The sequence below is a fragment of the Aegilops tauschii genome, chromosome 3, assembly GCF_002575655.3.
Source record: "Aegilops tauschii subsp. strangulata cultivar AL8/78 chromosome 3, Aet v6.0, whole genome shotgun sequence".
NCBI classification, from domain to species: Eukaryota; Viridiplantae; Streptophyta; class Magnoliopsida; order Poales; family Poaceae; genus Aegilops; species Aegilops tauschii.
In genome coordinates, this window is record NC_053037.3 from 532,398,540 (window position 1) to 532,470,628 (window position 72,089).

At 44.8% G+C, this 72,089-nt stretch overlaps 2 protein-coding genes and 1 long non-coding RNA gene across 3 annotated transcripts; all 3 read right to left on the reverse strand.

Annotated features, from left to right (window-relative positions):
• Positions 1 to 32,784: 32,784 nt before the first annotated feature.
• On the reverse strand, positions 32,785 to 33,533 carry LOC120976193 (uncharacterized). The gene is made up of 2 exons (XR_005771446.2): positions 33,243 to 33,533; positions 32,785 to 32,949 (listed from the first exon to the last, which is right to left on the reverse strand). It is a non-coding gene; the product is annotated as an uncharacterized lncRNA (long non-coding RNA).
• A 1,018-nt stretch (positions 33,534 to 34,551) lies between these two features.
• Positions 34,552 to 37,073, reverse strand: LOC109747047 (glucan endo-1,3-beta-D-glucosidase-like). The gene has a single exon (XM_020306142.4). It carries the CDS (start codon positions 36,976 to 36,978, stop codon positions 34,732 to 34,734), a length of 2,247 nt encoding a protein of 748 aa, XP_020161731.1. The 5' UTR covers positions 36,979 to 37,073; the 3' UTR covers positions 34,552 to 34,731.
• Positions 37,074 to 38,319: 1,246 nt separating this feature from the next.
• LOC109747048 (magnesium transporter MRS2-F) lies at positions 38,320 to 42,703 on the reverse strand. The gene is made up of 6 exons (XM_020306143.4): positions 42,147 to 42,703; positions 41,020 to 41,268; positions 40,394 to 40,522; positions 39,873 to 40,033; positions 39,578 to 39,719; positions 38,320 to 39,068 (listed from the first exon to the last, which is right to left on the reverse strand). Exons 1-6 carry the CDS (start codon positions 42,513 to 42,515, stop codon positions 38,766 to 38,768), a joined length of 1,353 nt encoding a protein of 450 aa, XP_020161732.1. The 5' UTR covers positions 42,516 to 42,703; the 3' UTR covers positions 38,320 to 38,765.
• Between the last annotated feature and the right edge of the window lie 29,386 nt (positions 42,704 to 72,089).

Sequence of the window (72,089 nt, forward strand, 5' to 3'; positions counted from 1 at the left end):
TGTTCATCCAATCGATCGGCTTCAGTTAGCAGCAGTAGCGAAGGAATCACTCGATCGGGTTCAGTTAACAGCCATCGATCAATCGCTCGGGTTCAGTAACGCGTAGCCTGCAGTGCAATCGCTCGGGTTCAGTTAGAGCCCAACGCCTCGCTCGAGTTCAGTTAGAGCCAACGCTCGCACACACGCACGTACGTGTACGAGACAAACGCGCATCGCTCGGCCCCCGACGTCCCACCGTAACCGGGAACTCCCCAAAATTTTCCTCCCCCTCGCTTCTACCACGGTTTTTTCTGTCATGGACGGCCCAAAGAATGTCATGCAGCTGCGTCTCCGGCCCGCCCAGGACGAAAACCCCATTTTCTGTCATGATTTTTTGTCATAGAAGTAGGAGCCCACCACATCTATGATGATACCGGGCTTTGTCACAATTATCGTCATAGAAGTGTCATATGTATGACAGAAAAAAATTCGTTCGGCCCAAAATGTCACGGATGTGTCTTTTTTTTGTAGTGAATGCTTGAGACTTGATGGTTGTGCGAGGCATATACTTCAGACCATGAGGTCCAAGCTTAATGGCCCACTTAACTATCCGACCTGTGGCTTCTCTGTTTTGAATAATATCCCCTAAAGGAGCAGAACTAACCACGGTGATGAGATGACCCAAAAAATATTGCTTAAGCTTTCGGCTGGCCATGAACACTCCATATACAAACTTCTGCCAGTGCAGATACCTCTGCTTGGATTCAATGAGTACCTCGCTGATGTAGTAAACCGGCCTTTGAACCAGGTACTCCTTGCCTGCCTCCTTCTGTTCCACCACAATAGCTATGCTGACAGCCCGGGCATTAGCAGCCACATACAACAACAATGGCTCCTTATCAATAGGAGCAGCAAGAACGGGCGGCTCAGCCAGCTCCTTCTTCAAGTCCTCAAATGCTGCATTAGCAGCGTCACTCCAGACAAAATTATCTATCTTTTTCATCATCTGATGCAGAGGGATAGCTGATACGTCCATTTTGCATCATGCTTTTATATCGATATTTATTGCATTATGGGCTGTTATTACACATTATGCCACAATACTTATGCCTATTCTCTCTTATTTTACAAGGTTTACATGAAGAGGGAGAATGCCGGCAGCTGGAATTCTGGCTTGGAAAAGGAGCAAATATTAGAGACTTATTCTGCACAACTCCAAAAGTCCTGAAACACCACGGAAGTTAATTTTGGAAATAAAAAAATATTGAGCGAAGAAAATACCAGAGGGGACCCACACCCTGCGCACGAGGGTGGGGGCGCGCCCTGCCGCCCTGGGCGCGCCCCCTGCCTCGTGGGCCCCCTGGTGGCCCTCCGGTGCCCATCTTCTGCTATATGAAGTCTTTCGTCCGAAGAAAAATCACAAGAAAGCTTTCGGGACGAGACTCCGCCGCCACGAGGCGGAACCTTGGCGGAACCAATCTAGGGCTCCAGCAGAGCTGTTCTGCCGGGGAAACTTCCCTCCGGGAGGGGGAAATCATCGCCATCGTCATCACCAACGCTCCTCTCATTGGGAGGGGGCCAATCTCCATCAACATCTTCACCAGCACCATCTCCTCTAAAACCCTAGTTCATCTCTTGTATCCAATTCTTGTCTCTAAGTCCGGGATTGGTACCTGTAGGTTGCTAGTAGTGTTGATTACTCCTTGTAGTTGATGCTAGTTGGTTTATTTTGTGGAAGATCATATGTTCAGATCCTTTATGCATATTAATACTCCTCTGATTATGAACATGAATATGCCTTGTGAGTAGTTACATTTGTTCCTGAGGACATGGGAGAACTCTTGCTATCAGTAGTCATGTGAATTTGGTATTCGTTCGATATTTTGATGAGATGTATGTTGTCTCTCTTCTAGTGGTGTTATGTGAACGTCGACTACATGACACTTCACCATTATTTGGGCCTAGAGGAAGGCATTGGGAAGTAATAAGTAGATGATGGGTTGCTAGAGTGACAGAAGCTTAAACCCTAGTTTATGCGTTGCTTCGTAAGGGGCTGATTTGGATCCATATGTTTCATGTTATTGTTAGGTTCACCTTAATACTTCTTTTGTAGTTGCGGATGCTTGCAATAGGAGTTAATCATAAGTGGGATGCTTGTCCAAGAAAGGACAGCACCCAAGCACCGGTCCACCCACATATCAAATTATCAAGGTACCGAACGCGAATCATATGAACGTGATGAAAACTAGCTTGACGATAATTCCCATGTGTCCTCGGAAGCGCTTTTCACTATATAAGAAATTGTCCAGGCTTGTCCTTTGCTACAAAAAGGATTGGGCCACCTTGCTGCACTTTATTTACTTTTGTTACTTGTTGCTCGTTACAAATTATCGATATCTTATCACAAAACTATCTGTTACCTATAATTTCAGTGCTTGCAGAGAATACCTTGCTGAAAACCGCTTGTCATTTCCTTCTGCTCCTCGTTGGGTTCGACACTCTTACTTATCGAAAAGGCTACGATAGATCCCCTACACTTGTGGGTCATCGAGACTCTTTTCTGGCGCCGTTGCTGGGGAGTGAAGCGCCTTTGGTAGGTGGAATTTGGTAAGGGAAAATTTGTATAGTGTGCTGAAATTTACTGTCACTTGTTACTATGGAAAGTAATCCTCTGAGGGGCTTGTTCGGGGTATCTTCACCTCGACCAGTAGAGCAAAGAGTTGCTCCTCAACCTACTGAACCTACTGAAAATGAAAATGTCTACTTTGAAATCCCTTCGGGTATGATAGAAAAACTGCTAGCTAATCCTTTTGCAGGAGACGGAACATTACATCCTGATGAGCACCTAATCTATGTGGATGAAGTTTGTGGATTATTTAAGCTTGCAGGTATGCCAGATGATGTTATCAAGAAGAAGGTCTTCCCTTTATATTTGAAGGGAGATGCATTGACATGGCATAGGCTATTTGATGATATGGGATCATGGAACTACAAACGATTGAAATTGGAATTTCATCAGAAGTTTTATCCTATGCATCTTGTTCATCGTGATCGTAATTATATATATAATTTTTGGCCTCGCGAAGGAGAATGCATCGCTCAAGCTTGGGGGAGGCTTAAGTCAATGTTATACTCATGCCCCAATCATGAGCTCTCAAGAGAAATGATTATTCAAAAAAATTATGCTCGGCTTTCTGACAACAATCGCACCATGCTCGATACTTCTTGTACTGGTTCTTTTATGATGAAGACTATTGAATTCAAATGGAATTTATTGGAAAGAATTAAACACAACTCTGAAGATTGGGACCTCGACGAAGGTAAGGAGTCAGGTATAACCCCTAAGTTTGATTGTGTTAAATCTTTTATGGATACCGATGTTTTCCGTAAATTTAGCACTAAATATGGACTTGACTCTGGGATAGTAGCTTCTTTCTGTGAATCTTTTGCTGCTCACGTTGATCTCCCTAAGGAGAAGTGGTTTAAATATCATCCTCCCATAGAAGTAAAAGTAGTTGCACCTATTAAAGTTGAAGAAAAGACTATCACTTATAATGATCCTATTGTTCCTACTGCTTATGTTGAGAAACCACCTTTCCCTGTTAGGATAAAGGATCATGCTAAAGCTTCAACTGTGGTTCATAAAAGTAATATTAGAACTTATACACCTCCTGAGAAAGTTAAAGTTGAACCTAATATTGCTATTGTTAAAGATCTCTTGGCTGATAATATTGATGGGCATGTTATTTATTTCTATGATGAAACTGCTAGAATTGCTAAACCTTGTGCTAAAGATAAACATAGACCTGTGGTAGGCATGCCTGTTATTTCTGTTAAAATAGGAGACATTGTTATCATGGCTTATGTGACATGGGTGCTAGTGCTAGTGCAATACCTATTGACTTATACAAAGAAATTATGCATGATATTGCACCCACTGAGTTAGAAGAAATTGATGTCACAATTAAACTTGCCAATAGAGATACTATATCACCAATGGGAATTGTTAGAGATGTTGAAGTCTTGTGTGGGAAAACTAAATATCCTGCTGATTTTCTTGTTCTTGGTTCCCCACAAGATAGCTTTTGTCCCATTATATTTTGTAGACCCTTCTTGAACACTGTTAATGCTAGGATAGACTGCGCAAAGGATGTTGTTACTATTGGTTTAGGTGATATGACTCATGAATTTAATTTTTCTAAATTTCGTAGACAACATCGTGAAGAGGAATTGCCTAGTAAAGATGAAATTATTGGTCTTGCTTCTATTGCCGTACCTCCTAGTGATCCTTTAGAACAATATTTGCTAGACCATGAAAATGATATGTTTATGAATGAAAGAAGGGAAATAGATGAAGTGTTCTTTAAACAGGGGCCTATTCTGAAACACAACTTGCCTGTTGAAATCCCAGGGGATCCTCCTCCACCCAAGGGTGATGCCGTGTTTGAGCTTAAACCCTTGCCAGATACTCTTAAATATGCTTATATTGATGAAAAGAGAATATATCCTATTATTATTAGTGCTAACCTTTCAGAGAAGGAGGAAGAAAAATTATTGAAAACTCTGAAGAAGCACCGTGCTGCTATTGGATATACTCTTGATGATCTTAAGGGCATTAGTCCCACTCTACGTCAACATAAAATAAATTTAGAGAAAGATGCCAAACCAGTTATTGATCACCAACGACGGCTGAATCCTAAGATGAAAGAAGTGGTAAGAAAGGAAATACTAAAGCTCCTTGAGGCAGGTATAATCTATCCCGTTGCTGATAGCCAGTGGGTAAGTCCTGTCCATTGTGTCCCTAAGAAGGGAGGTATTACTGTCGTTCCTAATGATAAAGATGAATTGATTCCGCAAAGAATTATTACAGGTTATAGGATGGTAATTGATTTCTGCAAATTAAATAAGGCTACTAAAAAAGATCATTACCCCTTACCTTTTATTGATCAAATGCTAGAAAGGCTATCCAAACCTACACATTTTTGCTTTCTAGATGGTTATTCTGGTTTCTCTCAAATACCTGTGTCTGCTGATGATCAATCAAAGACCACATTTACTTGCCCTTTTGGTACTTTTGCTTATAGACGTATGCCTTTTGGTTTATGTAATGCACCTGCTACCTTTCAAAGATGCATGGTGGCTATATTCTCTGATTTTTGTGAAAAGATTTGTGAGGTTTTCATGGATGATTTCTCCGTCTATGGATCATCTTTTGATGATTGCTTGAGCAACCTTCATCGAGTTTTGCAGAGATGTGAAGAAACTAACCTTGTCTTGAATTGGAAGAAGTGCCACTTTATGGTTAATGAAGGTATTGTCTTGGGGCATAAAATTTCTGAAAGAGGTATTGAAGTTGATAAAGCTAAGGTTGATGCTATTGAAAAGATGCCATGTCCCAAGGACATCAAAGGTATAAGAAGTTTCCTTGGTCATGCCGGTTTTTATAGGAGGTTCATTAAGGACTTCTCAAAAATTTCTCGGCCTCTGACTAATCTATTACAAAAAGATATACCATTTGTCTTTGACGATTATTGTGTAGAAGCATTTGAAGTACTTAAGAAAGCATTAATCTCTGCACCTATTGTTCAGCCACCTGATTGGAATTTACCCTTTGAAATTATGTGTGATGCTAGTGACTATGCTGTAGGTGCTGTTCTAGGGCAAAGAGTTGATAAGAAATTAAATGTTATTCAATATGCTAGTAAAACTCTAGACAATGCCCAGAGAAATTATGCTACTACTGAAAAAGAATTCTTAGCAGTTGTATTTGCTTGTGATAAGTTCAGACCATATATTGTTGATTCTAAAGTAACTATTCACACTGATCATGCTGCTATTAAATATCTTGTGGAAAAGAAAGATGCTAAACCTAGACTTATTAGATGGTTTCTCTTGCTACAAGAATTTGATTTATGTGAATACCTGGTTTTTGCCCTCTCTCATTTGCTTGATTTTCATTTGAAGTCATTTTGAAATTTGGAGTTTTTGAATCTTTCCATATGGACTTCAACACTTGGGTACCCTTGGCTTTCACCCAAGTGCTACATTTCCCTCCCTAATCATCATTCCCCTTCTGATCCATCCCAAAATAATCTTTGGAATATTTTTCTTAAATGAAAAATATTCATTTTTCTCTCAAAAACCCTAGCCAGATCAATATGCTCCAAAGCAACCCTAATTTTTATGGCCCAGAAAAATCTGAGATAATTCACAAATATTCTTTGAACCCTAGGGCACCTTCCTGAGCAAAAATATTTCATCACTTTTTGGAATATTTTTGCTACAGAAAAAAATTTCTGTTCTGGACAGAAATGGTGGTTTCTACAGTAACTACCATTTTACTTGCTCCCTTGTGCCTGGGTTTTCTTGTGCATTTTCACCTTAGTAACTCTTCGCTAACCTCCAAAGCACAGCCTCTAACTCCCAGCCTTTTGACCTCAGTAACCTCTCAAAGTTACTGACCAGAAACTTACCTGGCATGTAAAAACTTCTCTACTGCACCTGGATCCAAACCAAAGCGTGGTAACATCTCAATCTACCATGAACAACACGCCAGACATGAAGTTTAGCCTTAGCTCGGCCTGATGTCATAATCCATGCGGTGACCGCGTTCGTCCAGGGGTGCTGGCATGCGTGTCGACGCGCTCTGAGTGCCGCGAGCGCTCTGTTTCGCGCGTGCTCGCTTCCCCGACTGCCGTAGCGCGCCAAAATTCGCCACCATCTTCGTCTCAACTCCCTTAACTCCCCTCTGGCGCTCGACGACGCCGGAGCTCGCCGCAGCGAGCATGGGCACGGTCCGGCCAACCCAACAGTGCGGTGCGCACTGTGCTCGTCTCCTTCTCCTCGTTCCTGTGCTCGTCTCCGTCCGCCAACAGTTGCCGCGTGAGCTGCGTCGCCTTCTCCCCCTCTCACTGACGCCGCTCATCGCCGGGCGCCGTGGACAGGTGTCCACCGGCGGAGCCCGAAACCCCCTCGCCGCTCCCCTATAAATGGAGCCGCCCCCAGCCTCCTCGAGCACCATCCAGCACTCCCACACACCCCACAAATAAGTAGGAAGCCGTAGCCCGGCCGGGCAGGCCGTGGGCCGCCGTCCCCGAGCTCGAGCTCGCCGGCGATCTCCTTTGGTCATCGCGGTAGCTCCAGCCCCTCCCAGGCCAGGGCGACCCTTCCAGGGCCTCCGCCCCTCTCCGGTGAAGCCGTCCCGCCCCTCTGGAGCTCCTGGAGTAGCCTCTGCTCGCCGTCTTCTTCATCTCCGGCGACCATCGTGTTCTGCCTCCGCTTGCGAGGTTGATTCCGATGCCGTCCGACCACCCCTAGCTACGCTACGGGTACGGGCAGGTGCGCCACCGTCCCCTCTCTCCATCCCTCGCTCTCATTTTGGCCAAGGAGTCCTTGTCGCCGGTGAGAGCTCCGGCGGAGCTGCGACTCCCTCTGTTTCCTTCTCCCCTCCTCCTCACCTGACTAGTGGGGCTCGCTAGTCAGCCACTCTGTACGTGCGCAAAGCGGTACGAGTGGTGGCGCCCCTGGGCTTTACGCCTTCGACGTCACCCCCCCCCCCCCAGTCTGTTTATTTTTATTCAAATTCATTTGAATTTACAGAACACTTCAAACAACCATAACTCCTCAACCATAAGTCCAAATGAATTGATTCTTTTTGCATCTTGTTCTTTGCAAAGAAATCTAGCAGCTCACCAAAGATGAGATTTTTCCGAGCTGTTTAGAATTTTTGGTGATTTTCAGAAGTGTTCTTGATATTTTCTTTTTGTGTTTAAAATTATTTTCAGAGGGTGAGGCTTGTCTTGAGGATCACCAGAAGGCTTGGGAACCTCATCTGCACTAAGGCAAGCCACAGCAACATTTTCATGGTGTCATTTCAATACTTATGATTTTCTTACTTGAATGAAATGATTAATCCATGCATTTAAATAACTATTGTGTTATTTATATTCTGTTAAGTGTTTGTTAGTCAATATGCTTGATTTACAGAAGGTGGAAACTAGCTTAGTTGGTAAAGCAAAGCTAAGATCTATTTGTGGTGATGATAGAAATAATTTTGTTATGCATGTCAGTAATTATTTAAAGTTATGTTCTTGCATGAATAAAATGGTAAAAAATTGCTAGAAAATATTCTGTTAAGTACTTGTTTAGTCATTTTACTTGACTTACAGAATGTTTGAACCTCACTTGGTTGGTAAAGAAATTAGGATTTGTTTCTGGTATAATCTTTGTTATACACGTGAGAATTTATCGAAGTTATTTTCTTGCATGAGAAAATAATAAAACTTGATGTAAAATATTTCGGTTAAAATGTGAGTTACCTTGACCAGCAAAGTAAAATAAGTTGTTGATGTTTATGCTTAGTGTGAATATGGTTGACATCAGTCATTCTCGTTATTATGTGATGCATGTGTAGTTTTGCATTTCATGGCATGCTATGACACCGGTCATTTTCATTTTAAGTTGAACTTGAATATAACTCAACTTGAATATATCGTTGACTGGGTCAAGGTGCCGCTGAATCGAGTTTTTCCCAGTGCAACCACACTTGCCTTTGTGGGAAGGCCTTGATTCGGTCCATTGACATTGCCTCTGGTCGGTGCCTCCAACTAGGGAAGGTTACGTCGTGCTTACCCTGGCCCGGTAAGCAGGCATAACCTTGTGTGCCCGTTGTTGAGATTATGGTACCGGGTCCCCGAGTGGGATCGTTTTGGCCACAACGGTGGTCGGTGTGTCTTTGGTAGACACGGGGCCACCCAGGACTAGCCCGTTGGGGATTGGGTCGGAGTGGCCGGGAGAGTGTCATGGCAATGGAAGGGTTTCGTCGGAATGCTGTTGGTCCACCCGAATGGGAGTGCGAGGCCATGGGTTCCGTGGTGTGGGTACAGTGTGCTACCTCTGCAGAGTGTATAATCTATCGATAGCCGAGTCCACGGTCACGGACACCTCGTAGTAGGTCCCACCATGAGTCAACGTTTAATAAAATTTGCACACTAAGCTATGAACTTTGCATTGATGAGGATGGCAGAAAGGCCATCGCGATGTTCGGGACCAAATTTTGGTCGTGGTTGTGATCGCCGTAAGGTTCACGAATTACTCCTGTTAAGACCACGTTGATGGTTTGTTTGTGATCCAAGAATGATCACAGTTGGTAAGTTGTCCCGAGGGACGTTCGAACATGATCACAGCATGTTGGACATATAGTGTTGCATTATTATTAATTGGTTAAGTATCATGATATTGTTTGCCATTATGATTGTGCATGTTGTGAGCTTGCAAGTACATTCAATGTACTGACCTGGCGTGTCATGCCAGATTTCAAGAAAGTCTCGTTGGAGAGGAGCGCTGCTCGAGTCTAGATCGTGTCCACATCGGTGTCCCTATGATATGGAGCTTCCGCTATGATGTTATTCCGCTGCCATGTAGTTGTTATGATCGAGGCCCCTTTATGTTCACTAAATAATGTACATATTGTTCAGCCGCACCGAGCGTGCCGCTTGGCCTCGACAACTGTTGTAATATAAACTCTGGTCCGCTAGCATCAATAAAGTGGTTGTTTTCTGTACCAAGATGTTGTGTGTTGCCAGAAGACATGGTCTCTGGGCTGGCAATGCATGGTAAACCGGTCGCTCTGAGCCGGGGTGCCACAACGTTTGGTATCAGAGCCGTGCTGACTGTAGGCCATGCTAGACTGCGACATGTTAACTGGATGTTAGATGCGAGTTTAAGTTGAGTGCCGATAGAATTTTAGCTGGTCGTTGCATTGCATGCATATGGTTTATATTTTTGTGCTAACCTGCTAATGGTTGTGAGTGTAGATGGCTCCGGTGTCGTATCCGTGCCAGTTGCAGCTGATGCCGTACACGTCACCGCACCTCCTTCGCAATGTGTGGTGTCGGTTGTACCCTCTCGGAGACGACCCAGTCTATCGTGTGTACCGGGAGCATCTAGCTGATTCAGTGTATGAGTATCATGCAGTGGTCACTCTGCACACTAGTTCCGATTCCAGCTCTTACACTCGTACTTGTCGGAGCGGTTACGCCTCCACCACTTCTCAGGCTGTCCAGTTTGCTGCATTCGAGGTCCTTGTCGAGCTTCGCTACAACGAGGTCCGAATGCAGAACCACCCAGGTTTCTATTACTACCCATCTCTGAACGACAACGGTCGTGTCCGTTTCCCTATCATTGATCCGGAGTCTGATAGTGTTGCTATCCACCTTGCTCGTTATGTCACTGCTAGCTATCTTATGATCCACGAGCTGGCTCGAGAGCTGACTCGTGCCCGTACTGCCTTAGCCGCTGCTTTAGTCACTACTAGATCTGCCACTACTCCATCTTCTCTGAGATTTACCCCTTATATTCTAGCCAGTTCTAGTTCCCCTATTTCGCTGGTTACTCCTCCGAGTAGCACGGGCGTCCCGGTCGTGAATCCTCTCAGTACTCCTGCCGAGTGGGTTTCACTTCTCGCTACTCCTGTAGCCCCGATGCTTCATCCTACCCCTGCCCCTGAGGGAGAACCCTCGAGGCAGCGCTGTCATGTTACCTTTAACCCGGAGGTTTCCGTTTACCACGCCAGTTCAGGATCCGAGACCGCTTCAGGGGAGGACACTGCAGCACCAGCAGAGCAGTAGTATCTTTGAGTATTCGCAGTCGTCCGGATGATGTACGGATGTAGTCGTACGAGTCATGATGTTTAGTTGCATGTATGAGAGTAGCTGAACCTGGCATGTTGTTTATCTTTCATGTATGAGTCTATGTATAATTATGTTGGGACTTCATTCGCCGTATTTTCTTCGCTCTTTTGTTTTCTTCCGGGATTTGTTGCAGGCTTTTCCCCAATTTATTCTTGGATGTTTCTCATCTCGATTGTGTTGTCTTGGGAAAAATCCACAATAGGATGACGCGGGGAGGCAGCAGTAGCAACGTTCGTGAGGGAACTCCTGTTCGTCGTTCCGCACGACAGGCAGGACATTCTCCCGAACCGTACGTTCCGCCACCACCTCCACCGCCAAATCCGCCCTCCACCGAGCAAATTCTGCGTATGTTTGAGGAAAGAAGGAACAATGATCTGATTGAAATATTAAGAAGTGTGCAAGCTATGGTTGGACAGAATGGAAATCAGAACGGTCATCACTCAAAGCTGTCAGATTTTCAAAGGACCAAGCCACCCAGTTTCAGTCAGATTGTTGACCCATTGGATGCAGACGTTTGGTTGCGTACCATTGAGAAAAAGCTTGAGATTGCTCATACTGAACAAAATGATAAAGTTCCATTTGCAACTCATTACCTTGAAGGCGCAGCTGCCATATGGTGGGAAAATACAAAAGCCATGTGGCCTGTTGATGAGGAAATCATCTGGGAAAAGTTTAAGGATCAGTTCTGGAAATATCATATCCCTACTCGAGTTATGAAGACCAAGCAGCGTGAATTTCTCGCACTCGTCCAAGGAAATCAGTCTGTGGGTGAATATTTGCAAAAAATCAATCATCTGGCCCGTTACTCTCTTTATGACGTGGCCACTGAAGAAAGGAAGATTGACAGATTTCTTGGAGGCTTAAATCCGCAACTCCGGTGTACTCTCAGTATGCTTGATTTCCCAGATTTCCAAACTCTGGTGAACAAGGCTTTCATTGCTGAATGGGAGCACAAGCTTATGTCAGATAATAGGCCTGTTAACAACGACAACAAGCATAAGTTTGAGCCAAAGAAGGGTGGGAAACCCATGCAAAAGGCTCATACCTGGCAGCAGACTCAGGTGGAATACAAGCCAAATTGGCAACAGAATGTTAACAAGACCACCACTCAAGTCAAGAATGTCATGACCAACCCAATACATGAAGAGCATCAGCGCAATAATTCTTGCTTCAATTGTGGGCAGAACAGACATTATGCCAGACAGTGCCCCAAGAACAACAAGGCGAATGCCCTAATCAGGCCACAAGTCAACTTTATGGAGTCATGGCCGACCCAGCAAAACTTCACTGGGCACGTGCATCATATCTCCGCCGATGAAGCCCAAGAGAAGCCAGAAGTCGTCATTGGTATGTTTTCTGTTAATGACATACCTGCCGTAATTTTATTTGACTCTGGGCTTCCCATTCTTTTATTTCTCGGAGTTTTGCTGGCCAAAACAAATTTCCTTGTACGCTTTTGGGCAAAAATATGCTGGTACAAACCCCGGGATCTATAATCAAGAGCAATCTGGTCTGCCGAGATCTGGAAATCAATATCAACGGAGTCTACTTTCCAACCTCTCTGATCATCATTGAGTCTGAAAAGTTGGATATTATATTGGGTATGAATTGGTTGACCAAATATCAAGTTTGCATAAACTGCGCAACACGAGAAGTCACCTTGACCAGTCTGGATGGGCAGACTACCAAATTCTATGCTCGCAAGAATATACCCAAGCAAGAATTGGTTTGCACCGTTGTGGCAGAATTGGAATTAATCCCTGTGGTCAACGAGTACCCTGATGTATTTCCAGAAGAACTGCCAGGCATGCCACCAGATCGGGAACTAGAATTTGCAATAGATCTTGTGCCCGGAACTGCACCGTTATACAAGAAGTACTACTGAATGCCCTCATCAGAATTAGTGGAGCTAAAAAAAAGCTTGATGAATTCCTCCAGAAAGGATATATGCGTCCCAGCTCTTCACCATGGGGATCACCTGCTATTTTCGTGGACAAAAAGGATGGCAGTCTCCGCATGTGCATAGATTACCGCTAGCTGAATGAGGTCACCATCAAAAATAAATATCCGCTTCCAAGGATTGATGATCTATTTGATCAGCTCAGTGGGGCTAAAGTATTCTCTAAGATCGATTTACGGACCGGATATCACCAGCTCAAGATTAAAAAGGAGGATATTCCTAAGACCGCATTCACTACTCGGTACGGTCTTTATGAATATACCGTGATGTCCTTTGGTCTCACCAATGCCCCTGCTTTCTTCATGCACATGATGAACAAGTATTCATGGACTTCCTCGACAAATTCGTGGTAGTCTTCATCGATGACATCCTCATTTACTCCAAGGGTGAAGAAGAGCACAAGGATCACCTCCGAGCAGTGCTACAACGACTCCGCGACCATCAGCTATACACCAAATTCAGTAAATGCGAATTTTGGCTCAAGCAAGTTGGGTTTCTCGGACATGTACTATCCGCTGAAGGTATAGCCGTGGACCCGAGCAAAGTAAAGGATGTGCTCGATTGGGTGCTGCCCACGACTGTGACGCAGATCCGGAGTTTTCTCGGATTAGCTGGATACTATCGTTGTTTCATTGAAGGGTTTTCCAAGATTGCTAAACCCATGACAGAGCTGCTCAAAAAGGATAAGAAGTTTGAATGGACGGAGGACTGTGAGAAATTTTTTAATGAGCTAAAGATACGGCTGACAACCGCACCCGTATTGACTCTTCCAGACATTTATCGCAGTTTTGATGTGTATTGTGACGCCTCCAGTCAAGGCATTGGTTGCATACTTATGCAAGACAGCAAGGTAGTAGCATATGCATCGCGACAGCTACGACCCCACGAGGGAAATTATCCCACTCATGATTTGGAATTGGCTGTGGTGGTTCATGCGCTAAAAATTTGGAGACACTACCTCATTGGAAAAAGGTGCCAAATTTTTACCGACCACAAAAGTCTCAAATACATCTTCACTCAGCCAGATTTAAACCTCCGTCAGCGAAGATGGCTAGAGTTGGTCAAGGATTATGACCTTGGAATAAATTACCACCCGGGAAAGGCCAACGTAGTTGCCGATGCACACAGTCGAAAGCCCGTCAGCTTAAATGTCATATTGAGATCCTTGCCGCCCGAACTCCAAGAGGAGATCGCTCAGCTCAACCTGGTCATAGTGGATGCTAGCCTCGCGAATATTTTGGAAGTTACCCCCACACTTGAGGCAGAAATCTGCAAGGCCCAGCTAGCTCACGCTGAGCTGCAAAGACGTGCTAATGGCCAGATGGCAGAGCAGACCCTAGATTTCTCCAAGGACAAATTCGGTACCCTCCGATTCCGTGGACGGATTTGTGTACCCAATCAACTGGACTTAAGGAAGAAAATCTTGTCAGAAGCACACGAGTCCTCATATTCCATTCACCCGAGAGGTACGAAAATGTATGAGGACCTTAGACAAATATTCTGGTGGGATGGAATGAAGAAAGACATTGCCTATTTTGTAGCCTGTTGCGACATATACAACAAGGTGAAGGCAGAGCATCAGAAGCCAGCCGGACTCCTCCAACCACTGCCGGTTTCACAATGGAAGTGGGATGACGTTTGTATGGATTTCATTACAGGATTGCCTAAGACTCAGCGAGGCAATGATGCAATCTGGGTCATAGTGGACACCCTAACCAAGGTTGCTCACTTCATTCCGATCAGCACCAGATACAGAGCAGATCAACTTGCACAGCTGTATGTATCCAGAATAGTCAATCTGCATGGAGTACCCAGAACTATCACTTCCGACCGAGGTTCCCTGTTTACCTTCGCTTTTTGGTCACGCCTCCATCAAGCCATGGGGACATCACTGAAATATAGTACTGCTTATCATCCTCAGACGGATGGACAGACAGAATGAGTAAATCAAATACTCGAAGATATGTTGCGAGCCTGTGCTTTAGCCCAAGGACCTAAATGGGAAGACTGCTTGCCATATGCAGAGTTTTCCTATAACAACAGTTTCCAGACCAGTCTAAAAATGTCACCGTATGAAGCTCTATATGGCCGTAAGTGCCGCACTCCTTTAAATTGGTCTCAAACTGGAGATAGCCGCATCTTCGGAACGGATCTCATGATGGAATATGAGAAACAAGTTAAGGAAATCAGATACAGATTGCAATTGGCCTAATCTCGACAGAAGAGTTATTATGATGCAAAGCACCGACACATCAGTTTTGAACCCGGAGAACACGTATACCTCCGAGTCACTCCTATGAAAGGAGTCAAGAGATTTCAGACTCGTGGAAAGTTGGCTCCCAGATTTATTGGTCCATTCCCAGTTAGGTCTCGAGTGGGTACTGTTGCATATCAATTGGAACTACCCGCTGAGTTGGCAGACGTGCACAACGTATTTCATGTTTCCCAATTGAGACGATGCATATCCCCGCCTGAGAATAGGACTGCTATGGCTGAGGTAGAATTGGCAAATGATTTGACTTATGAAGAGAGACCGTTCAGAATTTTGGATCAGATGGAAAGGGTCACTCGCAGTAAAGTAAGGAAATTTTACAAAGTTCAGTGGGAGCATCACACAGAGTCAGAATCAACTTGGGAGCAGGAAGAATTTCTACAGTCACATTATCCAGAGAGGTTTTCCCAAGCAACCGAATCTCGAGGACGAGATTCATTCTAAGTGGGGGAGGTTTGTGACAGCCTGGATTTTGCCCTCTCTCATTTGCTTGATTTTCATTTGAAGTCATTTTGAAATTTGGAGTTTTTGAATCTTTTCATATGGACTTAAACACTTGGGTACCCTTGGCTTTCACCCAAGTGCTTCATTTCCCTCCCTAATCATCATTGCCCTTCTGATCCATCCCAAAATAATCTTTGGAATATTTTTCTTAAATGAAAAATATTCATTTTTCTCTCAAAAACCCTAGCCAGATCAATATGCTCCAAAGCAACCCTAATTTTTATGGCCCAGAAAAATCTGAGATAATTCACAAATATTCTTTGAACCCTAGGGCACCTTCCTGAGCAAAAATATTTCATCACTTTTTGGAATATTTTTGCTACAGAAAATATTTTCTGTTCTGGACAGAAATGGTGGTTTCTACAGCAACTACCATTTTACTTGCTCCATTGTGCCTGGGTTTTCTTGTGCATTTTCACCTTAGTAACTCTTGGCTAACCTCCAAAGCACAGCCTCTAACTCCCAGCCTTTTGACCTCAGTAACCTCTCAAAGTTACTGACCAGAAACTTACCTGGCATGTAAAAACTTCTCTACTGCACCTGGATCCAAACCAAAGCGTGGTAACATCTCAATCTACCACGAACAACACGCCAGACATGAAGTTTAGGCTTAGCTCGGCCTGATGTCATAGTCCACGCGGTGACTGCGTTCGTCCAGGGGTGCTGGCATGCGTGTCGACGCGCTCTGAGTGCCGCCGAGCGCTCTGTTTCGCGCGTGCTCGCTTCCCCGACTGTCGTAGCGCGCCAAAATTCGCCACCATCTTCGTCTCAACTCCCTTAACTCCCCTCTGGCGCTCGCCGTAGCGAGCACGCGCACGGTCCGGCCAACCCAACAGTGCGGTGCGCACTGTGCTCGTCTCCTTCTCCTCGTTCCTGTGCTCGTCTCCGTCCACCAACAGTTGCCGCATGAGCTGCCTCGCCTTCTCCCCCTCTCACTGACGCCGCTCGTCGTCGGGCGCCGTGGACAGGTGTCCACCGGCGAAGCCCGAAACCCCCTCGCCGCTCGCCTACAAATGGAGCCGCCCCCAGCCTCCTCGAGCACCATCCAGCACTACCACACACCCCACAAACAAGTAGGAAGCCGTAGCCCGGCCGGGCAGGCCGTGGGCCGCCGTCCCCGAGCTCGAGCTCGCCGGCGATCCCCTCTGGTCATCGCGGTAGCTCCAGCCCCTCCCAGACCAGGGCGACCCTTCCAAGGCCTCCGCCCCTCTCCTGTGAAGCCGTCCCGCCCCTCTGGAGCTCCTGGAGTAGCCTCTGCTCGTCGTCTTCTTCACCTCCGGCGACCACCGTGTTCTCCCTCCGCTTGTGAGGTTGATTCCGACGCCGTCCAACCATCCCTAACTACGCTACGGGTACGGGCAGGTGCGCCACCGTCCCCTCTCTCCATCCCTCCCTCTCGTTTTGGCCAAGGAGTCCTCGTCGTCGGCGAGAGCTCCAGCGGAGCTGCGACTCCCTCTGTTTCCTTCTCCCCTCCTCCTCACCTGACTAGTGGGGCCCGCTAGTCAGCCACTCTGTACGCGCGCGAAGCGGTACGAGTGGTGGCGCCCCTAGGCTTTACGCCTTCGACGTCACCCCCCCCCCCCTCCCCAGTCTGTTTATTTTTATTCAAATTCATTTGAATTTACAGAGCACTTCAAACAACCATAAGTCCAAATGAATTGATTCTTTTTGCATCTTGTTCTTTGCAAAGAAATCTAGCAGCTCACCAAAGATGAGATTTTTCTGAGTTGTTTAGAATTTCTGGTGATTTTCAGAAGTGTTCTTGATATTTTCTTTTTGTGTTTAAAATTATTTTCAGAGGGTGAGGCTTGTCTTGAGGATCACCAGAAGGCTTGTGAACCTCATCTGCACTAAGGCAAGCCACAACAACATTTTCATGGTGTCATTTCAATACTTATGATTTTCTTACTTGAATGAAATGATTAATCCATGCATTTAAATAACTATTGTGTTATTTATATTCTGTTAAGTGTTTGTTAGTCAATATGCTTGATTTACAGAAGGTGGAAACTAGCTTAGTTAGTAAAGCAAAGCTAAGATCTATTTGTGGTGATGATAGAAATAATTTTGTTATGCATGTCAGTAATTATTTAAAGTTATGTTCTTGCATGAATAAAATGATAAAAATTTGCTAGAAAATATTCTGTTAAGTACTTGTTTAGTCATTTTACTTGACTTACAGAATGTTTGAACCTCACTTGGTTGGTAAAGAAATTAGGATTTGTTTCTGGTATAATCTTTGTTATACACGTGAGAAATTTATCGAAGTTATTTTCTTGCATGAGAAAATAATAAAACTTGCTGTGAAATATTTCGGTTAAAATGTGAGTTACCTTGACCAGCAAAGTAAAATAAGTTGTTGATGTTTATGCTTAGTGTGAATATGGTTGACATCAGTCATTCTCGTTATTATGTGATGCATGCGTAGTTTTGCATTTCATGGCATGCTATGACACCGGTCATTTTCATTTTAAGTTGAACCTGAATATAACTCAACTTGAATATACCGTTGATTGGGTCATGGTGCCACTGAATCGAGTTTTTCCCAGTGCAACCACATTTGCCTTTGTGGGAAGGCCTTGATTCGGTCCATTGACATTGCCTCTGGTTGGTGCCTCCAACTAGGGAAGGTTACGTCGTGCTTACCCTGGCCCAGTAAGCAGGCATAACCTTGTGTGCCCGTTGTTGAGGTTATGGTACCGGGTCCCCGAGTGGGATCGTTTTGGCCACGACGGTGGTCGGTGTGTCTTTGGTAGACACGGGGCCACCTAGGACTAGCCCGTTGGGGATTGGGTCGGAGTGGCCGGGAGAGTGTCATGGCAATGGAAGGGTTTCGTCGGAATGCCGTTGGTCCACCCGAATGGGAGTGCGAGGCCATGGGTTAAGTGGTGTGGGTATAGTGTGCTACCTCTGCAGAGTGTATAATCTATCGATAGCCGAGTCCACAGTCACGGACACCTCGTAGTAGGTCCCACCATGAGTCAACGTTTAATAAAATTTGCACACTAAGCTATGAACTTTGCATTGATGAGGATGGCAGAAAGGCCATCGCGATGTTCGGGACCAAATTTTGGTCGTGGTTGTGATCGCCGTAAGGATCATGAGTTACTCCTGTTAAGATCATGTTGATGGTTTGTTTGTGATCCAAGAATGATCACGGTTGGTAAGTTGTCCCGAGGGACGTTCGAACATGATCACAGCATGTTGGACATATAGTGTTGCATTACTATTAATTAGTTAAGTATCATGATATTGTTTGCCATTATGATTATGCCTGTTGTGAGCTTGCAAGTACATTCAATGTACTGACCTGGCGTGTCATGCCAGATTTCAGGAAAGTCTCGTTGGAGAGGAGCGCTGCTCGAGTCTAGATCGTGTCCACATCGGTGTCCTTGTGATATGGAGCTTCCGCTACGACGTTATTCCGCTGCCGCGTAGTTGTTATGATCGTGACCCCTTTATGTTCACTAAATAATGTACATATTGTTCAGCGCACCGAGCGTGCCGCTTGGCCTCGACAACTGTTGTAATATAAACTCTGGTCCACTTGCATCAATAAAGCGGTTGTTTTCTGTACCAAGATGTTGTGTGTTGCCAGAAGACATGGTCTCTGGGCTGGCAATGCATGGTAAACCGGTCGCTCTGAGCCGGGGTGCGACAATTTACATATTATGGATAGAAAGGGAGCTGAGAACCCCGTTGCAGACAACTTGTCTAGGTTAGAGAATGTTCTTGATGACCCACTACCTATTGATGATAGCTTTCCTGATGAACAATTAAATCTCATAAATGCTTCTCGTACTGCTCCATGGTATGCTGATTATGCTAATTACATTGTTGCTAAATTTATACCACCTAGTTTCACATACCAGCAAAAGAAAAAGTTTTTCTATGATTTGAGACATTACTTTTGGGATGACCCACATCTTTATAAAGAAGGAGTAGATGGTATTATTAGGCGTTGTGTACTTGAGCATGAACAGGAATAGATCCTACGCAAGTGTCACTCCGAGGCATATGGAGGACACCACGCTGGAGATAGAACTGCACATAAGGTATTGTAATCCAGTTTTTATTGGCCTACTCTCTTCAAGGATGCTCGTAAGTTTGTCTTATCTTGTGATGAATGTCAAAGAATTGGTAATATTAGTAGACGTCAAGAAATGCCTATGAATTATTCACTTGTTATTGAACCATTTGATGTTTGGAGCTTTGATTATATGGGACCTTTTCCTGCCTCAAATGGATATACACATATTTTAGTTGCTGTTGATTACGTTACTAAGTGGGCAGAAGCTATTCCAACTAGTAGTGTCGATCATAACACCTCTATTAAAATGCTTAAAGAAGTTATTTTTCCGAGGTTTGGAGTCCCTAGATATTTAATGACTGATGGTGGTTCACATTTTATTCATGGTGCTTTCCGTAAAATGCTTGCCAAGTATGATGTTAATCATAGAATTGCATCTCCTTATCACCCACAGTCTAGTGGTCAAGTAGAATTGAGTAATAGAGAACTTAAATTAATTTTGCAAAAGACTGTTAATAGATCTAGAAAGAATTGGTCCAAGAAACTTGATGATGCATTATGGGCCTATAGAACCGCATATAAAAATCCTATGGGTATGTCTCCGTATAAAATGGTTTATGGAAAAGCATGTCACTTACCTCTCGAACTAGAACATAAGGCATATTGGGCTATTAAAGAGCTCAACTATGATTTCAAACTTGCAGGTGGGAAGAGGTTATTTGACATAAGCTCACTTGATGAATGGAGAACCCAAGCCTATGAGAATGCCAAATTGTTTAAAGAAAAAGTTAAAAGATGGCATGACAAAAGGATACAAAAGCATGAGTTTAATGTAGGTGATTATGTATTGCTATACAACTCTCGTTTAAGATTTTTTGCAGGAAAACTTCTCTCCAAATGGGAAGGTCCTTACGTTATCGAGGAGGTCTATCATTCCGGTGCCATAAAAATCAACAACTCCGAAGGCACCAATCCGAAGGTGGTGAACGGTCAAAGAATCAAACATTATATCTCAGGTAATCCTATAAATGTTGAAACCAATGTTATTGAAACCGTAACCCCGGAGGAATAAATAAGGGACACTTTCCAGAACGTTTCAGACTCCGAAAAGGAATAGGTATGTGGTACGGTAAGTAAACCGACTCCAAAACAGTTCTAATGGCAATTTTTCTCCGTTTTGGAATATTTAAAAAATAGAAAAATAAGAAGTAGTCCGGGAAGGACACGAGGCCTCCACGAGGGTGGAGGGCGCGCCCCCTACCTCGTGGGCACCTCGTGCGCTCTCCGGACTCCGTTTTCTTGCACGATACGTATTTTGGTCGCTAAAAATTCATTATATAATCTCCCGAAGGTTTCGACTCCTGTATCACGCAAATATCCTCCGTTCTTGTTTCGAGCTATTTCCGCTGCAGATTAGAGCAAGATGTCATCTCAGGATTCTGACGGAGAGAGCTATGTCTCATACCTCATTGCTGACCCCAAGACCTATGGAGACCTATCTCCTTGTGGTCGAACTACGGATGAGGAGGAGGATGCTCATTTGATGAAGATCAAAGATTCAAGTTCGGAGGAGGAAGATGTCCCTCTACCTCAACCTTGGGATATGCACGTGAAGTTTAAGAAGTCTAGTCTCCCTAAGAGGGCTAAACTGTCTAACAATTGATCTATCCCTTCTCGTTTTCGGCAGAAAAGCAAAGGAGATTTATGCGATAAAATCTTGAAGCTGGAATCGGAGGTCGATGATTTAAAGGAGGAAATTGCTCTTTTCAATTACAACATGAAGAAGCTGAAAGCACAATTGTCATCATCACCACCATCTTCCTCGTCTCCGAAGAAGGAGACATAATCATATGGGTATGGGCACTCCCTGGGGGAGGTGCCCCGGTATCGTATCACCATCACACTCCTACCTTTACCGTTTTTCTTAGTTCGATTCTTTTATTAACATCTTGATCTAGTAGAATAAAATTTTAGCATGGTTTAGTTTTGAGTTTTGCTTATGATCCCTCTATGTAATCGAGTCCGTGAGCTATATAATAAAGATTAGTGTTGAGTCAAGGGCTTGATTATCTTGCCATGATCTTGGGGGAATAAAAGAAAAGAGAAAAGAATAGAAGAAACAAAGAGATCATATTGATCTTATGAAGAGTAATGACTTCACATGTAAATAGTATGATGATTAAAAATAGTTGAGAGTTGACAAACATAGCTTTGGTCATCGTTGCAATTAATAGGAAGTAATAAAGAAAGAGAGGTTTCACATATAGATATACTATCTTGGACATCTTTTATGATTGTGAGCACTCATTAAAATATGGCATGCTAAAGAGTTGATGTTGGACAAGGAAGACAACGTAATGGGTTATGTTTTCTTATATCTGAGATAAAGTATATTGTCATGGACCATCCAACATGTTGAGCCTGCCTTTCCCTCTCATGCTAGCCAAATTCTTTGCACCAAGTAGAGATACTACTTGTGCTTCCAAATACCCTTAAACCCAGTTTGTCATGAGAGTACACCATATCTACCTATGGATTGAGTACGATCCTTCAAGTAAGTTGTCATCGGTGCAAGCAATAAAAATTGCTCTCTAAATATGTATGACTTATTAGTGTGGGAGAAAATAAGCTTTATACGATCTAGTGATGTGGAAGAAATAAAAGCGACGGACTGCATAATAAAGGTCCATATCACAAGTGGCAATATAAAGTGACGTTCTTTCGCATTAAGATTTTGTGCATCCAACCCCGAAAGCGCATGACAACCTCTGCTTCCCTCTGTGAAGGGCCTATCTTTTACTATTATCTCCTACCTTATGCAAGAGTCATGGTGATCTTCACCTTTCCTTTTTACATTTTATCCTTTGGCAAGCACAGTGTGTTGGAAAGATCCTGATATATATATCCAATTGGATGTAAGTTAGCATGAACTATTATTGTTGACATTACCCTTGAGGTAAAAGGTTGGGAGGCGAAACTATAAGCCCCTATCATTCTCTGTGTCCGATTAAAACTCCGTACCACAAGTATTGCGTGAGTGTTAGCAATTGTGAAAGACTAAATGATAGTTGAGTATGTGGACTTGCTGCAAAGCTCTTATTGACTCTTTCCGATGTTATGATAAATTGCAATTGCTTCAATGACTGAGATTATAGTTTGTTAGTTCTCAATAAAGTTTCTGATTCATACTTGACATTTGTGAATAGATTATTACTTGAGCATAAGAAATAATATGACAATATCCATATATGTTGTTGTTATAAGAATGATCATGATGCCCTCATGTCCGTATTTTATTTTATCGACATCTCTATCTCTAAACATGTGGACATATTTATCGTTATCAGCTTCCGCTTGAGGACAAGCGAGGTCTAAGCTTGGGGGAGTTGATACATCCATTTTGCATCATGCTTTTATATCGATATTTATTGCATTATGGGCTGTTATTACACATTATGTCACAATACTTATGCCTATTCTCTCTTATTTTACAAGGTTTACATGAAGAGGGAGAATGCCGGCAGCTGGAATTCTGGGCTGGAAAAGGAGCAAATATTAGAGACCTATTCTGCACAACTCCAAAAGTCCTGAAACTCCACGTAAGTTAATTTTGGAAATAAAAAAATATTGAGCGAAGAAAATACCAGAGGGGACCCACACCCTGCGCACGAGGGTGGGGGCGCGCCCTACCCCCCTGGGCGCGCCCCCTGTCTCGTGGGCCCCCTGGTGGCCCTCCGGTGCCCATCTTCTGCTATATGAAGTCTTTCGTCCGAAGAAAAATCACAAGAAAGCTTTCGGGACGAGACTCCGCCGCCACGAGGAGGAACCTTGGCGGAACCAATCTAGGGCTCCGGCGGAGCTGTTCTGCCGAGGAAACTTCCCTCCGGGAGGGGGAAATCATCGCCATCGTCATCACCAATGCTCCTCTCATCGGGAGGGGGCCAATCTCCATCAACATCTTCACCAGCACCATCTCCTCTAAAACCCTAGTTCATCTCTTGTATCCAATTCTTGTCTCTAAGTTCGGGATTGGTACTTGTAGGTTGCTAGTAGTGTTGATTACTCCTTGTAGTTGATGCTAGTTGGTTTATTTGGTGGAAGATCATATGTTCAGATCCTTTATGCATATTAATACTCCTCTGATTATGAACATGAATATGCTTTGTGAGTAGTTACGTTTGTTCCTGAGGACATGGGAGAAGTCTTGCTATTAGTAGTCATGTGAATTTGGTATTCGCTCGATATTTTGATGAGATGTATGTTGTCTCTCCTCTAGTGGTGTTATGTGAACGTCGACTACATGACACTTCACCATTATTTGGGCCTCGAGGAAGGCATTGGGAAGTAATAAGTAGATGATGGGTTGCTAGAGTGACAGAAGCTTAAACCCTAGTTTATGCGTTGCTTTGTAAGGGGCTGATTTGGATCCATATGTTTCATGCTATGGTTAGGTTCACCTTAATACTTCTTTTGTAGTTGTGGATGCTTGCAATAGGAGTTAATCATAAGTGGGATGCTTGTCCAAGTAAGGACAGCACCCAAGCACCAGTCCACCCACATATCAAATTATCAAGGTACCGAACGCGAATCATATGAACGTGTTGAAAACTAGCTTGACGATAATTCCCATGTGTCCTCGGGAGCGCTTTTCACTATATAAGAAATTGTCTAGGCTTGTCCTTTGCTACAAAAAGGATTGGGCCACCTTGCTGCACTTTATTTACTTTTGTTACTTGTTGCTCGTTACAAATTATCTTATCACAAAACTATCTGTTACCTATAATTTCAGTGCTTGCAGAGAATACCTTGCTAAAACCGCTTGTCATTTCCTCCTGCTCCTCGTTGGGTTCGACACTCTTACTTATCGAAAAGGCTACGATAAATCCCCTACACTTGTAGGTCGTCAATAGCCTTCTCTCCCAACCGGCTTATGAACCGGCTTAGGGCCGCAATACGACCCGCCAGACGTTGAACATCATTGATACACGTCGGCTTAGCCAAAGAAGTAATGGCTTTGATCTTCTCCGGATTAGCTTCAATGCCTCTGTTAGAAACCAGAAAACCCAAGAGCTTGCCTGCCGGCACACCAAAAATGCACTTGGCCGGGTTAAGCATCATCTTATAAACCCGGAGATTATCAAAGGTCTCCTTTAAATCATCTATCAATGTTTCCTTCTTTCTCAATTTCACCACAATATCATCCACATAAGCATGAACATTGTGCCCAATCTGATTATGAAGACAATTCTGCACACAGCGCTGGTAAGTCGCTTGGGCACTCTTGAGCCCAAAAGGCATAGACACATAGCAGAAGGCTCCAAAGGGAGTTATAAAAGCTGTCTTCTCCTGGTCCTTAACTGCCATCTTGATCTGATGGTAACCAGAATAAGCATCCAAAAGACTTAAACGCTCACAACCCGCCGTAGCATCAATAATCTGATCGATACGAGGGAGAGCAAAGGGATCAGCCGAACAAGCCTTGTTTAAATCCGTGTAATCCACATACATACGCCAAGTGTCGTTCTTCTTAAGTACCAGCACCGGGTTAGCCAACCACTCAGGATGAAAAACCTCAACAATAAACCCAGCCGCCAAGAGCCGGGCTACCTCTTCACCGATGGCCTTACGCCTCTCTTCATTGAAACGACGAAGAAACTGCTTGACCGGCTTAAACTTGGGATCAATATTAAGAGTGTGCTCAGCGAGTTCCCTCGGTACACCTGGCATGTCAGAAGGTTTCCATGCAAAGTTGTCCTGGTTCTCACGGATGAACTCGATGAGCGCGCTTTCCTATTTCGGATCCAGGTTAGCACTGATGCTGAACTGCTTAGACGAATCACCAGGAACGAAGTCAACTAGCTTGGTGTCATCTTCCGATTTAAATTTCAAGGTCGGGTCATGCTCTGTAGTTGGATTTTTCAAAGACGTCATATCAGCCGGGTCGACATTGTCCTTATAGAACTTCAATTCCTCTGGGGCACACACGGACTCAGCATAAGCCGTGTCCCCTTCTTCGCATTCCAAAGCTATCTTCCGGCTTCCATGCACTGTGATAGTACCCTTGTAACCCGGCATCTTGAGCTGCAGATAAACATAACAAGGTCGTGCCATAAACTTGGCATAAGCCGGCCGTCCAAACAGAGCATGATATGGGCTTTGAATCTTGACCACCTCAAAGGTTAATGTTTCAGCCCGGGAATCATATCCATCCCCAAAGGCGACCTCCAAAGCAATCTTGCCTAACGGATATGCCGACTTACCAGGCACCACTCCATGGAAAACAGTATTGGACTGCTTAAGATTTTTATCCGTCAACCCCATGCGGCGGAAAGTACCATAATAAAGGATATTGATGCTGCTACCTCCATCCATGAGTACCTTAGTTAACTTGCACCCTCCAACCTGAGGTGCCACAACCAAAGCCAGATGACCCGGATTATCAACCCGGGGCGGGTGATCCTCTCGACTCCACACAATGGGTTGCTCAGACCATCACAAGTAACGGGGAATTGTTGGCTCAACGGCATTCACAACCCTTTTATGGAGCTTCTGATCCCGTTTGCATAAACTCGTGGTGAAGGCGTGGTACTGCCCACTATTCAGTTGCTTCGGGTTATTCTGATAACCAGATTGATGTTGTTGCTGGTTGCCTGACCAGACTGTTGATGAAAACCGCCCTGATTGCCATGATTGCCTTGATTACCTTGGAATCCAGTGTTAGAACCGCCACCACCATAATCCGGGCCCTGAGAGCCGGATCCTGAGCCGCCACCTGGCCCATGATTGTTTTGAAAAAGATTGGAATTTTTGTACTCCTTCATGATGAAGCAATCCTTCCAAAGGTGAGTGGACGGCCTTTCACGTGTACCATGCCTCGGGCAGGGTTGATTCAGCATCTGCTCAAGATTGAAGCCTGATCCCCCAAGCCGTGGGGGGCGCCTTACCCTTTCGACGTTGACCATTATTCTGTGTATTGGTGTTAGCCACAAAGTCTAAATTGTTATCAGCTTTGCGCTTACCGTTGCCTCCCTGACTCGCCAGGTTATGTTGCTGCCCTCTGGTGTTACTACTCTTCTTTCCCTTTCTCGGCTTTTCATCCTAAAACTCGGGGTCCTTGGTACCATCAGAGTGAGCATATTTAACTAGAGCGGCCATGAGCGTCCCCATGTCATTGCAGTGACGTTTGAGCCGCCCTAACTTCTGCTTCAAAGGTGTGAAACGACAATTGCCTTCCAACGTTAGGACTGCTGAATCAGCTTTGATACGATCCGACGAGTGCAGAATTGCTGAGACCCGGCGCACCCAGTGGGTTGTCGACTCACCCTCTTCTGGCACACAAGCCGCCAAGTCCACAATCGACATGGGCTGTTTGCATGTATCCTTGAAATTCTGAATAAAACGAGCTTTTAACTCGGCCCATGACCCAATGGAGTTAGCTGGTAGCCCCTTCAACCAAGTGCGGGTCGTTCCGTCCAACATCATGGTGAAATATTTAGCACACGCAGCCTCACTAACATCCAGCAGTTCCATGGCCATCTCATAACTCTCGACCCATGCCTCAGGGGCTAAGTCGGCTGTATAGTTAGGTACTTTGTGAGGGCCCTTGAAGTCCTTGGGCAAACGCTCGTTACGCAGAGCCGATACCAAACACGACACTCCCAAAGTCCTGGAAGTCACACCTGTCTCCACCGAAGCTATCGGGCGAACCGGGGAATGCTGATGAGCCGCATACTGAGCCGCTAGCTCAGCCTCCCGACGCGCTCTTCCTTGATCCACTACGTTCTGGGCATTAGCCCCACCCCCTGCCGGGTTATGTCCACGGGGCGGGTTACGGTTCCGCCCACTGCTTGACACAGCTGGCTCATCGATATGCCTGCTATAACTCCGACTTGGGCGAGGGGTTGAATGGATCCTCTCACGGCTGTGAGAATAAGCTGCCTGTTGGGCCAAAGTCGTCTGAAGTAATTCTCCGGCCCGTCGTATTTCCATCGCCGCCGGCGATTCACCCTCAACTGGTCAAGCGGCCAGTCGTGTCACCGCAGCAAACATATTATCCAAAGGTTTAGAATAATGACCCGGCGGCGTCGGCACATGTTGAGGCAGAGTCGTATTCAGACCTGGTGGCTCTGCCGTACGCGGCTGAACCGGTGCCCCCCCAGGCGCTTCACCCCGGTTTACCTCCGGCGAGTTACTGGGCCCTGCTTCAGGCATGTTAATGAGATTTATCACCTCGTAAACCGGTGGCAGACGGGTCTGATGCCTCCTACTCATGACTTTGTTTGAAGCGTTCTGGTCCATCATGAGCCGGAAAGACTCCGACTGGATCCGCTGCACCTGAGCATCCAAAGCAGTCCGCTTTGCAGCCATCCTAGTACTCTCTGTGTTCAGCTCCTCCTTGGCCTGTGCTATCTCATCACGTAGTTTCGCAACTTCCGCATTATGCTTATCCTAGTCTGCCGGGTTAACCACTGCTGTCAACAATGTTGTCAGTTTATCCAGCAGGTCGGTTACGATTTGAGCCGGCAGGCGTACAGGGCCTCCTGCCCCGGCAGCCGTTGCCGCTACTGACCCGGAGATTATTGCTGCCGCAGTCGAAGAGCTCTGCACTGGTTGTGTACTGGCCATAAAGATCGCAGCTCTGTTTGGCGGATCATAGGGGTCCAGAATACTGTCGCCATCGGAACAGCCCCCAAGCCGGCCATCTTGCAGTTGGTACAGCGATTCCGTTTCACCAGATGACTCACCATCCGAGTAAACGACCGTCTCACCGTCGGACATAGATCTATCCTCAGGTTCCGCTCCATGAATGAATCCTACGAAGGCACGCTTCACGGCGGGCTGAACTCGGGCGGGTCCACACTGAGCCATCTCGATGATGTCGGTGCAGATGTCCGGCTCAGGGCCCGGGTCGCCGATCTTGCTGATAAAGACGTGGATTCCACCGAAGGGGACCCGGTACTCGTACTCGATTGAGCCGGCCTCGGGGCCCCAACCTGCGTCATCAATGTAGAGCTTGCCGCGACGACTCTTCGTCATCCGGCCCACAGCGTATCCCTTGATCCCTTCGAAGTTGCCCTTTAAGAACTCGAAACCACCGTGCGCTGGCCCCACGGTGGGCGCCAATTGTCGTGGGATTGTCACGGTAGATGTCCTAGTGTGAGGACTTAGTCGTGGAGCCATCGCAACTAGGTTAGCTTAAAGGGGTTAAACGGGACAAAGGACACAAGGAGTTTATACTGGTTCGGCCCCTTGCGGTGAAGGTAAAGGCCTAATCCAGTTTGAGGTGGTATTGCTTATGTCTCGATTACCAGGGAGCGAATACGCTTGACCTAGTTCTCGGTTTGTTGTCTGTCCTTAACTCACCGCCGGGTCGTCCCTTTATATATACAGGTTGACGCCCAGTGGCTTACAGAGTCCCGGCCGGCTTATAAACGTATCCGGCCCGGTGACTTAACTACAATTGCCTTATAATACAAGTCACGTACATATGGCGGTTTACACCTACGGGGCTTAAGCCTCCTTTGGGCCTTGGGCTCTTCATAAGTCATCCTCACGAACCGCCCTCTTTGATCCTTCCTGGGCTTTGTCTTGTGAGTCGCTAGGAGCTAACCCGGCCCCTCCTGGGCGGGTTAACTCGGTAGCTATATCCCCAACAACCCCCATGGCCGTTTGCTCATGGGCCAGTTCGGACAGCCAATTTATACACGAGGAAGATTCCATAAGACTTGGTGATCAAGACAAGGACTCCTCTCCACTGGCGTATTCGACTAGGACTCTTGTTATCCTAGGCCTCTGGTACATTATATAAGTCGAGGCCAGGCTAGTCGATAGATCATCATGTCATTACTCATCATACCTCTAGGGTTTAGACCACAACATATGATCTCGAGGTAGATCAACTCTGTAATCATACGCATCGAATACAATCAAAAGCAGCATGTAGGGTATTATCTCTTCGAGAGAGCCCGAAGCTGGGTAAAATCCCGTGTCCATGCTACCATTGATCCTAAGACACGCAGCTTGGGACCCCCTACCCGAGATCTGCCAGTTTTGACACCGACATACACACAGGCGGCTCCAGAGAGGTGGATCTCGTGAGATCGTGGGGAGGGAGGGATTCCTGACCAGTGGGCCATCTGTCTAATTTAACAGTCAACACTATTTTCTTTGACTTTTAGTGCCACCACAATGCTTACAGGCGGGCCCTTTTTGTCAAAAATTGGATTAAATCATCCCAAATCAATCATTAGTGTTTATTGAGAAAATTAGCAAGGAACCTCGTAGATTTTTGGGGTGTCCAAGGAATGTGGTGGCAAATCCAGATGTGAACTTGAAATGTGGTGGTTTTTTTGCAATTCCATGCATTAATGCAAGGCATGGATCTTGCCCTTGAACACACAGATGTTCCAGTCACTGTTCAGTCGGACTCGACACTGACCATATCTATTTTGACTAACAACTCTTTTGATCGTTCTGCTTATGGTCACTTGGCTCTGGAGATTAAAGCATTATTGGTTCGAGAGTTTATTCCGCAGAATCATAGAGATCAAAATAGTGTTGGAGATTGTTTGACAAGGTATAGCTGTACTGAATGTAGCCCAACTCTATGGCTACACAAAGGGGCCTCATGTATCGAGGAAATCTTGCCTGTTTACTGTAACCCTATCATTACGGAATAAAACTCCTATTTACCAGACAAATAAGTGCATTCCTAGCATATGCACTATTCACTATAGAAGTTCATGATTTTGTTTTTTTAGCTCATACCATAGCCGATTTCATAGCAAATATGTTGATGGTTATAGTGATGCCGACTAGACTAGTAGCCTTGATAATAGGCGATCATCCTCTAGCTATTTTGTATTTGTTGGTGGAAACTTGATGTCGTGAGAAGCACAAAAAACTATTAGTGTTAAAATCAATGGCAGAATCTCACTATAAGGCAATGTCCCAAGGGTTGAATGAAATGTTGTGGGGCCTTCTACTCCAGTTATAAGTGTTGAGATAAGATCCTTTGAATGTGTGGTGTGACAACAAATCTGCCATCAATAGTGTTAATAATCCAGTGCAACATGACACAACAAAACTTGTGAAGATAGACATGTTCTTTATTAAAGAGAAGTTGGATGCTGGAATGATCAAGATAACTCACATGAGCTCTGGAAAACAAGTCATTGATTATCTGGAAGAAGTCTTGGGAGTCATGCTTGTGTAAAGATGAGCACGATATATATCTATCACCCCTCTTAAGAGGGGGAGTGTTGGATTGTGGCCCCTCTATTTTTGTGTGTGCCTCAGGCCATGTGGCTCATGTATCCCACCCTATAAGTGCCGACCCTAAACCCTAACACTCCATGAATACTACTCAAGGTTGATCATTCCTCTCCATCTACCACCCCTCTCTCTCTTTTATATCTTTTAATCACATGGCAGAACCTTCTGTAACCCTCCAATATGTGATGTTATAGGTTTTACCATCACACAGGCATTCGGTGGCACACAAAACATCTAGAAAAAAAATAGTTGTTAAACGGTTACTCCTTCTCTCTTGTTAGATCATTCATCTGCATGTACTCAAAATGCCCAGTGCAATTGTCCACTAGACCAATTCGAGAAGTGACACTCGCAATCCAGTAGTTGCTGCAAAGAAAGTTCAACTAGCTCTCTAGATATGATCCAATGTAGACCTTCGGTCACCTCAATGGTCACTACCTAGCAGGCACCACATGCCCAATAGCGTTTTACATAAGTTATTGTGTCTTGCTTTTGTTAGTCTACAATTTCAGACTACACAATGGTCAAAAAGCAATTCTCATTTGTCTTCCATAGACATCATCTTTGATTCTACTACATAACTTTAAAAGATAAACCTCTTGTTGGTTCATTCCTTTCCTATTTTGACTCATTATTTTTTCTATGTTCCTACACGTGCCCGCCCGTGGTTTGTTTCTAGTTCTACTTGGTTCTCTCATCAATTTACACTAATCTTTTCGACTTCATCATAACTCATTCTTACCAAAGTTGTACTGCCTCCGTCTGGAATTACTTGTCGGATAAATGGATGTATTCAGACGTATTTTAGGTCTAGATACATCTATTTTTATCCATTTCTGTGACAAGTAATTCCAGACGAAGGGAGTACCTTTCAATTGATATACCTTTTTGAAATATATTATTCTCCTATATGTTTTCAAATACAACCAGTCAAGGTAATGGTTTACTCTAATATGCCCCATTTACTATATTTTAATTAACATAATTTGGTATTTATCATTGAATTTTTTTTGCTAAGTTGAACCACATTTTGTCATTGAAATCCTTTTGCCTTCCAAAAAGAAAAAAACAGAGCGTTCAATAATATTTTTTGTTATGTTGTGTTTCTTCTAAACCTAAGCACAATAGAAGAGTTGAGTTGTGCCGCTTAATCAAATAGTAGGTGCATATATGTGTTCATGTCCATATTACCCTTAAAAATATCCAAATCCAAATATATCATACTAACAATTATCTAGGTAGATTCTTCTAGAGCACAAAACTAAAAACACACTTTTGTATGACTAATGCATATGAAATGTTAATCATTTGGTTTGTTCTTCACTCTTGCTCTTTGGCAGTTTATTTGTTCTTTCTTGCTCATATAAGTCGTGTTCCTAGGGTTTAGCAATCCCCTGTAAGTCTAGCATTACTCATATTCATTGAAACCCTAACCCATTGTCCTTTCCCCCAACATGACTTTTATATGAAAATAAAGAAAAAAATCATCATTGTAATTTACTCCACCGTCTTCTAGAGTAGTGGTATGTCATTTTGTGAGAATCTTAATGTTGTGCTATGTCATTTTGTGAGGAACTTTGAAAAGTGATGTGTTCTACACTTGTGCTATTTGGTATTATCCAACGTACTAATCTTAAAATTGGTATGCGTTTTTTCTATTTCCCGAGATATTACCTATATGTGGTGAGAGGACCTAATGGATATCCATAGGGTTTCAGCATGGGCATGATTTTTCGCCTGTGCTTTTTTTCATGAACGCATAAAGAATATCTTCATCGATTGGGGATTTGATATTGTTCAACGTGAGCCGAATTTGACACATTGCCATCCTTAGATGCAGACTTCGGGCGAACGGGCAACGCAGCAGCATCTCAAATCCTGTTATTAAAATAGATGGCACGCATCTCAAGTTGGCTCAAGAAACGGGTTATGGAACATGTTATTTGCATAGACTAGTTTATTTGAGTCTGCGACTTCGTTCATTGGCACATGAGGCAATGGCGGAGCCAGAAATTTGCTCCTGGGTATTCCTGTATATTTTTTTTGCCAAAGCAGTATAATAGAGCAACAAATGTACTGTAAAATTGCAATATCAATAACTCAATGACCATACATCGATAATAGTAGCAAAATATCATTGTGGCAATATCTCTAATAATTAAGAAAGATTACAAGCGACAAAGAAAATTACAATATAACTTTATGATCCTTTTTTGGAAGAGATTGATGACATCCTCATCTACATCGATATCAAATAAACAAAGTGGAAATCAGTGGCATGGACTGACGGACATTGGTCATTAGATAAACAATTTTAGTGTACAGCCGATTAGTGAAAATGATCAAGAGAGGTAGTGGTCACAATGTTCATTATGTCAATCTAGCAATCAGTGAATCACATAGGTTGCAAATGAATCACATAATAAGCAGTTCAATTTCACTGGTTTACAAGCAATCAGTCACTGTCTTCTACGAAGGCATTGACATTTACAAAAATTCTTCAGATCTTTTTAGAAACAGAGGGGAAAATACCTTCGACGGAGCCACGGAGGCTGGACTGCCGGAGGTGGTGCCGGGCCGTGGAGGGGGAGGGAGCCTGAAGCCCTACAGGGCGAGCCGAGCGGGGGAGCCGGGGGGCTGTGGCGGATGCCGGACCGGAGTAGAGTCGCAGACTCGCGGAGGGGAGGGAGTCAGGGAGAGGGCCGTCCGGAGGGGAGGGGAGGGACCGAGGTAAAGCCATAGAGGGCGGCCGCCGGACATGGAATCGCCGCCCCCGCTACCACTAGGATTGGTGCGTCGCTCGGCCACTGCCATAGGTGCCTGTTTGGGCTGGACTCAGTGGGCCAAGTGTTTACGTATAAACATATGTATTAATTATTTGGGGGGGGGGGGGGGGGGGGGGGGGGCCAAAATCTTGGGAGCTCCTATGCAGCGCTGCAGGCGCCCGTTAACGATCCGGCGCCTGCAGCGCTGCCAGCATGGGCCGGCCCACTAGCGTGTTGCCCCAGTTTTTTTTGATTTTTTTGTTATGAAAATAAAAATATGAAATCAAAAAAAGATTTAAAGAAAAATAGGTTCATCCATTTGAAAATGAAATTTCATATTTACAAAAAAGGTTCATCAATTTGAAAAAAAGTTCATTCAAATTGAAAAAAAAGTTCATCCAATTTAGCAAAAGTTCATTAATTTTGTAAAAAGTTCATGTATTTTTCGAAAAAGTTTGTTGAACTGAAAAAAAAGTTCATCCATTTTCAAAAAGATGTTCATCAAAATTCAAAAAAGTTCATCAATCTGAAAAAAACTGTTCAAATTTAGAAAAAGTTCGTCAAAATTCAAAAAACTTCATGGAATTTTCAAAAAAGAAATTGTCAACCGGCACCTAGATGGGCCGGCCCATTTACGGACGCCACAGGTGCCGGTTAACAGAAATTCACGTTAACTGGCACCTGTGGCGCCAAATAGGAAATGCCACTTGGGTATTCCAGGGAATTCCCAGGACCCAGCGCCGCCACTGACGTGAGGCCCAAGCTACGTAGATAGGGGATGTCTTGATATGTGCCAAAGAAAAGGACCCTCGTACTTAGCGAACGTTCGCGAGGGAGGGTGACATATGCAAATGATTGGGTGACATTTTTCAGTTGTGAGGAAATGGTGCGGGGTGACTTTTTTTGAGACACGCATGACATTTTCTTCCGAGAAGGCAAATTTTGTTTAAAAACTGCCATCGTTTGATCTCGCCTAACAACTAAAACTACCACCTAGGGTCAGCCATGAATCATTACCGCAAAAAAGTACCGCTCTGTGATGACTACCGATGATTGGAGTAGTACAAAGCAACGAGTTTACCGATCCTCGACGAAGAGTTCATTTCAACTTCAATCTTGAGGCAACACAGACTAACTAGCAACAAGTATTTGACGATCTACTCAAGCTAAAAGCACTACAAAATGTGAAGATCGTGATGTCCAAAGCACCACGGAACGAATCGCACCATCATCTCTCTCAACAAACCCAAAAATTCTCACGCTGAAGCCAGAGATTCTTCCGCCGCGAGCATGTCCAAGAGCATTCCATGAGCAGTGCCACCAGCAGCATCAACGGCGGCCGCACCGGCGACACCAGCAGCAGCAGCAGCGTCGGCGCCCGGCGAGCCGCGGCTGTGGAGCCACCACAGCAGGTTGGTCAGCGTGTTGCCGTCGTCGTGCGACGCGAGCGCCCTCGCCTTGGCCAGCGCCGACTCCTTGTCGTAGACCCCCTCCAAGGCGTACACGAACCCCTTCCACCCGTCGCCGACGCCATCCCTTGCCAACGCCGGCGCGGTCCAGCTCACCAGCTCCTTGACGAACCCGGCGTCCGGGAAGAGGACCTCGCTGATGGGCACGATCGGCAGGAGCTGGATGCCCAGCCTGCACTCCTTCCACTCCGGCGGCGCGAACCAGAGGCCGCTGTCCCTCTTGTTGGCCCACACGATGCCGACGACGCGGTTGTTGCCGGTGAAGTCGTCCTCGTAGATCGCGTCGCCCTCCCGGATGTGCCACCATGTCTGCGCCGCCAGCATCTCGAGCGCGGTGAGCGTGGCCGCTGCGGAGACGAGCTGTGTGTCCCCGTAGCTGAGCCCGAGGAGCGCGGCGGAGTAGTAGGCGTTGACGGCCTCGCTGGTGCTCTCCTGGTTGCGCCCGTCGCCGAACTCCGTCAGACCTCCGGCCCAGGAATGCAGCTTCCAGAGATCGAACGTCCTCAGCCTGGTGTAGCTCGCGCCGGCTCCTGGCGACAGTGTCATGAAATCGGCGACCATGAAGCAGGCCTGCGGCATGTACTCGCGCCCCCAGGCCGGGTCGATCTTGGCGAGCACAGCAATGGCGTACACGAAGTAGCCCAGGTGGTAGTGGTGGTCGTTGTAGATCCCGAAGCCGAAGTCGGCGCCGGTGTCCGTCATCCCCTGCCGAGTGACGAGGCCGCCCCACTTGGGATCGTACAGGAAGCCATTGCCCTCGAAGCTGCCGTCCAGCCAGGGCGTGACGGTGGCATTCAGGAACCCGTGCACCGCCGGGATGACGTCGGGGCACCCGACCTCCTCGGCGATCAACGCCAGCCTCGCGGCCCTGGCGACCGCCTTGCCGTAGAAGTAGGACGAGGTGGTCGTGATGGCGCTGGAGGCGAGGTCATCCACGTCCTTGCGCAGCGCGGCCACGATCTCGGGCACGCCGTCCTCGCTGATGCCCCGGGTGGAATGCCAGGTGGGGAACACCGGGTCGGTCCTCAGAGCCCAGGCGTCGCCGACGACGCCGACCAGGTCGCCGTCGATGCTGCGGTACCTGAAGTCCTCGAGCACCCGGACGCGGCTGTCCTTGGAGAGCAGCCGGAGGTGGAGCGGGTGGGCGAGCATGAGCAGGTCCCCCGACCCCTGCGTGCACCAGCCGTAGTCGACGGAGAAGGGGCGGTCCAGCGCGGCCACCCCAGCCGTCGGGTAGCGGCCGCTGTACCGGTCGAGGACGGCCTCCATGGCCGCGTCGGGCAGGAACGCGACGCGGATGACGCCGAGGAAGCCGGGCGCCGCCAGCTGCGTGACGCTGGACATGGACAGGCGGATCGGCGCGGAGGCGTAGAGGAGGAACGTCTGGCCGCTGTTCATCCGGAGGCGCCACCTGGTGAGCGAGTCGTCGCGGGGGGCGGCCTCGAGGAAGGCGTGGACGGAGGCGATGGAGATGTCGACGGGGCGACGGGCGCACATGGTGGAGACGGTGACGAAGGGGCTGCCGCGGACGAGGAACGCGCGCAGCGACCGGGAGAAGTCGAGGGTGACGGAGAGGTCGTCGAAGCCGGCGATGATGTGGCGCCATCCGGCCCCGGCCGCGGCCGCGGCGGCGGCGTCGGACGGGGAGGAGACGGTGAGGTCGGCGACGAAGGCCTGGGCGTGGAAGGACGGGGAGTGGACGCTCTTGGGGTAGCACACCTTGAGCCCCGCGGCGGCGGACTTGAGCAGGTAGGGGTGGATGTACTCGGGCTGGTCCCCGTCGTTGAGCGCGAAGTTCTGGAAGAAGGAGCCGGTGGGGAGCGGCGCGGCGAGGAGGTGCGGGGCGAAGAAGCGGGCCGGGTCCGGGAGCACCGCCGACTCCGCCCGCGGGAACACGGAGGCCCCCGGGGACGGCGGCGGCGGCGGCATCTCGGGCTGCGGCGGGGTGGGGCTGCGCGTGGACTGCCAGAAGAGGAACGCGGCGAGCGCCACCGCGACGTACGTGGCAACCTGCGCCATCTTCCTCCTCTCCATCCTCTCCGGCGCGTGTCGAGGGGGAGCGGCTCCCTCTGCCGCAGCTTTTATAGGCGCCGCGCCGCGCCGCGCCGATCTCCTTCCCCGCGGCGGAGTGCGGGTTGGGCACGGCGGCCACGGATGGAATGGGGATTCTGCGGGGTTCAGAGATTTTGGTAACGCGGCAGCCTTTTGGTTACCCCCCAAAAGTCATCCTGCTAGAATTTGCCTTCATAATTTTTGACAAATTTTGGTAGTTCCCTTGCTTTCCCTATTTTTGACCGGACAAATTTTGGTACTACAGTATTTCCCTTGCTTTCCCTATTGTGGCTTGACATATTTTCCTGAAATTTTCTGCAGGTTTATTTTTCATGGTAATACGTGTCTCATTATATAGAATAAATATCAAGTTACAAGGCACATAAGCACCGACCATACATGACTGAAAAGATAGGAAAATCCTATGCAAAATACCAGCGCCTGTCACTTTCCTTCGACACCACCGAAGCAGCCACCAAAGGGTAAAAAGACAGATCACCTCTTCACCCAAGCTCGACGCGGCTCCATCGCTGATCAGCAGCTTTACGGATCTCCAAAGTAGCTTGCCAAAAGCAAAACCATAGCCGTTGAAAGAATCAGACCGGGGCAACATGTCCCCGGGCACGCCATCGAACTTCAGAACTGACACCCTCGCATGACGACGACGTCGGAGAAGGAAACCAGAACTGCCCGCCTTCGACCACAGACCCAACACAAGATACTCCATCTTCCAGCTGTCACTTGCGTAGACAACCGCCTGCGCGTACTCCTGAACGACAAAACCTCCCTGCTCCACCATGACGTCGGAGACAACGCCACAGCAACGGGGACAGAGCAGAAGGAGAGACACACCTGATGAAGTCGCCGCCGCCGCCTCATCAACACCATCCATGAACCCTAACGCTGTTGATCTGAGGGATCGACAGAGACACGATGCCATCAACTCCGAGACGCCGCCATGAAGAACACCGCCGGTGTGGGAGTGGGGTTGAGGCAGATTTATTCGTCCGGGCGCCGCTCCCACCACCCCAACGACGCACCACGACCTAAAAATCCAAAACCTAACTACAGAGCAGAGGAACGGGGTCCCCCCTCCCTCCTGCCGCCGGAGCAGCAGCCGAAGGGAGAGGGGGCCAGCGCACCGGCCGGTGGAGATCGGAGGAAAAGAGTCGCCTCGCCCTAGTCGCCTGGTGGCGGCGGCGGCTAGGGTAGGAAAACAGATAATTTTCTACAGGTTATTATTAGTAGTGACGCAAATCTATCTTGATTCAAAAGAAAAAAAACAGTCGTTTATACGATACAACGATGACCAAACCAGCGATCAGAGTAGAAACCAACAAAATATACGCTCACACTGTCAACAATATCACACATGATAATAACTCTCCCCTGGCCAAGACAGGCCACAGTACCAGCATTTCTACAGTGATTTAATTCACTTGTAGCAGCAGGTTTACATATACAATGGCAAGACAAACTTTTACAAGAGAGGGTTTAAGCAACTGCTCACCCCGCAGGTGCAATAGCAAACTCTGAGTTGGCTTGACAGCATTGTGCCAACACTTTATGAAACGATCTTCTTCGCTTCGAACTACCCATTGTCTTGCATCAAGAAAACTTTCTTCCCTCCCTTCTAAGGCTTTCAAGGGATAAGGTTACAGGCATGCATTTTGAGGTACCAATATATTCCAAGCGCACACCGCCCTCTTTCAGGGGTTGTCCAGCGAAGGCTTCTGCGGGAGCAGTTGTTGACAGGATTGGGTGCGCCCTCATTGCAATAGCCCACTTCTCTTCCCCCAACCCATGGCTATTACGTACAGGATCGTGCACCCAGCAATGGTGCCAAAAGTGGTTTCCCAAAACTTCACATGTGCTGCTCGCGTCTGCTCCTCGCCTACGGGAGTGTAAAGAGATATGCCGATGTTCATCCCGAAAAGACCAACGACAGCCACTCCGGCAGTAATGACAACCGTCGCGGTCGAGAGCATGACCCCCATTTGTAGAAGCTGATTCTGCTTGTCGTCCAACATTATGTTGATGTAATCCTCGGTGTCATCAACATACTCCCTCAGCTTCAAGCAAGCATACAACAAATATAAGCTTAAGAGTTTAATTACAATTTTACTATATAAAACTCCCTACGCTAATGTCTCAAGGTTAGAAAGAATATTGCTGACAGAAAATGGCACATAAGATAAATCATTCTAGAGGACACACAGTAAAATCAATCGAGGGTAGAATGGACTCAAGCAAAACACAAAACACTGTATTCTGATATTAGCTTGTTCAAAGGGGTCATTTCAGTAAACTGGGCAAGATGATTTCTTCTTTTATTGAGAGTGAAGCATAGCATTTTACAACTTTTGCCATAACCTTGTTTTCTCATACTAACTGTAACAGCATTTTATGTTCTTAACATACCATGTATAGCATTATAAAATTTACAATCCTGATCTGAAGTTCTTTTATCTGCTAAGAAAATACTTCCTGTTAACAATAATAAGTGGGCAGGATCTCAGCAATATTTGGAATGGTGCAAGTAACATGATAAGGAGAAAAGCAGAGAGAGAAGAACGCTTACATGCGAAAGCTTATTTAGTGTACCGTCAATTTGCACAAAATAGGCCTCTAAAAGCATCTCCAGTTCTTCAATGTTGGGCTTATAACCAATAAAGCTACCATTGCTTGCAGTTCCAGCTGGCTCGCTTCTATAATCCTCATCCCTGCACACAAATGAAATGATTCCACACAATTAACATATTCATGCATGCATAAGATGCATACGACTAGTAAGAACTATTTTATGGTCTATGGAAATAGCAGATAGGAATCCATCTATAAGAAGAAAGTAGAGATGTCTCGCTTTGATGACTTACATATCCTCCTCCAACTGAGACGGGTCATGATCATGATCATGATCATCAACCTCAACTCTAGATGAAGTCTCACTGATATCTTCTCGAGCAAGTTTTTCTGTCAAGTACATTTCAGCCATATCCATTTCATCGTCCAATAGATGCTCAAGCTCATCCCTCACCTATCAGAATGTATTTTTTTATTAAGGTGGAATTATTCTGCGGAGTCTAGAAGGGAAAGGAGTGCAGAAGATTTAAGCAAATAGACTTTTGCGAGGAAATTATAGCAGGAATAATAGATATAGAGGTAGGTGGTGGCTGGATGTGTTGTATACTTGTATGGTGAAGGTTTGAATGGTTTGGCAAAGTTCTTTCACATAGTTATAGAGGTCGCACAAGCACCGATCATTCAAAACTAGCCAGCAGAATGAAACAACAAATTATGTTTGACAACACCTACCTAAGATATAGCGGCAGTAGAAATTGAAGAGAGGATGGACATTGATATTATATTAAACCCTCAAACAGGTTAAATTGCCTACCTTCTGCACGCGTCCAGAGATTGCCACCAGCCGGCTCTTAATTTGCCTAACTCGCTCAAGATTCAGGGTACTGATCTTTGAAGTTAGCTCATCCAATGCTGGATATGCCTCTTTCTCCAGAGTCACAGTCTGGGAAAAAAAAAGTTCAGTTACTATCTACAACTACAAGTACACCATGTTCTGCCTACTTGTGAGAACTGAGATGTACTGCTATCTCAAAAGTAGTTTGTAAACTTAACTATCTAAAATGAATATATATATATAAATAAAACAGAGAACGGTTAAAAGACTACTCCAGACAGACCAGCTTACGAACAGCTTCTACACTAAGCATGATTCCAGCTATCTATAAATTAAATAAAAACAGGACTGTCCCAGGTTTTCTGGGAAAGACGGGATTATCAAACTTCTATAAATTGCTCCAACCAGACCTCAAGTTTATCCAATAAGCAGAGGTGAAGAAATTGCCCAACATCATATGTAATAACAAAGGCTCAATATCAAACAAGTCATAATGTAATATGAACCATAGCTTGTTGAAACAACTATCCTAAGATGGCAAATAGATTAATCCAGTTGTATTAAAATATCTTGAATAATTTTCAGAAATAAGATGAAACACATACCTCCTCTTCTAGAGATCTACAAGCCGACTCGAGACACACTTCAAGCGCACGGAACTCAAAGGGTAAAACCTTGGTGCTTCCATCTTTCATAGCAGTCAATGTGGGCACACTGCTGCTGTGAGTCATTTCACCCACCGCATTAGGAGTCCTCTTAGCCATCTCCAGTTCATGTCCTTTAGATGAACTAGGAGCAGGAAATGGTGAAGCAATTGCAGATGATTCGCCATCCATATCAGTAAACTCTGCAGCCTGTTAAAATGAGAAATGTCACATATCCCTCACAGTCCCTTATCACAGTATCGCCATAGCTAATAGCAGCAGACTCAAGTGGAATAGCCTACAGAGTCAGAATTCAAGAATGGTTTGAGTTCAAACTGTGTAAACCATAGTTCCTTTTTTAACTAGCTCGGCAGCTCCCTTTGGAAAGAATGAAGGAATGTGGACTACACAGCTTGCTGCTGGTATTCAAGGTTTTCACTTGAAACTGTTTCTGAACAGCCTTAGCTTGTATTTTTCATAAAAAACTATTTGACCACCCATGTCCTCTTACATGCATCCAATCACTAAAGTGCAAAATCCCGCACGTCAGCAGAACATATATTGTACCGACTGTATGAAGGTCTGATGCTGTTTTTGGCAAATGTCCAGTTCAGTTCACCGGCAATTTCTCAAAACATGACAACAAACAAATCAACTTGTATTCTTGGCACCCTGTGGTGTTTAGACAAGTCTGAAGACATGGGTGGGGTGATTTAACAAATCTACTCAACAACAGGGGCAGCACCAGCACAACTGGCCAATTGCAGTGTTGAGAAACCATGAAAAACATCTGAAACCACACAACACACCAACGATATAGATCTGTCAATAGTTACTACCACTGGCAACATTCAGGTCCTAATCCAGATGTTATGTTTCTACGTTTCAGTGTCTTACTCTTGAGCACAATATAACTTGATTGGCATTACATATGACTCGAAATCTTATACGACTGTTTCCACTTAACTGTAATATCCACCTACAGTTCAGATATCGTGCAATGGTTATTCCACCAGCGGACTAGCCTAAATCACAGGCCCAGAAGCAAGCAAAATGAATCGGCAGAGAGGTAGCGACTCAAATAAGACCTGGTCTGCGGAAGTGAGCACGCGGGCCTGGAGGTCGCGGACGAAGCGCGCGAAGTCGGGGTCCTTGGAGTTGGGGAGCAGCACCTCGGCGGCGGTGATGACGGCCTTGACGCGCTCCAGGTTGACGACGATGGCGCGCTCGCGGCCCAGGATCGTGGACGGGTAGGACAGCAGAGGGTCGAGCACCCTCAGGTCCCGCGCCGGCAGCCCCGTCCGCGCCATCACCGCGTGCTTCCCGGCCTCCTCCACCCGCGCCCGCCCCGACGCCGGCACCACCAGCCACTCCCGGCTCGCCGCCGCCGCGGCGGCGGCCGCCCCCGCCTTTCGCCTCACCACGCCGCCGCCCGGCCCCGTCGCTGTGGGCCTCATCCTCTGCTCCCGGAGCTAGGGTTTCGACTGCGATCGTCGGCTGGGGCTGTAGCTGGAGGTGGAGGTACGCGTGGTCGGCAGCGGGGAGATGCGGGTTTCCGACTGAAAATTGTGGGGGACGGCCGACGCGACCCAGGGGCGGATGTCTCGCGGAGCGCACTCATGGGCTGATCTTTTTTCTTCCGTGGCAAAATTGCCTCCTGCTTGGTGAGTTTTTCCTTCTAACAAAAAAGTAGCGAAATAGAAAGTGATATTTTGGGCAGCGGCAAATCTAGAGGGTTTTTTTTGCGACAAGGCGATCTAAAGGTTTGGACATCAATAATCTCTCAGATAGAAATTATCGAATTCAAAGTCAATCTAAAGGTTTGGATTTCCTAACGGACGACTCAGTGCACCTCATCTTCTGTGTTTTCCCAAGTCATTCACTCCCAACTACTTATTGGTGTTCACGGACTTTCCATGCACAATCAACATGATGGCAATTCCATTTCGAACGGTAGATTCATCATGTTGGCGTGCCACTTGGTGAAGGCAAGAAACTATACAATGGTGGATATCGCGGGCAATGGGATGGAGGAGGGGCAAGATTGCATTTTCGTTCGAGAGGGGTTTGCCGGCCGCCGCCATGGCGGCAACAAGACTCTTCATACTGTGATAATATTCAAGAGCCGAGAGATCCTTTTTCTATAGGTTTGAGAGTTGGTATCACACATGCATGATGCGAGTGCGCCCTTGGAAGGCGAACATATCATGGAGTGTAGACCAAAGGACGGTGGCGGAAGTGAAGAGGGTCGTCTAGCCGAGGATCTCCTCAGTCATGTAGCCAAGAAGTGTGATCATGACAGTGTGATGATGTTGCTGGTACCACCGAAGAAAGTCGAGATTGGCTATCTACTGGCAACATCGTCGGTGCCTTCGGTGATGGTGTGTGGCAGCGCTCTCATGGAACCATCAGCATAGCCAAACAGGCCTTGAGCACAGAGGGCGGGGGACGGCTTGAGTCCTCCAGAGAAGGAAGTTGCCGCGCGTGAGGCGGGTAGTGATGAGGTTGCCGATCGCACTGACGGAGATGAGAGCAGAGGGACTAGAACCAACAACAACGGTGCCCGTGTGTTGCGTTGGTGTTGGCATGAGAGGTTGGAGCCATGGCTACGAGAGAAGATATAAATGGAATCTTAATGCTCTGATTACCAAGTTAAAAAGATTGGTTTCATGTGGTGATTACCACCGGCCTCTCCTCGATTTACATCCACGTACGAAGTACATGATAGATACAACTGGTTAGAATTACAACCATGGGATTATATAAGAACATCATATACAACAAACTCAATCTGAAAAAACGAGACCGGAGGGGCAAGCACCCCTCGGCATATTTTTATATGAAGGGCGAGAAACACAGTTGGATATTCGCATCAGCAATTGGTCGAACCTGGCTGGCCTGGAACCAAGATAGGGTCCCTACCACTAAGCTAGCGCTATATAGGGAAAAAATACTGATCCGCATGCCCTAATTCTTCGTTTCTCCTGTGCAAAGTGGAGTGTCACATGTTCAAGTCGTAAATCAGGCTTACGCACACGCAAAGCTTAAGAGCATCTTAGCAGACCCCTTAAAACGCATAAAACTGCAAAATAACCGCCGGTTTACAATTTTACGCCGAAAAAGCGACCCTAATATAACCCGTAAACGTCTCCAACCTGTAAATTTTTTAAGGGGCGTGGAAAACAACCCCACTGAACCTGTGAAAATAAAGATTTCGGAGCTAACCCGAGGGCGCTCTGTATATGCGAAATGCCGTTGGCGAGAGTCCAACTGCCATCAGAACCTTCATGGCTCGCTCCCGTCCGCCGCGCCTGCCGGCCGGCGGTCCCCGGACACCTGCCGCCGCGCCCGCCCGCGGCTCTCTTGACGGAGGAGCTAGCTAGCTCAATCGATTCGAATGGAGCTAGCTAGCTCTAGCTAAATCGATGCGCGTCTCTCCTAGCGGAGGAGCTAACTAGCTAGCTAGCTACGGCGAACGGAGGAGTCTGGCCGCCGCGGCCGCCCTTGCCTTCGCCCGCATGCTGCGGCTGCCCCGCGTCTTCCTCGTCCGCCCGTCCGCCGGCGGCCGCCCGGGCCTACGGTATGTGTCGATTTCAAATTGGCGTGAGGAAGAGGACGGCCAGAAAAAAAAGTAGGCTAGCTGTGGGCCTGTTCGGTATATTCAGAGTACATTTTTTTACAGGTTGATTATACGGGATCTGTTCGGCCGCAGCTAAAATCGGCCCTTGAAACACGTTTTTCTCGGTCCTTATAACGACTTTAAAGTGACCTTTGTTTGAGCTACAGCTAGTGATTCTCGTAGTCTAGGCCTGACAAAATCTAAATCTCAAACAACACACAGATTATCACATCAGATTCCTACATCGCTTTTGGAAAATGAACTACCACGGTCTTCAAAGCCGAAGCAGCGAATTTGCTGATTCTGGTGATTCCCGAGCGGCAACTTACGCAACTTGAAGTCTAGCCCAAGTTATGCCAGTTATTACAACAGGAATGCCACTCCACCCATGACCCAAATCTTCCCACGACGTGTTTCTCCTTCCGTCGTTATTTTTGACCGAACGAAAACAGAGAGAGAGGGGCGATGCAAGGCTCTCTCTAGGGTTCCGGCGGCAGCACATTCGCTGGTAGCTCCAAAATGAGCGGATACGGCGCTGCAAACTTCACCCTTCCCAGCATTCCGGCCTGCGAGCCCCGCCTGTGCCGCTGTCTAGCTGGTCTGCCTGCGCCGCGTTGGCCCCTGTCGCTACAAACGCCGCCCTGAGGTCTCTGATGACCCACAAGTATAGGGGATCAATTGTAGCTCTTTTCGATAAGTAAGAGTGTCGAACCCAACGAGGAGTAGAAGGAAATGACAAGTAGTTTTCAATAAGGTAGTGTCTGCAAATGCTGAAATTGTGAGTAGCGTAGTAGTTTGATAGCAAGATACTCTGTAACGAGCAAGTAACGATAGTAGTAACAAAAGTGCAGCAAGGTAGCCCAATCCTTTTGAGGCAAAGGACAGCCCAAAACGATCTCTTATGATAAGCAAAGCATTCTTGAGGGTACACGGGAATTTCATCTAGTCACTTTCATCATGTTGGTTTGATTTGTGTTCGCTACTTTGATAACTTGATATGTGGGTGGACCGGTGCTTAGGTGATGTTCTTACTTGAACAAACCTCCTACTTATGATTAACCCTCCCGCAAGCATCCGCAGCTACGAGAAAAGTATTAAGAATAAATTCTAACCATAGCATTAAACTCTAGGATCCAATCGGTCCCTTACGGAATAGTGCATAAACTAGGGTTTAAGTTTCTGTCACTCTCGCAACCCACCATCTATTTACTACTCCACAATGCATTCCCTTAGGCCCAAATATGGTGAAGTGTCATGTAGTCGACGTTCACATGACACCACTAAGTGAATCACAACATACATACTATCAAAATATCGAACACATATCAAGTTCACATGATTACTTGCAACATGATTTCTCCCGTAACCTCAAGAACAAAAGTAACTACTCACAAATAATCAACATGCACATGATCATAGGGGCATTAATATGCATAATGGATCTGAACATATAATCTTCCACCAAATAAACCATATAGCAATCAACTACAAGATGTAATCAACACTACTAGTCACCCCCTAGCAACAATCTATAGTTCCGGTAACAAGATTGAATACAAGAGATGAACTAGGGTTTGAGATGAGATGGTGCTAGTGAAGATGTTGATGGAGATTGCCCTCCCCAAGATGGGAGAGTTGTTGGTGATGATGATGACGATGATTTCCCCCTCCGGGAGGGAAGTTCCCCCAGCAGAATCGCTCCGCCGGAGGGCAAAAGTGCTCCTGCCCAAGTTCTGCCTCGAGACGTTGGCGCTTCGTCCCGAAAGTCTTCTTCTTATTTTTTCTAGGTCAAAATCACATATACCAGAAGATGGGCACCGGAGGTGGGCCGAGGAGGCCACAACCCACCAGGGCGCGCCTGGGGGGCCTGGCGCGCCCAGGTGGGTTGTGCCCACCTGGTGGCCCCCCTCTGGTGTTTATTGGCTCCAGTATTTCTTAAATAATCCATAAAAAATCTCCGTGAAGTTTCAGCTCATTTGGAGTTGTGCAGAATAGGTGGCCTGACGTAGCTTTTTCAGGTCCAGATTTCCAGCTGCCGGAATTCTCCCTCTTGGTGTATACCTTGCAAATTATGAGAGAAAAGGCATTAGAATTACTCCAAAAAGCATTATTATGGATGAAAACACTATAAATAACAGTAAGAAAACATGATGCAAAATGGACGTATCAACTCCCCCAAGCTTAGACCTCGCTTGTCCTCAACCGAAAACCGAAATCGAAAAACATGTCCACATGCTTTGAGAGAGAGGTGTCGATAAAAACAAAATACGGACATAGAAGCATCATGTTGATTATTATAACAGCAACAAAATTAAACATAGGACTTTTATCATAGAACTTTTATCATACACTTCCCATGCATGAGTAAGTAACAGTTCATCACATAATCGGAGTATAAAGCAAAAAAAACTCTATTAGAAACCAACAAACTATGTTCTTAGTCAACTTTGCAACTACAATTCATCATCTTTTTAGGAAGGGTCACGTGTTGGAGCCTTTAGGCAAGTCCACATACTCAACCATCATATAGTCTTCTATGATGGCTAACACTCACTGAGTACACATGAGCAAAACGTTTCGACCAGACACATAGAAAGATAGGGGCTTATAGTTTTGCCTCCCAACATACTCACCTCAAGGGTGATGTCAAGAATAATAACTAATGCTATCTATATTCAACTGGACATATGTGCCTAGATCTTTCCTCACCACATCATGCTTGCCAAAAGAGAAAAATAAAAAGGAATAGACGGAAAACTTTGACTCTTTGCATAAGAGTAGATACATAAAGGTAAAAGATAGGCCCTTCGCAGAGGGAAGCAGAGGTTGCCATGCACTTATTTGTTTGTGCTCAATCCCTTAGTGCAAAAGAACATCACGTTACATTGCCCCTTAAGATGACAACCTTTATTATGCAGTCTGTCGCTTTTATTCTTTGTCATCCAAGTTCGTGCAACGCTCAAATTTCCCTTACACTAAGCAATCTCACACATTTAGAAGCAATTTTTATTGCCTTTTTGCACCGATGACAACTTACTTGAGGGATCTTGCTCAATCCCTAGGTAGGTATGGTGGACACTTGAAAAAGATTTGGGTTTAAGGGTTTTTGGATGCACAAGTAGTATCTCTACTTAGTGCGGAATTTTTGGCTAGCAAAGATAGGGGGCAAGCATCACATGTTAAAGGATCTATGACAATATGACTTCTATGTGAATATAAACATACATAAACCATTACGTTGTCTTCCTTGTCCAACGTCAACAATTTTGGCATATAATATTTTGATGAGGGCTCACAATCACAAAAGATTTCTAGGATAGTGTATTTATATGTGAATCTTCCCTTCCCTTATTAATTCTTTCATGAGTTGCATCACTGACCAATGCTATGTTTGTCAATCTCTAATAAAATTTTATTACTTATACTTTTCCTTACGTGGTGCCATCACCTACCATAGGATTAGTATATGATCTTATTGATTTATTTCCTTTCTTTTGTTTGCTCGCTTTCTCTTTATTTGCAACATGAAAGTAAAGAAAGTAAAAACTCGAACTAACTTTATTATATAACTTGCACACGATAACAATGATAGATCACTAAGCAAACTATCAAAGAAGAAAAGATCGAACATAAACTTTATTTATCTAAGAAAAAGATTGAACTAAGATAAGTAAAAGCAAAAGGATAGTGAGATGATACGATACTGGGGCACCTCCCCCAAGCTTGGCGGAAGCCAAGGGAGTGCCCATACCCGATATTCAGTCCTCCTTTGGTGGTGAAGAAGGTGATGGTGGTGATGAAGCGATCCTGTCCTTAAGCGTCAAAAGATCCTGCAGCCGACGGATGACGCTCCGGAGATGGGTAATATGTTGGTAACTTCCTTGCCCTTGCCTCCCTTGACGGCGTCCATAGGCTCCTCCCTCTTTGTCTCGATCTTCATCAGCCAAACATCCTCTTCCATGTTGTTGGAGGAGCAGGAAGACATGATGCCTGGCTTGATAAATCTGACCAGAAACTGCAAGAAAAGAGACAGAGGATTTCTTCGTGATATGGTGGTTAACAAGTTCAGGAAGTATATATAGAATTTTTATCTTGTAGGATAAGTATACAGAAGAAAAACGGAGTCCGGAAGGTGCCCCAGGTGGGCATGCCTGGTGCACCCTGGTGTCTTGTGCCCACCAGGGGACGCTTCCTGGGAGTTTCTTTATTCCCAAAATTCTAAATTATTCCAAGACTGACAAAAAATATTTTTGCAGATTTTTCGGAGTCTGTTTACTTATCGTACCACATACCTCCTTATTTTGATGACTCTGGGGTGTTCCGGAAGGACTCTTTTATGTGTTCTTTCGGTGTCAAAGTTTGGACAATATTGCTTTCAACATTAATAGGCGTACCTGAGATATAATGCTTTATTCGTTGCCCATTGACAACCTTCGGGTTAGTGCCTTCGAAATTATTTATTTTGATGGCTCCAGACCGCTAAACCTCCTCGATGACATAGGGGCCTTCCCATTTTGAAAGGAGTTTGCCTACAAAGAATCTGAAATGAGAGTTGTACAAAAGAACATATTCTCCGACTTTAAACTCACGCTTTTGGATTCTCTTGTCATGACATCTTTTAACTTTTTCTTTGAATAATTTTGCATTTTCATAAGCCTGGGTTCTCCATTCATCTAATGAGCTTATATCAAATAACCTCTTTTCACCAGCAAGTTTGAAATCATAGTTGAGTTCTTTAACTGCCCAGTATGCTTTATGTTCTAACTCAAGGGGAAATGACAAGCTTTTCCATAAACCATTTTATAAGGAGACATACCCATAGGATTTTTATATGCCGTTCTATAAGCCCAAAGTGCATCATCTAATTTCTTAGACCAATTCTTCCTGGACCTATTGACAGTATTTTGCAAAATTAATTTTATTTCTCTATTGCTAAGTTCAACTTGACCACTAGACCGAGGATGATAGGGCGATGCAATTCTATGGTTAACATCATACTTGGCAACCATTTTACGAAAAGCACCATGAATAAAGTGTGAACCACCATCAGTCATCAAATATCTAGGGACTCCAAACCTTGGGAAAATAACTTCCTTAAGCATTTTAATAGAGGTGTTGTGATCAACACTACTGGTTGGAATAGCTTCTACCCATTTAGTAACATAATCAACACCAACCAAAATATGTGTATACCCATTAGAGGAAGGAAAAGGTCCCATATAATCAAATCCCCAAACATCAAATGGTTCAACAGCAAGTGAATAACTCATAGGCATTTCCTGACGCTTACCAATATTACCTATTCTTTGGCATTCATCACAAGATGAGACGTACTTATGGGCATCCTTGAAGTAATGTCTTAAATCATATAAGAATTTTTTCTTTTGTTGGTATGTAAAACTAGGTGGTAAATATTTAACAACAATGTAATTAGCATAATCAGCATACCAAGGAGTACTATTAGCAACATTTATTGCAGCTAGTTGCTCATCAGGAAAACTATCATCAATAGGTAGTGGGTCATCAAGCACATTTTCAAGCCTAGACAAGTTATCAGCTACGGGGTTCTCAGCTCCCCCAAGCTTAAACCTTTGATTGTCCTCAAGCAATTCAGTTGATAAACTGAAAGTGATAAAGAAAAACTTTTACAAACTCTGTTTGCTCTTGTTGTTGTAAATATGTAAAGCCAGCATTCAAGTTTTCAGCAAAGATTATGAACTAACCACATTCACAATAACTCTTAGGTCTCATGTTTACTCATATCAATGGCATAATCAACTAGCGAGCAATAATAATAAATCTCGGATGACAACACTTTCTCAAAACAATCATAATATGATATAACAAGATGGTATCTCGCTAGCCCTTTCTGAGACCGCAAAACATAAATGCAGATCACCTTTAAAGATCAAGGACTGACTAGACATTGTAATTCATGGTAAAAGAGATCCAGTCATAGTCATACCCAATATAAATTAATAGTAATGGATGCAAATGACAGCGGTGCTCTCCAGCTAGTGCTTTTAATAAGAGGGTGATGACTCAACATGAAAGTAAATAGATAGGCCCTTCGCAGAGGGAAGCAGGGATTTGTAGAGGTGCCAGAGCTCGATTTTAAAGTAGAGATAAATAATATTTTGAGCGGTATACTTTCATTGTCAACATAACAACCAAGATATGGCGATATCTTCCATGCTACACACATTATAGGCGGTTCCCAAACAGAATGGTAAAGTTTATACTCCCCCTCCACCAACAAGCATCAATCCATGGCTTGCTCGAAACAACGCGTGCCTCCAACTAACAACAGTCCCGGGGGAGTTTTGTTTGCAATTATTTTGATTTGATTTGCATAAAGCATGGGACTGGGCATCCCGGTGACCAGCCATTTTCTCGTGAGTGAGGAGCGGAGTCCACTCCTCTTGAGAATAACCCGCCTAGCATGGAAGATACGGACAACCCTAGTTGATACATGAGCTATTCGAGCATACAAAACAGAATTTCATTTGAAGGTTTAGAGTTTGGCACATACAAATTTACTTGGAACGGCAGGTAGATACCGCATATAGGAAGGTATGGTGGACTCATATGGAATAACTTTGGGGTTTAAGGGATTGGATGCAAAGCAGTATTCCCGCTTAGTACAAGTGAAGGCTGGCAAAAGACTGGGAAAGCGACCAACTAGAGAGCGACAACAGTCATGAACATGCATTAAAATTAATGACCATTGAGTGCAAGCATGAGTAGGATATAATCCACCATGAACATAAATATCGTGAAGGCTATGTTGATTTGTTTCAACTACATGTGTGAACATGTGCCAAGTCAAGTCACTTGAATCATTCAAAGGAGGATACCACCCCATCATACCACATCACAACCATTTTAATAGCATATTGGCACGCAAGGTAAACCATTATAAACTCATAGCTAATTAAGCATGGCATAAGTAACTATAATATCTAATTGTCATTGCAAACATGTTTATTCATAATAGGCTGAATCAGGAACGATGAACTAATCATATTTACAAAAACAAGAGAGGTCGAGTTCATACCAGCTTCTCTCATCTCAATCAGTCCATCATATATCGTCATAATTGCCTTTCACTTGCACGACCGAATGATGTGAATAATAATAATAGTGCACGTGCATTGGACTAAGCTGGAATCTGCGAGCATTCAATAAACAGGAGAAGACAAGGCAATATGGGCTCTTGGTTAATTCAACAATAATGCATATAAGAGCCACTTCAACAATTTCATCATGGTCTTCTCCTATCGACCCCCAAAGAAAAGAAAAGAAATAAAACTATTTACACGGGAAAGCTCCCAACAAGCAAAAGAAGAACAGGAAATATTTTTGGGTTTTCTTTTAATTGTTACTACTACAGCAAGAAAAGTAAACTAGCTAAAATCTACAACTAATTTTTTTGGTTTTTCTTAAGGTTTATCAAACACACAAGAAGAAAGCAAGAATAAGAAAATAAACTAGCATGGATATTACAGTGAAAGAGTATGAGCACCGACATCTAGCAATGAGTGTGCGAACATGAATGTAATGTCGGTGAGAAATGCGTACTCCCCCAAGCTTAGGCTTTTGGCCTAAGTTGGTCTATTGCCACGGCTGGCCTGGCGGATATCCATAGTTTTAGTTGGGGTTGTACTGAGAAGAAGAAGCCTCTAATTGCCACTGGTTGGCAATCATCTCCGGATCCCACACTGGTAATTAGACTGTCGTGGAGGATCAAATTGTGGTTCCGGCTCTGGCTCTGTGGCTGATGTAGGGTTCCGGTACGCTTGGATGGTCACTAGCGGAACGAGATACTGGCCTGCAGATAAATCAAACAAGGAAGGAGCAGGCAAGGTAATAGTCTCAGGGTGACTTTTATCAAATAACAATTTGTATTTAAGCGCCCTTTCCCTATTCTTAACAATAAAATCATGCGCTACCATACTCTTATAATCTAAATAAATAGTAGGCAACAATTTTTCTTCTTTTTCATAGTGCCTAATAGGTATGTTATAGTATGCAGCGAGGCGTGAGGCGAAGATGCCTCCCAAGATGAGGCCCTTAGTACGGTTAAGATTTGACCGCTTTGCAACAATAGCGCCCATACTAAATGTGTCATCACGAAACAAGGCATGGCACAAAATAATAATATCAGGGACACTCAGGTTTCCACAGTTTCCGTGACCAATTAAGCACCTACTAGCAAATATAGCAAAGTAACGTAGAACATGAAAATGTATGCTAGTGATTCGTGCATCGGAAACCTTCCTCGTTTCCCCTACAACAATTGTATCAATAAATCCCTCCACATCGTTACTATGTGGTTCTTCTATGAAACCCGGAAAAGGTAACTTGCACACCACACAGAATTCTTGAAGGGTCATCTCCTTATACTCATCATATAAATAAAAATCCACCATAGGTGGTGATCTCCTAGAATGGAAATGAAAATTTTGCACAAAGGTATTGGTGAGTAAGAGATACTGTTCGCGTTGGTCGTGGAGGAAGTCGGTGAGGCCTGCATTCTTAGCCAATTCATAAAAATCATCATAAATCCCGGGTGCTCTCAAGAAATCATCACAAGGCGATTCACACGGCCGAACTTCCGCGGTGCGAGGCAGATTATATTTGGGCCTCTCTGCTTCTTCACTTTGCTTTTCCTTCGAGCTTCGGCTCGATGAGCCCCTCAAAAATCTCTTCATCATTTTCTGAAAATTTCTGAAATTTTTAGTAACTTCAAATAAAAATGAACCAAGCTCAACAAAATTGATAGCAACTACTCCTACAAGTGCCTAGAGACTATATCATGCATTAGAACTACTTGGAACCATATAAATTTGACATGCAAGCTCAAGAACATGGTCACCTAGGCAGCACAAATTTGCAATGAATAAAGCACTAGAACAAAAACTAATTGGACCAATGGAGGAGTCACATACCAAGGAACAATCCCCCAAAGCAGTTTTGTGAGAGGTGCTTTGAGCAAGGAGATCGAAAATCACAGCAAAATGAGCTAGAACTCGTGCTTGAGCTGGTTGGTGATTTTTTTGGGAGGAAGAAGAAGTGTGTGGGTGCAGGAATAAGTGGAGGGGAGCCACCATGGGCCCACGAGGCAGGGGGCGCGCCCTGGACCCTCGTGCCCAGGTGCTTGCTCCCCCTGATGTGTTCTCAGTGCCAGATATTCTCAAATACTAGAAAAATCATATTTAATTGGCAGGGCATTTGGAGAACTTTTATTTTCGGGGTATTTTTATATTGCACGGATAATTCAGGAAACAGATAGAAAATACTAATTTTACTTTATTTCAACTAAATAACAGAAAGTAGAAGGAGGGTACAGAAGGTTGTGCCTTCTAATTTCATCCTTCTCATGCTCATCAAAAGGAATCCACCAACAAGGTTGATCAAGTCTTGTTAACAAACTCATTTCGAGTAACATGAAACCGGAGAAATTTCGAATAACACTATGTTACCTCAACGGGGATATGCACGTCCCCAGTAATAAGAATATCATATTTCTTCTTGACATTAGGTAGAGGAAATTCAAAACCTCCAAAAATAATCGATGGAATTTTTCCAATAGAGTTTATACTATGAACTTGAGGTTGTTTCCTTGGAAAGTGTACCGTATGCTCATTGCCATTAACATGAAAAGTGACATTGCCTTTGTTGCAATCAATAACAGCCCCTGCAGTATTCAAAAAAGGTCTTCCAAGAATAATAGACATACTATCGTCCTCGGGAATATCAAGAATAACAAAGTCCGTTAAAATAGTAACGTTTGCTACCACGACAGGCACATCCTCACAAATACCGACAGGTATAGCAGTTGATTTATCAGCCATTTACAAGGATATTTCAGTAGGTGTCAACTTATTCAAATCAAGTCTATGATATAAAGAGAGAGGCATAACTAACACCGGCTCCAAGATCACATAAAGCAGTTTTAACATAGTTTCTTTTAGTGGAGCATGGTATAGTTGGTACTCCTGGATCTCCAAGTTTCTTTGGTATTCCACCCTTAAAAGTATAATTAGCAAGCATGGTGGAAATTTCAGCTACTGGTATCTTTCTTTTATTCGTAACAATTTATTTCATATACTTAGCATAAGGATTCATTTTGAGCATATCAGTTAATTGCATACGCAAGAAGATAGGTCTAATCATTTCAGCAAAGCGCTCAAAATCCTCATCATCCTTTTTCTTGGATGGTTTGGGAGGAAAAGGCATGGGGGTTCTGAACCCATGGTTCTCTTTCTTTACCGTGCTTCCTAGCAACAAAGTCTCTCTTATCATAACGTTGATTCTTTGATTGTGGGTTATCAAGATCAACAATAGGTTCAATTTCTATATCATTATCATTACTAGGTTGAGCATCATCAGGAACATCTTCATTAACATTTTCACTAGTTTCATGTTCACTACCAGATTGTGTTTCAGCATCAGAAATAGAAATATTATTGGGATTCTCAGGTGTGTCTACAACAGGTTCACTAGAAGCATGCAAAGTCCTATCATTTTTCTTTTTCTTCTTTTTAGAAGGACTAGGTGCATCAATATTATTTCTCTGAGAATCTTGCTCAATTCTCTTAGGATGGCCTTCAGGATACAAAGGTTCCTGAGTCATTTTACCAGTTCTAGTAGCCACTCTAACAACATAATCATTATTCTTACTATTTAATTCATTGAGCAAATCATTGTGAGCTTTAAGTACTTGTTCTACTTGAGTGGTAACCATAGAAGCATGTTTACTAATGAGTTTAAGTTCACCTTTAACTCTAGACATATAATCACCCAAGTGTTCAATCATATAAGCATTTTGTTTTAATTGTCTACCAAAATAAGCATTGAAGTCTTCTTGCTTAACCATAAAGTTATCAAACTCATCCAAACATTGGCTAGCAAACTTAGTAGGAGGAATTTCAGCTTTATCATATCTATAGAGAGAATTTACCTTTACTACCTGTGTCGGGTTATCAAGAACATTTGTTTCCTCAATAGGTGATGGATTAAAACCATGTATTTCTTCAACAGGCGGTAAATTAAGACCATGTATTTCTTCAATAGGAGGTAAATTCTTAACATCTTCAGCTTTTATACCTTTTTCTTTCATAGATTTATTTGCCTCTTGCATATCTTCAGGAATGAGAAATAGAACACCCCTTTTCTTCGGAGTTGGTTTAGGAATAGGCTTAGGAGTTGGCTCAGGAAGTGTCCAATTATTTTCATTAGTCAACATATTATTCAATAGAATTTCAGCTTCATCCGGTGTTCTTTCCCTGAAAACAGAACCAGCACAACTATCCAGGTGGTCTCTGGAAGCATCGGTTAGTCCATTATAAAAGATATCAAGTATTTCATTTTTCTTAAGAGGATGATCGGGCAAAGCATTAAGTAATTGGAGAAGCCTCCCCCAAGCTTGTGGGAGACTCTCTTCTTCAATTTGCACAAAATTGTATATATCCCTTAAAGCAGCTTGTTTCTTATGAGCAGGAAAATATTTAGCAGAGAAGTAATAAATCATATCCTGGGGACTACGCACACAACCAGGATCAAGAGAGTCGAACCATATCTTAGCATCACCCTTTAATGAGAACGGAAATATTTTAAGGATATAAAAGCAGCGGGTTCTCTCATCATTAGTGAACAGGGTGGCTATATCATTTAACTTAGTAAGATGTGCCACTACAGTTTCAGATTCATAGCCATAAAAAGGATCAGATTCAACCAAAGTAATTATATCAAGATCAGTAGAGAATTCATAATCCTTATTAGTAACAAAGATAGGTGAAGTAGCATAAGCAGGATCATATTTCATTCTAGCATTCAGAGTTTTTTGTTTAAGCTTAGCTAATAATTTCTTAAGATCACTTCTATCATTGCAAGCAAGAAAGTCTCTAGCAGTTTCTTCATCCATAACATAGCCCTCAGGCACAACAGGCAATTCATATTTATTGGGAGAGCCTTCATCATCACTTTCATCAATATTATCAGTTTCAATAATTTCATTCTCTCTAGCCCTAGCAAGTTGTTCATCAAGAAATTCACCAAGTGGCACAGTAGTATCAAGCATAGAAGTAGTTTCATCATAAGTATCATGCATGGCAGAAGTGGCATCATCAATAACATGCGACATATCAGAATTAATAGTAGAAGCAGGTTTAGGTGTCGCAAGCTTACTCAAAACAGAAGGTGAATCAAGTGCAGAGCTAGATGGCAGTTCCTTACCTCCCCTCGTAGTTGAGGGATAAATTTTTGTTTTCGCGTCTTTCAAATTCTTCATAGTGACCAGCAGATATAAATCCCAAGTGACCCAAAGAATAGAGCTATACTCCCTGGCAACAGCGCCAGAAAATAGTCTTGATAACCCACAATTATAGGGGATCGCAACAGTTTTTGAGGGTAGAGTATTCAACCCAAATTTATTGATTCGACACAAGGGGAGCCAAAGAATATTCTCAAGTATTAGCAGTTGAATTGTCAATTCAACCACACCTGGATAACTTAATATCTGCAGCAAAGTATTTAGTAGCAAAGTAGTATGATAGTAACGGTAACGGTAGCAAAAGTAATATTTTTGGGTTTTGTAGTAATTGTAATAGTAGCAATGAAAATGTAAGTAAGCGGAGAACAATATGTGAAAAGCTCGTAGGCATTGGATCGGTGATGGAGAATTATGCCGGATGCGGTTCATCATGTAATATTCATAACATAGGGTGACACAGAACTAGCTCCAATTCATCAATGTAATGTAGGCATGTATTCCGAATATAGTCATACGTGCTTATGGAAAAGAACTTGCATGACATCTTTTGTCCTACCCTCCCGTGGCAGCGGGGTCCTAGCGGAAACTAAGGGATATTAAGGCCTCCTTTTAATAGAGTACCGGACCAAAGCATTAACACATAGTGAATACATGAACTCCTCAAACTATGGTCATCACCGGGAGTGGTCCCGATTATTGTCACTTCGGGGTTGCCGGATCATAACACATAGTAGGTGACTATAGACTTGCAAGATAGGATCAAGAACTCACATATATTCATGAAAACATAATAGGTTCAGATCTGAAATTATGGCACTCGGGCCCTAGTGACAAGCATTAAGCATAGCAAAGTCATAGCAACATCAATCTCACAACATAGTGGATACTAGGGATCAAACCCTAACAAAACTAACTCTATTACATGATAAATCTCATCCAACCCATCATCGTCCAGCAAGCCTACAATGGAATTACTCACGCACGGCGGTGAGCATCATGAAATTGGTGATGGAGGATGGTTGATGATGACGACGGCGACGGATTCCCCTCTCCGGAGCCCCGAACGGACTCCAGATCAGCCCTCCCGAGAGAGTTTAGGGCTTGGCGGCGGCTCCGTATCGTAAAATGCGATGAATCTTTCTCTCTGATTTTTTCTCCCCGAACACGAATATATGGAGTTGGAGTTGAGGTCGGTGGAGCTCCAGGGGGCCCATGAGGCAGGGGGCGCGCCCAGGGGGGCAGGCGCCCCCCCACCCTCGTGGATAGGGTGTGGGCCCCCTAGCCTTGATTCTTTCGCCAATATTTTTTAATATTTTCCAAAAATAAGCTCCGTGGAGTTTCGGGTCATTCCGAGAGCTTTTGTTTCTGCACATAAATAACACCTTGGCAATTCTGCTCAAAACAGCGTCAGTCCGGGTTAGTTCCATTCAAATCATGCAAGTTAGAGTCCAAAACAAGGGCAAAAGTGTTTGGAAAAGTAGATACGACGGAGACGTATCAGTGGGTGATATTTAAAACACTTCTCTTTAGGGAGTTCAACATGAGTAGCAAATGATTCACAAAAGGAGGCTACTATCTCAGAGTCAAGTCCATATGTAGTGCTAAACTTTTGAAAAGCATCGGTATCCATAAAAGATTTAACACAATCATACTTAAGTTTTATACCTGACTCTTTACCTTCGTCGAGTTCCCAATCTTCAGAGTTGCGTTTAATTCTTTCCAAAAGATCCCACCGAAATTCAATAGTTTTCTCCATAAAAGAACTAGCACAAGAAGTATCCAGCATGGTTTGATCATTACGAGAAAGCTGAGCATAAAAGTTCTGAATAATAATTTCTCTTGAAAGCTCATGATTGGGCATGAATATAACATTGACTTAAGCCTCCCCCAAGCTAGAGCGATACTTTCTCCTTCACGAGGCCAAAAATTATATATATAATTCCGATCACGATGAACTAGATGCATAGGATAAAAAATTTGGTGGAACTCCAATTTCAAACGATTCCAATTCCATGATCCAATATCATCGCATAGCCTATACCATGCCAATGCTTTTCCCTTCAAAGATAAAGGGAAAACCTTTTTCATCACCTCATCTTGGGGTAGACCTGCAAGCTTAAACAATCCACAAATTTGTTCCACATATATCAAGTGCATATCAGGATGTTCTGTTCCATCTCCTGCATAAGGATTAGCTAGGAGTTGTTCTATCATACCCGAAGGAATTTCATATTCAATATTTTCAGTAGGTGTAGTAAGTTGAGGGGTAGCTAATTGTGGTTCCGGACGAGGTGAAGATACCCCGAACAAACCCCTCAAAGGATTGTTTTCCATAGTAACAAGTGACAATAAATTTCAGCACACTATATAAATGTTTCCTTACCGAATTCCACTTACCAAAGGCGCTTCACTCCCCGGCAACGACGCCAGAAAATAGCCCTGATGACCCACAAGTATAGGGGATCAATTGTAGATCTTTTCGATAAGTAAGGGTGTCGAACCCAACGAGGAGTAGAAGGAAATGACAAGTAGTTTTCAGTAGGGTAGTGCCTGCAAATGCTGAAATTGTGAGTAGCGTAGTAGTTTGATAGCAAGATACTCTGTAACAAGCAAGTAACGATAGTAGTAACAAAAGTGCAGCAACGTAGCCCAATCCTTTTGAGGCAAAGGACAGGCCAAAACGATCTCTTATGATAAGCAAAGCATTCTTGAGGGTACACGGGGATTTCATCTAGTCACTTTCATCATGTTGGTTTGATTTGTGTTCGCTACTTTGATAATTTGATATGTGGGTGGACCGGTGCTTAGGTGCTGTTCTTACTTGAACAAACCTCCTATTTATGATTAACCCTCCCGCAAGCATCCGCAACTACGAGAAAATTATTAAGAATAAATTCTAACCATAGCATTAAACTCTAGGATCCAATCGGTCCCTTACGGAATAGTGCATAAACTAGGGTTTAAGTTTCTGTCACTCTCGCAACCCACCATCTATTTACTACTCCACAATGCATTCCCTTAGGCCCAAATATGGTGAAGTGTCATGTAGTCGACGTTCACATGACACCACTAAGGGAATCACAACATACATACTATCAAAATATCGAACACATATCAAGTTCACATGATTACTTGCAACATGATTTCTCCCGTGACCTCAAGAACAAAAGTAACTACTCACAAATAATCAACATGCTCATGATCAGAGGGGTATTAATATGCATAATGGATCTGAACATATAATCTTCCACCAAATAAACCATATAGTAATCAACTACAAGATGTAATCAACACTACTAGTCACCCCCTAGCAACAATCTATAGTTCCGGTAACAAGATTGAATACAAGAGATGAACTAGGGTTTGAGATGAGATGGTGCTGGTGAAGATGTTGATGGAGATTTCCCTCCCCAAGATGGAAGAGTTGTTGGTGATGATGATGACGATGATTTCACCCTCCGGGAGGGAAGTTCCCCCGACAGAATCGCTCCGCCGGAGGGCAAAAGTGCTCCTGCCAAAGTTCCGCCTCGAGACGGCGGCGCTCTGTCCCGAAAGTCTTCTTCTTATTTTTTTCTAGGTCAAAATCACTTATATACTAGAAGATGGGCACCAGAGGTGGGCCGAGGAGGCCACAACCCACCAGGGCGCGCCTGGGGGGCCTGGCGCGCCCAGGTGGGTTGTGCCCACCTGGTGGCCCCCCTCTGGTGTTTATTGGATCTAATATTTCTCAAATAATCCATAAAAAATCGTCGTGAAGTTTCAGCTCATTTGGAGTTGTGCAGAATAGGTGGCCTGACGTAGCTTTTTCAGGTCCAGATTTCCAGCTGCCGGAATTCTCCCTCTTGGTGTGCACCTTGAAAATTATGAGAGAAAAGGCATTAGAATTACTCCAAAAAGCATTATTATGGATGAAAACACTATAAATAATAGTAAAAAGCATTATTATGGACGTATCAGCCTCCCTGCACCGCGCGCCATCGGCCACCATCATCCACATTCGCTGTCTGAGATCCAGCGGTGGCCGCCCTCAGACGGTCTGACTAGCACCATGTGTTCTATCCTTTGTTGGAATTTGCTAGTTGGCCTTTGGCCCAAAGCCCAACTACAATTCTGAAATTCTCTTAGCCCATTCATGCACACATGTGAGTGGTGTGAGTGAGACTAAAGTTTAGTCCCACCCCGGAAGTTGAGAGAGACTTGCACCTCTTTATAAGGTGAGTTATTCTACCACTTGAATGAGCATGAGAAGAGGAGACCTACAAGCGCGCTCCACCTCCTCGCTCGCCTCGCCGCGCCGCGACGTGACGCAGGTAAACCTCAACGCCAACGGTGTTGCTCCCATTGCACCGTATGTGTTTATGTCCTTCCTGTTCGAGATTGTGGTAGAATTCATGTTTCTAGTATGTGCCCTAGATTCGATCTGATTAGTTTAATCTCTATTATAGCCATCATGATTTACTTTGTGCTTATTTGGATTAAATCTGGTAGTAACTTGCTCATATTTTCAACAATCCAGAAACCTGATTATAGGCAATTTACTCCGAGTGGTTTTGATGCGCATCTGAAGCCGCCTACCTTTAAGGGGGTGCAATTTAAGAGGTGGCACACAAGAGCAGTTTACTGGTTCCAAACCATGTACTGCTATGACGCCACCAAGGGCAAGTCTGAGGGTGATCTTAATCCTGCATAGCAGGAAGCTTTTGAGAAGATCGATACCCTCTTTAAAGGCGCCCTTCTGAGTGTTCTTGATGATTCCATTGTTTTTTCGTATATGTCATTTGACAATGCTAAGGACATGTGGGCTACGCTCGAGGCCAAGTTTGGGGCCTCGGACCCTGACCGCGAGTTGTACGTCATGGAGCAATTATATGACTATAAGATGACTGATGAGCGCTCTGTTGTCCAGCAAAGCCGATGAGATATAATTGTTGGGGAACGTATTAATTTCAAAAAAATTCCTACGCACACACAGGATCATGGTGATGCATAGCAACGAGAGGGGAGAGTGTGTCCACGTACCCTCGTAGACCGAAAGCGGAAGCGTTAGCACAACGCGGTTGATGTAGTTGTACGTCTTCACGATCCGACCGATCAAGTACCGAACGCACTGCACCTCCGAGTTCAGCACACGTTTAGCTCGATGACGTCCCTCGAACTTCGATCCAGCCGAGCTTTGAGGGAGAGTTTCGTCAGCACGACGGCGTGGTGATGATGATGATGTTCTACCGACGCAGGGCTTCGCCTAAGCACCGCTACGATATTATCGAGGTGGATTCTGGTGGAGGGGGGCACCGCACACGGCTAAGAGATCAATGATCAATTGTTGTGTCTATGGGGTGCCCCCTGCCCCCGTATATAAAGGAGCAAGGGGGGAGAGGCGGCCGGCCAGGAGGAGGTGCGCCAGGAGGAGTCCTACTCCCTCCGGGAGTAGGACTCCCTGCCTTCCTTGTTGGACTAGGAGAAAGGGGGAAGGAGGAGGGAGAGAGGAAGGAAAGGGGGGCGCCGCCCCCCTCCTTGTCCAATTCGGACTAGAGGGGGAGGGGGCACGCGGCCTGCCCTGGCCGCCCCTCCTCTTCTCCACTAAGGCCCATGTAGGCCCATTAAACCCCCCCCCCCGGGGAGGGGTTCCGGTAACCCCCGATACTCCGGTATATATCCGATAACCCCCGGAACCATTCCGGTGTCCGAATATAGTCGTCCAATATATCAATCTTCATGTCTCGACCATTTCGAGACTCCTCGTCATGTCCGTGATCACATCCGGGACTCCAAACTACCTTCGGTACATCAAAACACATAAACTCATAATATAACCGTCATCAAACTTTAAGCGTGCGGACCCTACGGGTTCGAGAACTATGTAGACATGACGGAGACGCGTCTCCGGTCAATAACCAATAGCGGAACCTGGATGCTCATATTGGCTCCCACATATTCTACGAAGATCTTTATCGGTCAAACCGCATAACGACATACGTTGTTCCCTTTGTCATCGGTATGTTACTTGCTCGAGATTCGATCGTCAGTATCTCAATACCTAGTTCAATCTCGTTACCGGCAAGTCTCTTTACTCGTTCCATAATACATCATCCCGCAACTAACTCATTAGTTGCAATGCTTGCAAGGCTTAAGTGATGTGCATTACCGAGTGGGCCCAAAGATACCTCTCCGACAATCAGAGTGACAAATCCTAATCTTGAAATACGCCAACCCAACAAGTACCTTTGGAGACACCTGTAGAGCACCTTTATAATCACCCAGTTACGTTGTGACGTTTGGTAGCACACAAAGTGTTCCTCCGGTAAACGGGAGTTGCATAATCTCATAGTCATAGGAACATGTATAAGGCATGAAGAAAGCAATAGCAACATACTAAACAATCGAGTGCTAAGCTAACGGAATGGGTCAAGTCAATCACATCATTCTCCTAATGATGTGATCCCATTAATCAAATGACAACTCATGTCAATGGCTAGGAAACATAACCATCTTTGATCAACGAGCTAGTCAAGTAGAGGCATACTAGTGACACTCTGTTTGTCTATGTATTCACACAAGTATTATGTTTCCGGTTAATACAATTTTAGCATGAATAATAAACATTTATCATGATACAAGGAAATAAATAATAACTTTATTATTGCCTCTAGGGCATATTTCCTTCAGTCTCCCACTTGCACTAGATTCAATAATCTAGATTACACAGTGATGATTCTAACACCCATGGAGCCTTGGTGTTGATCATGTTTTGCTCGTGGAAGAGGCTTAGTCAACGGGTCTGCAACATTCAGATCCGTATGTATCTTGCAAATTTCTATGTCTTCCACGTGGACTAGATCCCGGATGGAATTGAAGCGTCTCTTGATGTGCTTGGTTCTCTTGTGAAATATGGATTCCTTTGTGTAACATCCCAAATTTTCAATTTGGAATGTTATACATTAGCTCATCATTGCATATCATATTTTATTGCATTTTGGCTAGATCCTAGAAATTCTACGCAACTCAAGGACCCACGGAGAAAGTTGGGGATTTCGTTATTTTCATATTTGAGTTTTCTCGAATTTTGAAAATAGGATCGTTTGATTTTATTTATTTTATCATCAATTATTCCAATTTTAAAAATAAGAGAGAGGGAATAAAATGACTTTCCCAAAATAAAGGAATATTGATGATTTAATAAAAAAATCAAATAAGATTTATGTTGGAGTTTTCGCTATTTTATTTGAATTTAGGAAAAATACGCGTTTTTAAAAATTGCATTTAGGCCCCAAATAAATGTTCATCTTGTCCGACTTGATTTTAGAAGTCGGGGAAAATTTATTTCAGGATTTTTGGAGTCCGTTTAGTATTTCTTTTAATTGTTTTTCTGCGCGAAATTATTTAAAAAAACGCGAACTGACTTTGGGCCGTGTTCGGTCAGGACTCCGCCTGGCCGGGCCTTTATTAGGCGCCGCCCCGAGCCCGTCAGCCAACCCGACCCCGCGCCAACCCTAACTCTAACCGCCGCCGGGCCCCGCTGCCCGCCGTCCCGCCGCCCGACGCCGGAGCCGCCGCCGCCGACCCGCCGGACGCCGCCGCCCGCCGGACCCCGCCGCCCCGTCCCGCCGGACCCCGCCGCCGCCCGCCGGATCGCGCCGCCCCAAGCCGGAGGTAGCCGCCGCCCCCGCCGCCGGCGGTTTTCCTTGAGAAAACCGTACGGTTTTTCTGCCGGTTTTTCGTTCGGTTTTGTAAAAAAAAACTAGATCTGTTTTTTCGGTTTCGTTTATTTTGCGGACGTTCGTCCGTACGTTCGTTTTAACGAACGGTTTTCGTTTTTTTTGCACACAGCGAACGTTCGTTCGTTAGCCTGTTCGTTCGTTTTTCTTTTTCTCGGATTTTCCGCGATTATTTCTGATCGTGATTTCCGATCTGTTTTTCGTTCTAGTATAACTTTCGCTCGTTTATCGGAATCAGGCGATTCAAGCGCCTAGAGTTTCGTCTCGAAACCCTCTTTCTGTTTAACCAACTCAAACAAGTTTTTGCTACTGTAAAATTTGACTTAGGTCCAGATTAGTAAACAAAGCTTGTTTCTTTCGCCGTTTGACTTTCGTTGCTTCGTTTGATTTGATTCTTTTTGCAAACCGGAGTTCTTAAGTTGAACTTTCTGGTTAGATCTCTTATTTGAGTTTTACCTGTGCATTAGACGAGTACTTATTGTATGCTTGTTTGTTTGCGATAGAGTACCCGGAGTGCGCCGCTTGCTACTTTGAATCCCTAGGTTTCACGGATCATCAGCAAGGCAAGTAACACTTTGATCATACCTCTTTTCATACCCAGTTTTATTGGATTAGATCAATCCTCAAACAATTGCAGGATTAGGATCTGATTAAATTGTGGGTTGGGAAGTAGCTGATGAGGTAGAACCTATTCCCCTGTTTATTAGCAAACCCTTGGGAGTTACTTCTACGTTTGCTTATATTGCTATGCTATGCTAGTAGACGTGGATTGGGTGAGTGTATTCATGATAGATGTGAGATTGTTAACTAAAGGTTCAATTTAAGGTGGCTACTTAAACACACATCTGGGTGGATTGAGGCACCTGGGTATTCCAGCGATTGCCTGTTTTTTTTATGGACCGCCACCCAGGCTCAAAGGGATCATGAGATTATTCATGCTAGAAACTTCCGTGTGCAGCCACAAGCTATTATGGGCTCTAGCATAGTTGATTAAGTTGTGTGAACTCTTACAGTGGTAGACTAGCAGATGTAGGGGTTGTAGGTGGTACTGTCTACCCAATCGTAAGGTGCAAACGCTTCTGAAAGACTATGTCTCGGTCATCCGTTTCTCAAACATCATGTAGTGCGAGAATCCCAACGGAGGAGATCGAGTCTTGTGGGGAAAAGTGCGCAAACCTCTGCAGAGTGTATAAACTAATCATGGTTAGCCGCGCCCCCGGTTATGGACAACTTGAGTATCTAGTACTTGGATTATCATGTGAATCTCATCATGTTACTTTAATTAATTTTGTTGGGATTAATGTTGAAACTTAATTGGGATTGAGATGGTGTCACCCATTCTCAATGTTTAACAACCACCAAGATAGTAAATAAAATTTATTCCTTTGCAGTAGGAAAAAATTGGCTTTTCGCAAAACTGTAACCATAGAGCTTTCCACCAGCCAAATATGCATGTAGTATAGCATTCTTCTGTTCATTACTCTCTATGTGTTACATTGCCAGCATATTCAATGTGCTGACCCGTTTTCGGGCTGCAACGTTTCATGTTGCAGACTTTTCAGACGACGAGTAAGGTGCCTTAGGTCGTAGTTCTATACTCAGTGATGCCGTTGGAGTTGATGGACTCGCTTATCTTCCAAGTCTTCCGCTGTTATCATTTTTAGATGGCCTTAAGCCATATTTATTGTATTAAGTTCTCTTTTGAGACATTCGATGTAATAAGTGTGTGATTGCTACTCTGTTATAAATCCTTCGAGTACTGTGCGTGTCAGCATTACTGATCCAGGGATGACACTGATGCACAGAGACTTGACCGTCTGAGGTCTGGTCGCTACAAGATGGTATCAGAGCACACGCTGACTGTAGGACACGACCACTAAGTTTAAACCCTAGATCACTATTCTCTTCTCATTTCTGACTCCTCGCCATTTTCGACTCTTTTAGGATGGCGGATGCCAGGAACAAGTTCATGCAACCAGATGAAGATACACCCTTTGGACGCCACTTGAAGGAAGTCACTAGATACCTGAACATCGGAATACCAAGCTTCACCGGAACCTACAACGCCACACTACCAGAAGAGGAGCGTTGGATGATTCAAGTTCAAGTTCCAGGAAGGACATTCATGCCCGTCACTGAGCCCATAGAGTTTTCCTTTGATGCACCAACCTGGAGTCTAGGAAAGAGCATGGCAGCCCACATCACCATGGGACACATTGGAGAAGTTTACCACAAGGAGCTTAAGGATACCATTTACCAGATTTGTGGGCGCCGTGATGAGCAATGGGAGATGATCAGCACCAAGAAGGATAGATCAATTGCAGCTTTCATCCAGGAGCAAAATCAGCACATTCGTCGCCAGGAGAACCAAATGTGCACAGGCATGATAGATCTGAAGAAGGCATTGACCAAGATCACGGAGTTGGAGGAAGAACTCAAGTCTACGTGCGAGGATTATATTGAGGAAATCGTCGCCCTGGTGGAGAAGAATGACGACCTGGAAAAGAAGATCGGAGTATTCATGGGAGACCCAGCACCAGGAGGAGAAGACGATGATTGCGCTTGCCCGGAAAACTACATCATCATCGACGACACCGACTCGGACCCCAGTGAAGATGACTTTGTTGATGAAGCTGGAGCAGATATCATGGAGTCTTCGACCGATCAAAATTTCTAGTAGACCACCATAATCAGTAGTAGTATTCCCCCATGTATATAGTATAGTCCGAGCACTTTGTGACGATAGTTAGATCAATTGTATGCCTTGTTTGAATTGAATTGAGTGATATTGATTGTGTTTGTCTCATGTGCATATGGGTAGTGTTTTCTCTCTAGACCTCATTCTATTCTAAATTCTCATCTTTTCTAAACCCATCAGATGCCTCCGAGACGCGACACCGGATTTGTTTTCCCACCGGAGATCCCTCAGTTGATTCAGCAGCAGAATGTCTTGATGCAAGCACTAGTACAGAACCAAGGCAACAACAACAACAACAACCCACCACCACCACCACCTGTTGATCATTTGACCCGTTTCTTGAGGCTAAATCCGCCGGTGTATTCCAGTAGCACCGAGCCGATTGTTGCAGATGATTGGCTCCGCAAGGTTGGAAGGGAGTTGACCATTGTAGGATGCACAGATGCGGAGAGAGTGCGTTTTGCCGCACACCAGCTTGATGGACCCGCAACATCGTGGTGGGAGAATTACACAGCCACCCACCCTATTGACACTGTCACATGGGACCAGTTTCAGCAAGCTTTCCGTACTGCCCATGTTTCAGCAGGATCTATGGCCATGAAGAAGCGTGAGTTTCGCAACTTACCCCAAGGAGGACGCACCGTAGGCCAGTATGTGGAGGACTTTAGTAAGTTAGCATGTTATGCCCCAGATGACGTTGCTACAGATGCAGCCAGGCAGGAGAAGTTTCTGGAAGGGCTGGATGATGAGCTGAGCATGCAGTTGATGGTAGCAACCTTCAACAACTACCAGGAGTTGGTAGATAGAGCTCTCATGATTGAAGGGAAGCAATAGCAGATTGAAAGCCGCAAGAGGAAGTATGGACAAGGGAAGTACAATTCTGGAGCTCATGAGAAGCCACGTTTTACCCCGAATTCGGGAGGACCTTTTCAGCATACCCATGGAGCAGGAGGTTCGCACAACCATAGTGGACCCAAGAATGGTAATGGGAATGGAGGAAGCAACGGACAGAACCGTACCAACCCATCGACCCCAGCTAAGAGAGATCTGAGCCAAGTCACTTGCTACAAGTGCCAGAAGACTGGATATTATGCTAATGAGTGTCCTGAAGCTAAGAATGGAAATGGCAATGGAAGCTCTGGGAAGAAGCCCAACCCTTTCAACAAAGGACATGTGAACCACGTTAGCGTGGAGGAGGTTGAAGCCCAGCCAGATGCAGTAATAGGTAAGTTTTTGGTTAAGTCATTTACTGCACTCGTTCTTTTTGATACTGGTGCATCGCATTCATACATATCAAGGGGATTTGTGGATAAGTATAAATTGCCAACCCAAGCCCTTAGGTCACCCATGTTAGTAACCTCGCCAGGAGCAGAGTATATGGCTAGTCTATGGTGTGATCGGTTACCATTAAGGATTGGTAACTACGTGTTTCCCTCGGACCTAATAGTATTGGAATCGCAAGGACTGGATGTGATATTAGGCATGGATTGGTTATCGAAGTATGAAGGGAACATTGAATGCGCTAGTAAGTCGATTTTGCTTACCACCCCAGAAGGAAGAAGGATCAAGTATGTATCCCGGCATGTGCCGAAGAGGACTCAGGTGAATTCTTTATCAGGAGTTGTACAGGAAGAAGTACCAGTGGTGAAGGATTTCCCTGACGTATTTCCAGAGGAGTTGCCAGGCATGCCACCGGATAGAGACATTGAGTTTTTGATTGAGCTTTTGCCCGGCACAGGGCCAATATCTAAGAGACCGTACAGGATGCCCGCAAAGGATTTGGAGGAGATTAAGAAGCAGATTAAGGAGTTGCTGGATAAAGGCTATATTCACCCAAGTTCTTCACCTTGGGGATCGCCAGTGCTTCTAGTGGAGAAGAAGGATGGATCGTTAAGGATGGTTGTTGATTATCGAGGACTGAATGAAGTGACCATCAAAAACAAGTACCCACTGCCGATGATCAATGATCTGTTTGACCGCTTACAAGGAGCTAATGTATTTTCCAAGATCGATCTGCGGTCAGGATACCATCAGTTGAAGATTCGAGAGCAGGATATACCTAAGACGGCTTTTACCACCAGGTATGGGTTGTACGAGTATACTGTTATGTCATTTGGTCTGACTAACGCACCTGCCTATTTCATGAACCTGATGAATAGGGTGTTTATGGAGTTTTTGGATAAGTTCGTCGTGGTGTTCATTGATGATATTTTGGTCTACTCCAAGAATGAAGAGGAGCATAAGGAACATTTGCGTTTGGTACTTGAGAAGCTCAGAGAACATCAGTTATATGCCAAGTTCAGCAAATGTTAGTTTTGGTTGAAGGAAGTTGGATTCCTCGGACATGTTATATCCGGAGAAGGAATAGCAGTAGACCCCACCAAAGTTGACACTGTGACAAACTGGGAATCACCCACATCAGTTGGAGAGATCCGGAGTTTTCTTGGACTTGCAGGATACTACCGGAGATTCATTGAGAATTTCTCGAGGATTGCTAAGCCCATGACGGAGCTGTTGAAGAAGGACACCAAGTTCAACTGGACTGAGGAATGTGAAGCTAGTTTCCAAGAGTTGAAGAAACGTTTGGTTACATCACCAGTGTCGATTCTGCCAGATCAGCGCAAGGATTATGAAGTATACTGCGACTTCTCGTCGAGGACTTGGAGCAGTGCTTATGCAGGAAGGAAGGGTTGTTTCATATGCTTCACGACAGCTTAAACCCCATGAGATGAATTACGCTACGCATGATTTGGAGTTAGCAGCCGTAGTACATGCGTTGAAGACATGGAGACATTTTCTCATCGGAAACCACTGTGAGGTGTACACGGATCACAAGAGTTTGAAATACATCTTCACGCAGAAGGAGTTGAATCTCAGGCAAAGGAGATGGTTGGAGCTCATAAAGGATTATGATATGAGATTGCATTATCACCCCGGAAAGGCTAACGTAGTAGCAGATGCGTTGAGCCGCAAGAGCCATGTCAACACACTCATGATCGGAGAGTTACCGAAGGAATTAGCCGAGGATCTTCGTGAGCTATGTTTGGAAATAGTTCTGAGAGGCTATGTTGCAGCATTGGAGATACATTCTACTCTGATGGATAAGATCAGAGAAGCTCAGAAGACAGACAAGGAGATTGCCGGAATAAAGGAAAGGATGAGCAAAGGAAAAGCCAAGGGATTTCGTGAGGACGAGCATGATACCTTATGGTTTGAGGACCGCGTTTATGTGCCTAATGACCCGAAGATCAGGAAGTTGATTCTGCAGGAGGCTCATGACTCGCCGTATTCGATTCACCCAGGAAATACCAAGATGTATTTGGATTTGAAGGATACTTTCTGGTGGACCAGAATGAAGAAGGATATTGCGGAGTATGTAGCAGTTTGTGATGTATGTCAGAGAGTGAAGGCCGAGCATCAGAAGCCAGCAGGATTGCTACAGCCATTGCCGATACCCGAATGGAAGTGGGATAAGCTAGGCATGGATTTTATCACGGGATTTCCCAAGACTCATTCAGGCTATGACTCAATATGGGTTGTAGTCGATCGTTTGACGAAAGTAGCTCATTTCATCCCAGTGAAGACCACTTACACCAGTGCTAAGTTGGCAAAGATATACATGACCAAGATCGTATGTCTGCATGGAGTTCCGAGGAGCATTGTATCAGATAGAGGAACCCAGTTTACCTCAAAGTTCTGGCATCAGTTACATGAAACTTTGGGTACCAGGCTAGAATTTAGTACAACCTTTCATCCACAGACAGATGGACAGACCGAAAGAGTCAATCAGATTCTGGAGGACATGCTGAGAGCTTGTGCGCTAGATTATGGATCCAGTTGGGATGACAATTTGCTGTATGCAGAGTTTTCTTACAGCAACAATTATCAATCCAGTTTGAAGATGGCCCCTTCCGAAGCTTTGTACGGAAGGAGGTGTAGAACACCATTGTTATGGGACGAAGTTGGAGACCGCCAGTTGTTTGGACCAGACTTGATTAAAGAATCTGAACAGAAGGTGAAGTTGATTCGTGATAGGCTCAAGGTAGCCCAGTCCAGGCAGAAGAGCTATGTGGATTCAAAACGCAAGGAGACAGTTTATGAAGCCGGAGACCGAGTTTATCTTCGAGTATCTCCACTTCGAGGAGTTAAGCGCTTTGGAGTTAAGGGAAAGTTAGCGCCACGATTTGTAGGACCATACAAAGTTTTGGAGCGTATGGGAGAAGTTGCCTACAAGTTGGAATTACCCAAAGGATTGTCAGGAGTTCACGATGTGTTCCACGTTTCCCAGATGAAGAAGTGCCACGCAGAGATGGCTGATATACCACTGAGAGATACAGTACCACTCACTACTAGGAAAAGGCCTACTAATGGCGCACCTAATTTGGCTATTAATGGCGCATTAGTGGTGCGCCATTAGTAGCACGCCATTAGTATATTTTACTAATGGCGCACCACTGGTGCGCCATTAGTATCTGGTATACTAATGGCGCACCCCAGATGCGCCATTAGTATATACAACAGTGCGCCATTAGTATGCCTCCCAGGGGGCCATCTATACCCAGGTGCTTTGGCATACTAATGGCGCACAACAACTGGATGCGCCATTAGTAACTTCGGCATACTAATGGCGCACTGTTTAGTGATGCGCCATTAGTATCCTCTGGCATACTAATGGCGCACTATGATGTGATGCGCCATTAGTATGAATATTAGGTTTTTTTT

Coding starts and splice junctions, on each gene's coding strand:
- LOC109747047 (XM_020306142.4), bottom strand. CDS start 36,978: ATGGAGAGGAGGAAGATGGCGCAGGTTGCCACGTACGTCGCGGTGGCG.
- LOC109747048 (XM_020306143.4), bottom strand. CDS start 42,515: ATGAGGCCCACAGCGACGGGGCCGGGCGGCGGCGTGGTGAGGCGAAAG. Junction 40,523..41,019: donor GTAGATCTCTAGAAGAGGAG/GTATGTGTTTCA, acceptor TTTTTTTCCCAG/ACTGTGACTCTGGAGAAAGA. Junction 39,720..39,872: donor TCTCAGTTGGAGGAGGATAT/GTAAGTCATCAA, acceptor ATTTGTGTGCAG/GGATGAGGATTATAGAAGCG.